Raw genomic sequence first — 62917 nt, forward strand, 5'->3', positions numbered from 1 at the left:
GGACCAGATTATGTCCCCATGCACACCTCTGGTAGAAGGAAAACAGACAGGAGGAAATAGAGGCAATCAAGAAAGATATATGGACTTCAGAAGGAAGAGAAAGAATAGGAAAGGTAAGATAATAAACAATTACAGAAACTATTGAGGAGAACGGGAAAGGTAGTAGAAAACCTGAAACCAAATAACAGATATATTTTAAAGAAGAGCATTTTATTTTCAAACACACTAACCTTACTTTATCTGGCCAAAGAAACAGAATGTGACTTTTTCTGTTTTAAAATCTCTACTATTTCTTGTGAGCACAAATAAAAATTCCATTGTTATATCTGACATTGAAGTCTTCACCTTTTGCTCCATCGTGTGGTAGCTGTCTCACTTGGATGACCCCTGCTTCCAAAGTGTGAAAAGCATGAGCTGTTTATAGCTAACCTGTTGGCTCTGGGTGGCTTTCTGCCAAGATCCTGGAGACGTGCGCCTCCATGCATTTTATTTTCTTGAGGATAGTGTGATGGTCAGTGAAAATACCCTTCCTTTGCTTTTGTAAGGAAGTCCCTGTTTCCGTTCGCCAATGAAACAAGATGAAAAAAAAAAAAAAAGTGTTGATCAGTCAGCTGTCCGGCTCCTGTCTGCTATGTATTCCAGGCACCATTCCTAAGTGAACTGTTGCAGGGGAGGCACGACCTCTGGGGTTTAGAAACTACACCGGATGAAATATTAACTTTGCAATCCGATTTTTTTTTTTTTTTTTTTGGACACGTACCTGCATCTCTGCTGGAACTATTTTAGTATAAAGGAATAGTACGACAGAAGGAAGAAAAAAATTGCAGAAGTTCAAGAGGGGAACCCTAGCCTCTTCTATAAAACTTAAGAAGCCTCTCTATGCACAAGCCATTTCTTCATTTTGACTAGCTAATCGAGCTTTGGGAGTTCTTGCAACTGATCCCATTTTGACGGAGAATCATCTTCACACATGGGAGCCAAATGCATTCCTGGAAGATGAAGACACCCTATTTTACGGGACTATGAAGATTTGGCTATGGGGATAACTGGTAAGACGCTGCCTTTCGATACCTTTCTGCTGTACAGCTCCTGCCTTTGGGAACTAGGGCTTACTAAGTCACCTTTGTTGGTTCATGCAGAATATCTGTTGCTAGCCCTCTGATCTAAATGGCTAGTTAGTTCATAATATTGCATAACATATTTTGGTAAGGGCCAAGGAAGAAAATGTTATCTGAAGTATATAACACACTGCAAAATCAAGTTCTCTAACCAAAATGTAATCTTCTTGGAGGAAACCCCCCGTATTTTACTCAAAAGTAGTGTCTCTTCAAAATAGATTTCTTTAGTCCAGACATGATAATGATAAACTGAAATGTGATTCCCTAAACGGTTTTTGCAGCCTTGTATTCTGTTGCAACTGATATGCTGGTTCCCAGTTTCCTATAGAGAGGAAGTAGTTTTAAGTCTCAGAAACTTGGTTTTCATCGACTGTTCAGGGACATTCACGGCTATAAGTAAAATTACCTAACAGTCTTTGAAAGATAGAAGTATTGCATGCCTTTAGCATTGAATATAATTTGTGTGGGAGCCACATAAGGGGACGAAGTCTGTATTGCAATCATCTTTGCAGTGCACATATGCACAATAAGAGCAAGCACTTGTCCCACTTAGCCCAGTTCCGGAGGAGGCCATGGCCCTTGGCTGTCCTGGCCAGACTAGCAGCAGTGATGAAAGGTTTGAATTGGAAGAGGCCAGATAGAGTGAGAATATAATTTTATAACAGGGCTCCTTCCTTTCTTTGTGTGATAAAAATGCACTTAAGTTACACTATTTTATAAAGCGAACGTATGCACATAGCTGCCTTTATAATCCCCCCATTCCCCCCCAAAATAGGCACCCACACTTGCTCCTGTTCTCAGGCTCACTAATTTATTTTATTCAATTTATTTTTTCTATACCGTTCTCCCAGGAGAGCTCAGAACAGTTGACATGAGTTTATTCAGGTACTCAAGCATTTTTCCCTGTCTGTCCTGGCAGGCTCACAATCTATCTAATGTACCTGGGGCAAAGGGGGATTAAGTGGCTTGCCCAGGGTCACAAGGAGCAGTGTGGGTTTAGATGCCTTACAAACACATCTACTCTTATTTTATAGCAGAGACCAGTGGTTCCCAACCCTGTCCTGGAGGACCACCAGGCCAATCGGGTTTTCAGGATAGCCCTAATGAATATGCATGGGGCAGATTTGCATGCCTCTCACATCAATTATATGCAAATCTCTCTCATGCATATTCATTAGGGCTAGCCTGAAAATCTGATTGGCCTGGTGGTCCTCCAGGACAGGGTTGGGAACCACTGGCATAGACAAGTCCTAACTCCCTCTCCAGGCCAGTTTAGGCTTCTTGCTGGTAAAATTATGTGCAGGTAGGCTATGCATACTTTTATGCATACATACCTCAGACAATTTTATAAATGCCCACTTTTGCATTCAAAACACTGCTTCACCCTGCACAAATGGTTTATAAATTACTCTCAAAATAAAGGACCACTCCCCAAGTAATTGCAAATACCGTAAAGGCTCATGGCACTGTAGCCCAATAGAAGCTTTTGTTATTGACTCAGAAAGGCCAACGGAGCAGGAGGCAACTGCTGGGCCAAAAATTAAAAATAAAAAAATAACAACATGCTTGTTCCATTGCTTCACTCAGAACTCTAAATAAAGACCATCACAAATGAGACTTCACTATAAAAGTCCTATTGCACTACGTAGAACACATTTTTAATAGCATTTTCAAGGCACTGGACTGCTCTTCATTCACATCTAATGCTCCTGTTCTGAAAAGATTATATCACAAAGGTACTAAGAAATGCACTCCAAGACCATGAAAATGTAGCAGAAAGATGCAGAAATGTTTCCCTTCATTTTGAAAGCACAGGTTTGAACAAAAAGAATTTCCAGGTCTATATGTTACCTCTTTTGAACTCCAGAGGGAGGCTGTCTTAGGTATGATGGCAACTACTACTATGGCAAGCGTTAGCAGTACATTTAAGAGACAGAGGCCCTGATGCTCAAAGACATGGTATTAAGTACCTTGCTGGGAGCGGTTTTAATTAGCATGCAAATCATATGCAAAAGGGGGAGGACCTGTGCCTGGCGCCTGCTCAGAAGAGTACATCGCTAGGCACAGCTCCTCCCCTCCCTGTTAGCTCCATCCATTTATTCCTGCCACAGCTGCTGCTCTCCTTCCTGTTGGCTCATCTTGATCATGGCTCCAAGCCACAGAGGAATCCCCAATCAGCTGAGCTGGCAGGACTCCCTGAAGCTGCTGATTGGCGGTTTGGGGCTTCCCCTGCCACTCAGCTGATCGGAGATTCCCCTGCCAGCCCAGCTGATCGCAGCTCCAGAGCCGCTATCAGCTGAGCAGCAGGGGGAACCTTGAACACCTGAGCGACAGGGGAAGTCCCAAAGCAGGTTCGGGGTGTCCTGCCGGCTCAGCTGATCAGAGATACCTCTGTCGTGCATCACAAGGAAAGCTCATTAGAATACTAATGAGCTCCTTGTAATGCATTTGAATAGGGTTCTTGGTGGCTGCTACTAAGATTGGTAGCAGCCACTGACAACTCTTTAGAAAAGGGATAGGCAATTCCGGTCCTTGAGAACCATAGGCAAGTCAGGTTTTCAGGATATCCACAATAAATATGCATGAGATAGATTTGCATCTCAAGGAGGCAGTGCATGCAAATCCATCTCATATATATTCATTGTGAATATCCTGAAAACCTGACCTGCCTGTGGCTCTCGAGGACTGGAATTGCCTACCCCTGCTTTAGAACATCGGGAGGAGAGTTTCCGTGCTAGTAAGACTGCTTTAACGAGTTTTACTGGTATGTAAACCTTTTGAGCATCAGGGCCCGAGATCATCATTTGTGTACCCTGGTTTAGGACTGAGGTTCATTCCTGTCAAGGATGGTGGATTATCAGTGAAAATACCCTTCTTTTGCTTTCCTAAGGAAGTCTCTGATTCCATCCTCCAGCTTGGAAAAGTTGCCACCAGAGAAATTAAGTGACATGCCATAGTTAAAATCTGTATTGGGATGGCATTCTATCTACAGCTATCACAGCTCTGTGCTTGCAGGACAAAGTTAAACAGGTGGCAGCAATAAGAATAGAATTTCAGTCTGTAGGTGGCACAGTTCTGTATTCTTAGTTTAATGCCACATATAGGTGAGATTGTCATCTGTGGCTGCTGCTGTGATTTCAGCCCTTATATCATATAGTGACTTATAGTGCTATGAAAGGAGAGATCTTAGGTCTGCAGGATTCACAGTTCTATGCTTCCATCACTGGGTCAGACATTGAGATAGGTGCAGTAGTGAGATCTGCTCCTGGGTCTGCAAGTGTCATAGTTTGACAATGAGAATGGTGATAAAGATGGAATTGGAACTTGGGTATGTGATGTCACAACACTGTGTACAAAAATAATCGGAAATACTGAATGATTTTAATGGAGTTGCTTCCAGAGCCCAACTCCTGTTTTCTAGGATATCCGCGGATGCTGCTGAGCAGTATTCAAAATCCTTTAGAGAGTGGTGTGTGTCAACCATTCCATGCCAGTGACACCTACTGAGTTCTGAAGGAAATCACGGTCAATGCCTGTCACCACTAAGATTGCCAACTGGTATCAGTTGTTCAGGGCAAACTCATCCAATCATTGCTGCAACTAGGACTGGCTTTTCATGTCTCGAAAAAATGGAGCCAGTTGGCAGATGTCTGTCTTTGATATGGCTGGATTACAAGGGAGAAAGATAAAAATAGGCGGCAATCATAGGTAGTTGCAAATGATCTGGCTTAGGGCAATGTTGCCTTAGTGAAGGCAGGTTCCAGTTGCACTGGAAGCCGAAAAAACAGGAGGAAACTGCTGTATATATAAAAAATAAAGCTTGATGATTTTGATATATAAATCATTCAATATTTATTGTGAAACTAAAGTGAAACCATATACTGTAGAACAGATGAAAGCTAGTTCTCATAATATCTGCTGGAAACATGAAGGATAACAGAGCAGGTTCATACTTGCAGGGTAGAATAAAGGTAATTTAAAGGTACTTGTATATCAGTTTATGTCAATATTGGTTTCTATGTTAGTGCCTTCACTCAAATGCTATGTAAAAAGGAAGCCAGCAGGTAAAGTCATCTGGCTTAAAATCAGTTAGGTCAGTATACAAAATATGGATATTCAGAGAGGTATCCAGCTTGGATTCCTTGTTTTAAAGTTAGCTACGTATATTTATCCAGTTAGCTTTAGGACAAACATTTTTTCAATCAGACTTAACCTGATAAGTTAACCAGATAGCACTGACGCTTCTGATCCTTCCCAGACTTAACCAGTTACATTTTAACTGAATGATGAGTTGTCTGGTGAAAATTTAACAAGTTACTAAAGTCTGAAACTTAAAATAAAATGGCTTTTGAATATTGATTTCTACTGTTTTGGCTCATTCATTCCTGTTCAGGGTCAGTGGAAAATAACACTCATGATCAAACAGATTTTTTTTTCAGTCAATTCATAATTAAACTATGGAACTTGATGCCAGAAAGTGTGGTCAAGGCTAATAATTTAGCTGAGTTTAACAAAGGCCTGGATAAATTCCTAGAAGGCAGGACCATGAACTTTTATTTGCCAGACCGATCTAGGTCTTTTTACCTTTTCTTCTGGGAGTGAGCAGCTTAAAATAGGTTATATTATTAGGATCTGCAAGGTAATTCCAGGTGACCTGGACTGGACACTGTCAGAGAGAAGGTGCTACGCTTGATGGACCACTGATCTGACTCAGCATTCGGCTGCACGACTCATATTCCGTGAGAGCTGCTATCCTCACCTTACCCCTCTCCTAAAGTCACTTCATTAGCTTCCCATCCATTTCCGAATACAATTCAAGCTCCTCTTACTGACCTACAAATGTATTCACTCGGCTGCCCCTCCCCCTCACCACTTCTCTTCACTTATCTCCCCCTATGTTTCCAACCCCCTCTCTTGTGAGCTCCACTCAGTTAATGTCCCTCCTATCTATGCCCTTCTCCTCTTCTGCCAACTCCAGACTCTGTCCCGTCTATTTTTCTGTGCCGTATGCCTGGAACAAACTGCTCGAAGCCCTATGGCGTGCTCTGTCTCTGGCAATGTTCAAATCCAAGTTAAAAACACACCTCTTTGAGAGTGCTTTTAACTCCTAGCTCCTCTCACCTTGGGTTTTGCATCCCCAACCCTATGTGTCATGTCCGTCTGTCCAAATTAGATTGTAAGCTCTTCCGAGCAGGGACCATCTATTAAATGTCAAAATGTACAGAACTGCACAAACTTTCAGTGTTATGTAAGTGATAAATAGTAGCAGTAGTGGCATTGTAGGATTTTTACTGGTCAATATTCAGCCAGGGGTAGTCAGCATTTCTTTAAACACTGGCTGAATTAACACAAAATATTCAGTGCTGGTCTCTGTCCAGGAACTCAGTGGCTTTCTGTGAGTTTCCTGGGTATCACCAAAGAGAGCTTAGGTTCTTATCTCGATAATCTTCCTTCTTGAAGATTGGTGTGTTATTCTGGACAGATGGGTAATGAATCCAAACTCACATGCTGTGCAGAAGGTATCAATCACAGTTTTCACACTCCAGTGGAGTGTGTTGCCCCCTTCAGCTTTGTACCAAAGCACGCGATAGTCCTCATGACAGAATATAAGGAGGAGCACGGGAATGCTTCCTGATAACATAGGTCTATTCTGCTCTGCAAGAAATATGTTCAAACAATTTTATTGAGTTGTACACAGCGCAATCAAACATCTACAACTCAATCTGACAATTTAACAAGAATACTATCAGGGGTGTCTACTCTATTGCAGATTTTTGGCATCATCCGCAAAGAGACAAATAATACCTGACAGTCCTTCAACAATATCACTTACAAAAATGTTAAAAAGAACAGGCCCAAGAACTGAAAATTCAGCCACACCACTGGTAACATCCCTTTCCTCAGAGAGATCTCCACTGACCACTATACTCTGTCGTCTTCCACTCAAGTAGTTCCTGACCCAGTCTGTCATTTGAGGCCCATCCCAAGGGCACTCAGTTTATTTATTAGACATCTGCATAGAACACTATCAAAGGCTTTGCAAAATTCTAAATACACCACATCTAGCACATCATATCTAGCACACTTCCTCTATTTTCTGGTCACCCAGTCAAAGAAATTGATTACATTTGTCTGGCGAGACATGCCTCTAGTGAATCCATGTTGCCTCAGGTCTTGTAATCCACAGGATTCCAGAAACATCACTATTCTATGTTTTAAATGCATTTCCATTAATTTACTTACCACAGAAGTCAGACTTACTGGCCTGTAGTTCCCTACTTCTTCCTTACTTCCACTTTTGTGGAAAGGGACCACACCCACCCTTCTCCAGTCCTCCGGTACCACTTCTGATTCTAGAGAGGTATTGAAAAGGTCAGCTAAAGGAGCCACCAGAATTTTCCTTCAGTGCTCAAGGATATACACCATTGTGATCATGTGATCGGACCAAGTGGTCATTACCCATCACACCATCTGCTCCAGGTACTTCTGGACTTCTTTTCTCTACTGGGCTCTCCTAAAACAACAGCAACACTCATAGTTGGTTAAAATACATCCTGTTAAAACACCTGAACAGGTCCCTATAGCTCTTCTTGGTCACCCCCAGGTCCTCCCTGTCTCTCATTGGCCTTCCAGGTCTTCTGGCAGCTTCTGATACCATTACTGGTCTCTCTGCCAGTCACCACCGGTCCCTTCACTGGTTACTCACGAGTCACCTATGACCAATGCTCTCAGGGTCTACAGGCTACTTCCTAGGGGGGGGAGGTCTTCTGACAACTCCCAGTATCCTTACCAGTCTCTCTGCTGGTTGCCACTGGTGCTGCCGGTCCCTCCACTGGTCACTCGCCAGTCCCTGTCAGCCTAGGACCTTGGACTCTTCTTGCTGTACCTTATGGAGCTACTGCCAGTCCCTCTACTCCCCAGCCTCTTGGGTCCCCATGGGTCTTGGATACTTCACTGATCCTACCACTGGCAGTCAAGCTCTACTGGGCCCTCTGGCTATTCCTTCTTCCAGTCCCACTCCACACACACCTTGAGGTCTCTTATGTTCCTTCAGCTGCTCCACCAGGTCCTCTGCCAGTCATCAAGCCTGAGCCCCTCCTGGACTCCAAGCTCTACCAAGCAGGCTGATTTGTCAGGCTTACCAAGGGTTGGGCCTTGCATTCCTCCCCTTAAGGGTCACCTGGTTCCTGAAGGAGCTCCTACTTTGCTCTGGAACTGTCCTTTTCAGCACCCTACTTCACTCAGGGTGAGTGGACAGCTTCCAGGGGCCTTTGTAGGATCTTATGCAAATTAGCTCCTTCTTTCTGCTGCTCAGACTCCCCCTGCTGGCCAGTGACAGGAGCTTCACCCTGTCACAACTATCTAACCCCATCACAATCAGGATCTATCTCACTTACATCCTTATTTGTGTTTTGTCTTCTGCAGTTCTGCTCCTGATGCTTCAGCTATGAACATACAGTAGAACAGTTCAGCCTTAACTTTATCATTTCTCCCCTTCACCTTTGAATCTCATAATACCACTTTTGCATTTCTTCCTATCACTTTATTGTCCCCCATTTTATTATGTTGACTATTTTTAATTCTGTTTGCAGCTTTGTTTTCCAGACTGCTTAACCAGACTTTCAAAACTTTTCCAAATATTTTATCTTGTCTTCTTCTTTCTACAATCTTCTGTAGTTTATGAAAGCTAACCTCTTTTTCCTTGCCTTTTCAGCTACTACTTTTGAGAACCAAAGCAGCCTTCTTTTCCTATTACTTTTACTTACTTTCCTTACAAAATGGTTTGTTGCCCAAGTTTACTTTTTCCCAAGTTTGAATGTCAGCAGATAAGATATTCTAAAATGGAGTGTTTCCAGACTCCCTATTATCATTTGAGTCTCTTTCAGACTGGTCCTCTGCATTTTGAACAGTATCCTGTTCTGGAGGGAGCATGTTTAGTGAGGGAAAACCCCGTTGCATGGCCTCTGGGGAGTCTCTTGACAGCGCAGGAGAATCTTGGCAGCTTAGATAACCTTTCCACATGAGACTAGCAAAAATCAGGAGTAAAAGCCGGACAAGTCAGCCCCAGGACCCTCCCCCCCCCCTTTGGACTCTGTTGCGTCTATGCCTCTGCGTTTCACCAAGCTACAGACCTGAGGCTCTGAGAGGGATTTTTTTCCCACAGCCATGATCCCTGGTAGCTCTCCAGCCTTAGAAACCTCAGGGGAGCTAATCCTGAGGCCCCTGCCCCCCCCCCGTTCTGTGGCACACAGATGCTCCTCAGCCAACCAGCCAGTGCAAATCTGACATGGCATGGGGTAAAAGGATCTGAGGAGTCCATTACTAGCGATTTTGAGTTGCATCACTGGATTTTGGGACAGATGGAGGACTTTGAAAAAAATTTTGGAAACTCCAAGATGACCACCATAGCAATGTTTTGGTACCAAAAAAACAGCCAAACTAAAACCCAATTTTCACTGAAAAGGGATTTTTGCAGGAGGAGGCCCTCTGGGTAGCCTTAGAAATCCTGAAAACTTTGGTTTTGGGACCCTCCCAATTTTCCCATAGGCTGAGGCAGTATATACTCACTGTACCATGCTGTGATGTAAATGTACTGTAACCTGCTTCAGTTCAAAGGGAGAGCTGGTTCATGGAGAGGAGTACTGCCTTAACAGAATGTTTTTGTATGGAAACTGAACAATGCTGAAATCTTCGGACTGCCAGCTAGAGCGAGACTGGGCTGGACCTCTACCCCCACCAAGCATCAAACGCACAGGAGGTAGGCAACATGCAGCTAGCACCCTGAAATCCTCCAAAAGGACCACTGCAGGTGCCAAATCAGCATGAATTCAAGTTCCTGAAAATCAGGGGGTGATCTAGCTCTGAGGGAACAGTCCCCAAGCTCCTTCAATATTAAGCAGGCTGGCTAGACAGTTACCACAGAGGGATTGGCCTGCCAGTTGAGGACCCCAAGTCTGCTTCTTCTAGGTAAAATTACTCCAGAAATATTGGGAACACTGGAGCACTGAAACTTCAACTGTGAGAAAAAACCCCAGAAAATAAAATTTTAAACAGATTACTGCAAGCTTGAAGGAAAAACTGAAGGAGGCAGCACACTTCACTGGGGAAAAAGGAGGAGTTGAAAACGGTGATTGATACCTTCTGCACAGTGTGCGGGTTTGGATTTGCTACCCACTTGTCCAGAATGACACACCTATTGCACTAAATATTCGTTAACTTAAAAGAAATGAACCAAACAAAGAAAATACTGGAAAATGATAAAATTAAAGAATTATGAAGAAAAGAATGATAAAATAATATTAGGAAAGCACAAAGAAGACTTCAAAGTTTGACCCACTGAGGAGATACTGAAAACACAGCTTCTTGGCTCTTCGGAAACCTTAGAACTGATAGTCCTGCGAGCTGACAAGATATGGGTTCAACACAGCAGCATAGAGGGACCATTCTAAGGCTGTTCACTGGTGCCAAGTCACTTGAGAAAAAGCACACCAGGTTCTGAGAGAACTGTGTTTTCTTTTATCTCTCCTAACTGCTGCTCTTCCTGGGGATTCTATCAGCTGGTTCAACACAGCTTTCCCTTTCCGGGCTCTTGTCCAGCAGTAGAAGGGGGAAGCCATCGGCATGTTGCAGCATGGCCCCAAAGTGGTCACCAGCGGTGGATTGATGCCAGCGTCAGAGAATCTCCTGTGGCTTACCCTCTCTTCCCCTCTCCTCGGCGGACTTGCACTCCTGCAGCTGCGTTGTTGGACACATCGAAGGGAAACTGAACTTCATTTCAGGGGTCTGCTGTCGGCGGTGCCTGGCCTTGCCTGTCCGGTGACTGGTGTCATGGTGGTCTCCATTGGCGTGGTTCCTGGTCTTGCTTCTTTAGTGGCGGCCGGTTGACCTGGTTCTGCAGACTGAACTTACTATCAAGCCGCCTCAGAGACTTTTCTGTCTCTTAAATTTGTTTTATTATATTTTTAATTTTTTATCTTCTTTCATTATTTCTATTTTCTATTTCTTTGATTTTTGATCTTGGAAATGTATTACATATTTTTATTTTCATCAGGTACTTTAGCTAGATTGTGAGCCTTTGGGATAGATAGGGTAGTTTTTTCAAGTACCTACCGTATTTTTCTGACGATAATACGCACTTTTTCCCCCAAAAGGTCATGCCGCTCTGTGATTAGCTGCAGTCAGTTACTGACTACAGCCAATCACAGAGCGGCGTTGTACCAGGCAGGAAGCGCAAAGGTTGCGCTCCTGCGTTGCTCTTCTAAAGACATAGGCAGCCGTCCCGGAGACTGCACTGGACCACCACTATAAAAGATACTGAGGGGGGGGCTGTGGGTGGCTTCAGGCTTTGGGTGGCTTCAGGCTTCAGGCAGCTGCGGGCAGCTTCGGGCGGCTGTGGGCGGCTTCAGGCTTCAGGCAGCTGTGGGCAGCTGTGGGCGGCATTTGGCTTTGGGCTTCCCAGCACCAGATGCACCTACATGTAGAGGAGGAAAAACCAAGAAGAAAAAAAATTCAGAACCAATTTTTTTTTCTTGGTTCTTCCTCCTCTACAGGTGGGTGCGTCTTATGGTCCGGTGTGTCTTTTGGTCCGAAAAATATGGTAATTTCATTTTAGTTTGATACATTGTAAACCGCTTAGGTCAGTAAAATGCAGGAGCAGTATATCAAATCGTAAATAAACATAAACATATGGGAAGGCACCAGCATGCATACAGTATGAGCACTGCCTAAAGATTTAGTGCACTTGGCAGTGTCCTTACTCGGTGTCACCAACATGCAAGAATATAATGCCTGCATGGCTTTGGAGAATGCAGAGTTTTAAAGTGGAAGTGTAGAAACTTCCTGTGAGCTGGTAGAATGGAGATATGAGTTTATGCCTTCCTCAGGTCGAGAGTAATTATTTCGTTGAAACAGGAGAAAGAATCCTAAGGATACCATGCACAATTTTCCCTTGAACAGGCCAGATTCTGTATGATGAGAATCAGTTGAACTTCCCCCATCTTTTTTGGTATGGGAAAGCACCTGAAATAGAATCCTCGACCTCGCTCCAGCAGAAGAACTGTTCTATGGCATTCTGCTGCAGAAGGGCTGAGAGCTCTTGGTTACGCACCATCATTTGGAGGGAGTTGAAATGAGACCTTCTTGCAGATGTTTGGGAGGCCTTCTTTCCCAACAAAAAGCATAACCCTGCTGAATAAACTGAAGAACCCAACGGTCAGAGGTTATTAGGGGCCACCTCTCTTGATAAAGGGGTAGCTAGCCCCCAACTGTAACGTTGTCTGGCACTGACAATACATGGCAGCAATGCTCTATATGAAGTAGTCAAAAACTGGGTTGTTTAGGCTGCATAAGGGCCTGTGATTTTTGTCTCCATTGTTGACTTGGACATGAGCATTCAGCAAAAATTCTCTATGCTAAAGGGGCAGTGGATGTATAATGATGCATTGAATACCAATAATAAGAGTACTATGGGCCCCCTGAAAATCTCCTAGATTAAGGAATAGAAGGCTGCATCCTAGAGAACGTTCTAATAGTGTCTGTATGCTTTTGATAAAGTTGGCAACTTCTTCAACTTTGTCACCGAACTAGTATCTCCTCAACAATGGATATCTGCTAGATGCTCTTGTACTTCAGGTTCATGGTCTAAAACTCTGAACCAGGTCAGATGATGCATGGGTATACCCAGTATGGAAACATGGGATGACTCATCAAAGGCTCCTCTTGAAAGATACTTATGACGATCTAGAAACTTTTGGAGTTTCAGAAACTCAGAAATCTTTTCCTGAGGGAGAAAGTCTGTAAAAGAGATGCTCTGTATTATAGATTTCCAGCAGATTATGGAGTAAAGCTGGTAGTCCAATATGCAGTGACTTAGCATAGAAGAATACTCACCCATTAAAGAAGTCTAGCATTCTAACTGATATTTCTGGAGGAGAAGATGAATGGAATGTGTAATCGTGAGCACATATTTATGTGAATTCCAAGGATACAACTTCAAAATCATCTCCAAGAATACTGACTCATCCCGTAAAATACCCAGAGGAAACCTATTGCAAGAAAAAGACAAACCCCACTCCCTCCAAAAAAGGATCCCCCTGATGGTGACATAAAACCCAGAGCTGGAAAAACAAAGAAAAATTTAAAAGACCTACAACCATTACTACAGGAGGATGAATCACTGAAAAAAAATATTCCCAGCTCCACCCATGCTGGTGAAAAACACACTCCCAACACAAACTCACAAGGAAGAGAATGGCACACAACCCTGCAATATACCAAATTGCAAACCTTGCCAACATATTTCACAGGACCCCATAGTCTCTCACATGGGAAAAACATTCAGCATAAGGGAATCCTTCACATGCTCATCTTCCAATGTGGTATATATCTTTCAATGCAAAAAGTGTAAAGAGGGGTGCTACTTTGGAGAAACAAGCCAGATGCTAATAATTAGGATTAGTTTACACAGATATATTAAAAACTGTAATGCCAAGCAGGCTATCACCTCTGTGAGACAATATATCAATAAACAAGAACATTGCATCAATGATTTTATGGTGACGCCATTACAGGGCAGAAGTTATAGAGCACAAATCCTAGTGAAGATGATTGCATAGTGACATGGGTCACATCAAGCTTTCTGCCAATTGATCACTGGATGTTAAATGTGGTTGGAACATGTTCAGTTATATTAATTTTTCTTGATCTCTTGACGAAGCCACAGGCAAAACGGGCCCCATTGAGATCATGATTGTGAAGTTTCATTGCTGTTTGAAGCTAAGTTCCACACTTATGTTTACAGAATATTTATGATATTTATAATATTTATTGTTTTAACATGATAATATTTTGCATTAAGGTTGGTGAGTGGTGATTGACCGGTGATTGATAAATTAAGCCCCCGAATGGATCAGCTTAGGCTGCCCTATAGTGAGTTGGGGAATGAATTTCTGAGGTCTCACCACAAATTAGTTTTATATTTTGAATGAAAGCTCAGCCTTACCACTCTTTTCAGTATTGATTAATGAATTATTTATGATTTTTGACAATAGTTATTTCACCCCACATTTTTGTTGAGAATACTGAAAGGACATTTTAAAATAATCTAGGAACATAAGACCATTGAAATCGTATTTTTACACCCACAAAACAGGACTCAATAAAACCTTGACTTTCTATCACATTATAGAACATTAATTTTTATGACTTTGTCTTCTTCTCATCACTAGCCCCATGTCTCTCTGTCTCTCACCCTTCCCCTTTTGTCTTATACCTCACCCAACACCTCCTCTTCCTGACTATCACTAAAATGCTTTGATATTTCACTTACATATACTGACAGTTGTTAACATTTGCCTATTTCTGATCTGAGGAAGAAGGGTCACCTTTGAAAACTAATCTAACTATGCACTAAGTTAATCCAATAAAAAATGTATTACCTTTATTCCTTTTGTTTTATTTCTTTTAATTCTATATATTATCTCAAACAGTGGAATAACACAGCTACCACACCATTTGACTATGTGAATTCCATAACCTACAAATGATGTGGCAATTGTATCAATTTCTCTCAGAGTAACTTGCACTGGAAATGGAGCCTCCCAGTTTTTGGAAAAGAGTATCCTTCTTGATTATTTGAAGGGGTACTGTGATACCCTTTTTAGAAGAGAAGTCATAATACAGTATTTCAAAAAGCTCTGAATGAGGTTCTTCCTCCTTTACAAATTTAAATGAGATTGTGCCATCTCACGGGCAAACCCAGGAAATGAAATGTTTTCTGGAGGAGACTTACACCTCTTAGGAGAAGTCTTGTGGATCCTGTTCCATTTCCAGGGAAAATTTGAAATCTGACTCTTCAAAGTATTCCTTTCTGAAGGTACGTGGAAGAGAGCATTGGTTCTACGTGGATGAGCGTTGAGGCAGGGGTCTGTCATCTGACTCAGGAGAGAGTTCCCTTGCTGATGTTGTGTGGCTCCTGACAGTCAAGTCAGAGGGCAGGACCTTTTCTGCAACTGATGCTCTGATGTATCCTCGGTACAAGCTCCCTGGCATAGCCTGGATCTCCTCCTGGAGAGAAGGCATTGGTGCAAACTGGGAAACAGGTGTGGAGGCATCCTGTGGTATAGTCTGTTGAGGTGCAAAAGACCTCAAGGATCCAGAAGGCAGCAATGTATTGGAGAGTGATCAGTGTAGCATCAATGCTTCTCCAACATCAAAGACTCCGATGCAGAAGAGGTGTCAGCACTGTGGCTGGAAGGAGAACCATGGTGATGGTTCCTAGGTTTATTATGCTTTTGGTCTCTTGAAGCACAGTACATCAACAAAGAGCACCTAGAGTCCCTTTGCATCCTCAGTACTATGTCCGATGCTAGATGCTCTTGATTCTGCATCAGTGCATTCGATGTTGATGCTCATGCTAATGTAGGTTCTGCGTCTAGCATCAAGGTCCTTACCATGCTCAATGTTGATGTTGATGCAAGTTTTGCATCTGACATCAAGTCCACTGCTATGCTTGATGCTGATGCTAACACCGATGTAGGTTATGCATCTGGCACCTAGTTCCCTGCCATGTTCGAAGTCAATGCTGATACACATCCAAAACTTTAATACACTGGATTCTTCAGGCTTTAAGGGATCTCTTTTGTATGGAGATGACCTGGTCAAAAGCTTAAGTTTTAGTTTAGTTTAGATCATACTGAATGTTCCGGTATTCAGGAGCTGAGCAATGAACACACCAATTATGGGGGTAAAAGCCTGAAAAAAGTCTTATTGCATTGAATGCACTTCTTAAACCCACTTGGCATTCTCTGTGACATGGAGGATAAAATGGCTGATGCAAGGTGAAAATGCTCAATGGCTCAGGCAGCTACTAAAAACCATCAACACTCCTTGGCCAAAAAAATGGCTTCTTGAGGACCCGAAGGCTGCAAAACTGCAAACTCAAAAATAATTTACAAAATGACTTAAAATGAAAAAAAGAAGAAAAAAAGGTCAAACTCTGAAGTAAAATAAGAAACACTCAACAAGGGGAGGCACCAAATGGTAAAAAAAAGGTTTGACATGCAGAGCAACCTGTCTGCTCCATGGAAAACTAGAAACTAATTTCCCTGTGCTCAAGTGTTGGGCAGGAATTCACCTGTGTATATGCGGTGAGAACACTATCTCAAAGATTTTTAAGTGATACTATACTTGACAGTGGGTTCTGTCAGATGACCACACCCATACATATGTAAGAATATTATGCTTGTCCTCAGAGAAATTATTGTATCCTTTTATTTGTACTCTCCTCTTTCCAAATGATGTGGGCTAAGGACTTAATATTTTCTGATCTTTTATTATAAGATTGGTACTATTTTTCAACTTTTTCTTTATGTGCATTTCTTTCGCGTTTTACTATGAAGTAAAATGTTTTTGAAATTATCAATAAAAAATTGCCAATGAGACTTATGTCACTATCACTAAACTTTATTGAAAAGTTTAAAAAGCTATATTGGCATAATAAAAATCATATAGAAGCATCTCTAAGAATGTGTCTCATGATTGTGTAATAAAAAGAGTTTAAACTAAATAATTGTTAAAATAATGAAAAAAAATATAAAGAAAATGATAAAAACAACAAAATGGTTCATAAAATCGTGTCTCTCTCCATATCATCTTTGAACCTTAATGGTTTTAATGACAACAAATGAAAAATCCAAAATTATTCTTTCAAGGTGAGAGTAGCTATATGATTCTCACCCAATGGATCTGGTAGAACTTGTTCCAGTATGAAACAATGTAGGTCAGGAAAAGGGTGAGACAATGTAATACAATGTAAGACCCAAAGGGGCTGACCTAATTTATGTAGTAAAGTGGCTCTTGTATTCTTGTATGCTAAATCTTCATAGGATGTAAGGTGTAACCCACATAGATTTTTTTGACAGTAATCCACCTGATATTCAAAGCAGTTTAACCAGGCAAGAGAGGCTCCTGCCCAGTTAAATTGCTTCTGACCTTGCTAGTAAAAAGTGAGGCTTCCACTAGAGGTCACAACAACCATTTTGCAGTAGCTGCCACAGCGGGAATGTGGGCATTGCTCCTACCCATAAGACCCCATTGGATCACCAACCTATAGAGACAGGGGCTCAGTCAGTCCTTTCTTACATCCAGAATGGGAGGAAGAGGGAATCAGAGTCATAGGGGAGGGAGAGGGGTTTCGGAGAACCAAAGGGCATCTTTTTCCTGGCCTATATTGAGCCAGGACCCACATAAGCCCTGGTTGCTTCCTTAACCAGATTTAGGTGCAGATATTCAGTGCTGGTTCTTGGACATGGCTTGGCATTGAATATCTGGGGATAATTATGTCCATAGTGGCCAGCGTTTAAAAAAATTGCAATGCCCAGTTTCCCCTCTTAGATAATGACCATTCACAGGATGAATCCACTGGGGACAGTCAGAAGAAAAATTATAATGAACCATGATATCATGTATGTCCCTACCTCTAGTAAATGTTGTCCTGACCTTTCACTCTCAATTCTAAGAATTAAGAAGCTGCTTAAACTCATTGGATCTGTAGCCTATAATATTACCAGGCTGGACTCTATAATTTCTTATATAACTTTCTTTAATACAAACTTAAAACAAAGAAATAAATAAACTTACAGTTCAGTAAATCTTATGAAAATTTATTATTTTACAAAATTCATACTCAACCAGCAACTCCTATGAAATAAGGAAAGCCAGGAATGTATTTTCACACACTTTGTGAAGTAGTAATACTATGCTCCAACTTTCTTACTAAGGTGTATTTCAGCTAGCAAAATCCAAAGGTATAAATCAGAAGGGGAACAATACGCTCTTATAGCCATGTGCAGCTCTAAAATGGATTCAGCTATCTCCACACATAAGAGCAGCAACCAAGAGAAAGGGGTGCTCAGCCCACCGAGGATAGAGAAGTGCACCCTGGGAGCTTATCTTAAAGAAATACTCTCACTTCTTACATATATCTATACACAAGTAATCTGCATTCATGAAAGTGGAGGCAAAACACTCCCTGCTTGGCATCTGTAGATACCACTATTACTACTCAACTTAATAATACCACATAGTCCATTTAAAGTCCATAAGTCAGTGAAGCTTGAATTTGATGTCTTTTGGCTTGTCTTGATGTCTACGACATAAAGACAAATTCTCTCTAGCAGTTTTGCAGGAGTTGCAATGAGAGGCTGACAATACAGGCAAACAAACAACATAAGAGAGAGTAAAAAAGAGACTCTCCGAGTCTCTGGAGTGGACAACAGTCTATGATGTCCTGGTCATCATGGTTCTTCACAATGAGTAAAGATCACTTCAGAGATTGGTCAGATGAAAATCTTCACTGTTCCTTTATTTATTTTCTTAATTTCCAGCTTGCAAACTTTCCCATCCTCACTTGGGAAGGTTCTACTAATGAGCTCTACAGGCCAACTGTTACGTTGAGCTTAGCTCTCCTTCATCAGTACAAGATCTCCTCCTTATAGGTTCAGCCAGTTGTCTTGCCATTTATTTTGATATTGAAGAGTAGGAAGGTATTCTCTCTTCCAGCTCTTCCAGAAAATGTTTGTAAGGTGTTATACTTGCTTCCACTGATGTTTATAGATGTTGTCACTCTAAAATCTTCAAGTGGAGCAGAAATGGTATTGGTTTTCTGCATTAGAAGCATAGCTGGTGTCAAGATCAATGGTGAGTCTGGATCTGAAGATACTGGTACTAGAGGTCTGGCATTCGTAACACTGACCAACATTCATTTTGGTGCCTCAAACGTTAGACCTGTTTCTGAGTATATATGACCTGATTTAAAAATGGCACCAGTTTTCTCCTATCAGCTCTAGCTTTTGAGATACAAAACATGTTCCATATACCATTCTTCACACTGCTCGCCCATTTAAAAATCAGGATATTTTAATGTAGTGTTTAAATTATTATCTTTTAAGCAGGAAGGAAATATTAAAAATTAAAAGAAAAGTGTACAGCATGAAAATCTACAAAAGCACAAGTTTATGATACAAACTTTCCAGTCATTCAACATACAAGAAGCTCCTTTTATAAGACTTCCGAGAGTGGGATCTGCTAGGACAATCCCGCATAAGATTCCAACAATAGTCTGCCATCATGTGTGCATCCCATCTTCCTTGGTATCTGGCTTCCACTGCTTTTATGTCTTGGTGAAATCTTTCACCTTGCTCTTTACTTAGGTTCTCTGGAAAGCGATCTAAGTGACTGTGCAGATAATGGGCTTTAACACTCGTATTACAGCCAAGCCTGTTGAAATGAAAGAGCATATCCTCTACTAATTGTGTATAGTTAGCTGCCTTCTTGTTGCCAAGAAAGTTTTTCACAAGAACAAATGAAGACCAGGCACATGATTTGATTTCATTAATTGATACTATGAAATGTGGGTCATTTATAAGTTGACTGATCTGTGGACCTTTTACAATCCAATGTTTCGGATGTAAAACTATAGTTGTAAATATGTAAACACTCTCGCTATATCTAGTAACTTGTACGCAAAAACATAAACCAGGTGACAGAAGACAAAGTTGAAAAACTCATTAGAATTTAAATCTATGTGCAACTGTTTTAAACAGATCAGGTTGAGAAACTTTTGAAATACAAATTTATGTAGTCTAAGGAAACCATGTTTACTATCTAAATTTTTTGCACATAATTATATAATATAACAGAACAAAGGCGACTTTGTCATTTGAGCTTTACATTTTTATGCCAGTGTGCATTATAGGAAAGTAGACAAATAATTGTGAAATAAAGGTCATTACACACACACAAAAGTGAGTAATTTAAATACATAAATTTTCCATTCAAAAAATAAAGCTTGTTATGTCATCCCGATTCTACAGAAGAAATCTATGAAATTGCGGTAAAAATATTAATTCAACCATATCTAAGAAACTAGAGCTGATGCACTCTATCCAATGCAATTTTCTGAATCAGTGCCCCAAATAACCCCAGGAACAGGTCAAAAACCCAAGGCACCAAGAAATTTTTTTGTTGGCCTGAGATTATTGCTCCAACCTCTTCAAGGAAGGTGGTTAAAGCTTCATGTGTTAATTGCAAATGATCAGTCTCTAACAGCATGGCATTAAGTATCTTCTGAGCTATTTCAATCATGTGTTCCCATGCTCTTCCCAGATGTGAAGGGTTGAAGACCCAAGTGCACTTTTGATTGCATAGATACCTTTCTATTGCAGATTGATCCAACTTGACAGATGGAATATCCAAATCTCTCTAGGCCCCTACATAGTTGGTTCCACAATCAGAATGGATTTGCTTGACTTGGCCTCTTAGGGCAAGGAATTCATGTGAAGATTATTCTCAATGTTTGTTGCTGCACTCTCCACTTCTTGTGCGCTGTGTTATGACTGACCAAGGTTAAAAAATGTCTAGATCCACTTAAGTAAATGGTGGTTCAGTACCTAGTCGATCTGATAGCAAATCTGCTATTCTTTGTTCTTAAAGCTTGCCCCTTAGTCTATGACATTTTAGATAATAGTGAATTATAGAAGCAATGATGCATTTCGCTTCCACGATCCACAATCCTGTTGCTCTCACAGCTCTTTCTGTGAAGTGTCTGCCTTGGGGTTTAACTTGCTCATTGACAGTGTTGCACAAGCAAGGTGGTATCAGCCTGGAACAATAAGCGGATTCTTCTCACCCCTTTCTAGTTCTGCTTGGATAAGGCAACCTCTAACTCTCAGAAGGCATTTTTTGTCAATGAAGGGGTTCAGCTTCAGAAGAGGGCTATCCTTTGGAAGGTTCATACACTTCCTGATGCATTTGAACTCTTCTGCATACATTTCTTCTGCATGCTTTTTGCTTGAATGATTTCATTCACTGGTAAAGCTTTCGTGCAGTGGTGACAAGTGTCAGATTTTTTTATCAGCTAGTTGATGATATGAAGCTGCAAGGTGGATCAGGCATGTTATGGCCCTTCTGAGTGATGACCAACTTGAGAAACGAGAAAACAGGTGAGCTCCCAAGTTGCTATCAGTCACAGTCTTTGTAGCAAGAACAGCCATTTCTGGATGGATCTCAGAGTCAGGGTCTATGAGTTCAAAAGAGTTCTCCATAGCTGAAAGTGTATTACCAGGTTTTAGGAGAAATTCTGGTCCTGCTAACCAAGTAGTTTCCATTAGCCAGGATGCTGGCACAGCTCTGGTTGCCCAATCTACTGAATTCTGACTAGTTGACTAGCAATGCCATTGCTCTGGCTTTGTTGACTTTCTTATCTGTTCATCTCTGTTGCTGATGCACACATAAAATCTCCTTGTTTGGTTGTAGATGTATTTCAGGACAACTTTGCTGTCACTGTAGAAGATGACTGCATTGACATAAATATCAAGTTCTTTGAGTATCATTTCTGCTATTTCTAAGCTAGTACTGCTCCATATATTTCCAAATATGATTAGGTGGAGGTGATAACTTGGCTTTGCCAAAGATGAATTCCACTTGGGATACCCCATCTGCATCTGTAGCTTTCAAGTAGGTCAGTGCTGCTATGGCATTTTCAGAAGAATCTGAGAAGATGCAGATTTCTCTGTACCAGGAAGTACTGAGTGCTACAGAAACATAATTGCAAGGGATATGCAGTTGTTCGAGTCTTTAGAGAATCTTTCCATTTCTCCCATTCTTGTCATATTTCTGATTGGAACGGAATATCCCACTCATTAGTACTTTGAGAAAGCTTTCTTAGTAATGATCTCTCTTGACTGGTTACTGGAGCCATGAACCCCAGTAGATTTTACAAACTATTAACTGTAGATAAGTCACCTCTGCATGTGTATGGTTTTTCTTGGGTAAACACTTGAAATATGAAAATTTCTTTCTTTAGGTTCCAATGCAGACCAAGACTTCTCTGCAGCGGTGGTCGTTCTTCTTTGAACCTTTTTTAGATCCAGTAGCTTGTCATTATCTTTGCTGGTGATTTTTGGAAAATTGTCTATTCTCCTTATCAATGCTTGTTGGATGGCTTCTGGATTGTCTTATAGCTGTTCGAGCCTCTCCCATATTTCTTGCAGGCCTTGAGCATCATTGTTCTGAAATGTATCTTTTAATCTCTTTATCTTCTCTAAAAATTCAGGTCATAGGCGTTGGAATGGTGGAGGCCATAGAGGCCATGGCCTCCCTAAAAATCAGCGATTGCAGATTGGTGTCCACACTCCCTCCCGTTTTCTGACGTTGTACTTTAAATATTTGGGGCAGCTGCCATGCAGCGTCAATGATCAGGCCTGCCCCGGAACCCTTCATTCCACTTCCGGGGGCAGGCCTGCTCGTTGACGTTGTGTGGCGGCTGCCCTAAATATTTAAAGTACAATGCAGGAGGAGGTAGGGGGTGTAGTCAGGAGCTGGTGAGGGGCCATGCCGCAGGATTCTGCTGGGGCTAGGATGGAGCTCCTGGGGCTCTCCAAACAAAACAGCGTTCTGCTGCCTATGATTGAGATCTCAATCATATTATCAAGTTCATCTCTTGCCTTGGTGTGGGCTTCATGATAGCTATGGCAACTTTAAAGTTGGCTTTCTACCCTCATTACCTCTCTGGGTGGTCGTTAAACTGAGTGAGCCCCATGTTCACCAACCTTTTAAGTGCCATGTACATTGCTAGATCTTCTCTCTCTCTCTCTAAGGTCTGTAGCGTGCTGGCAGTGATTATCTGTGGCTGGCTACTCACTGCTGTTTGCCTGGAATCAGGTGCGGAGTATGGCATGTCAGGTGCCTCTTGCTTAATCACAGTGTGTTGAATGTGGATGCTTATTCTTTACTTGAGCCCAGTACCTGTATGGTGCCAGAGTCTGTGCTTAAAAAAGAGTGTTTCTCTCAGTGTGCCTTTCTAGAGCGAGAACCGGATACAGTGCATCCATGTGTGTGCTTGCGTAATGGCATGTTTCACCTTACACTTGCGTGCTTCCATGGCATGCTTCACCTTAGACTTGCTTCTCTCAGGCAAGCTGGACTCTGCTGCAGAGGAACATGCTTTACCTGAATCTAGTGACTCTTCTGAGTTAGACTATGATTGTTTGCTCTCTTGAGCTAAGGTCTGAGCCTTTACATATTCTGCTGTGCACTGGGCAGAAATCTTGATATGGCTGACTCTTCCCACCTTCAGGCCTTATGGCTGCTTCAAGGGCCCTGGCATCTGCCTTGATAGCAGCTGCTTGTTTCTCATGCTGGAGCACCTTCAATGCAATATCTAGCTTCACCTTTTTGTGCACTATGATGGCTTCTGCCTCTTCTAATTCTGCTTTTTGCTTCTATTCATCTAGTCAAAATTCTGTGCTTCTTTAGTCGCTTCTTGTTGGCTAAAGAGAACCTTTTCCTGTCCCAGCTGCTGTCTTGGCTCTAGCTCAAATGGCTGCTGAACTGGCTGTTGACTAGCCTGATTGTCTAGTTCTGTGAGATCTGAAGGTTCTAATGGTTCCAGAACTCCTAATAAAGCATTTATAACTTCCTGAATATTGGGATTCAGTGTCTTTTGCTGAGGATTCTAATAAGCTGGGCTCACTGGCCTTCTCTGCCATGATGTATTGATAAGAATAAAAAATATATAAGGGGTTTATTTTTAAGTTGTTTTCAACTGCTTTTCAAGCTGTACTAAAAATACAACAATGAATTTTGTGAGGTGGGGGCTCACACACTCCCTGCACTAGATATGCCTAATGAATTATTCATGCAGCATCAGCTATGCTTTTGTAATGGTCAGATTGAAGTATGCAGGCAGTCCCACTGACCTATACTAGACAAGGACTCTTTATGAACTTAAAATTCCACAGATCTTTTGGTTCAAATGTTCAATGACCCCTGATCACAGCTGTCTGATAGGCACTGCTCTGTTATCTGATTTTTACTGTCCTGAACTTTCACTCTCCTCTGAGGATTGTTAACCCTTTCAGGACCAAGGGACATATTTGTCCCATAACTTTAAAATCCTATAAATTTTGATTGGGATAGTCTACAGTTCTAAATTTGATATGTACGGATTCCATATGATACTGCCTTTATGTAAACAAACTGGTTCCGACATTCATTCATTAGCGTCGTTGCCAGATTGACGAGAAGATTCACTTGCCACACTGTCCATAAGCCAGAAGTGTGATTTTTTAAATAAAAATAATGATATTTCACAAAAAAAATCAATTTTTTGGCATCTGCAAGCCCTTTTTACCATAAAAATGTCGTCAAAACCACAAAAATTGGCCTACGATCTTTATGGTCCTGAAAGGGTTAAGCAGCTTAAACTCATTGGATCTGTAGCCTATAATATTACCAGGCTGGACTCTGACTCCTTAAAAAACTTTCTTTAATTCAAACTTAAAACTAAGAAATAAATTTACAGTTCAGTAGATTACATGGAATTTCTTCCCTCACAGAATTCACACTCAACCAGCACCTCCTATGAAATAGGGCAAGCCAGGAATATATTTTTCACACACTTTATGAAGTGGTAATACTATGCTCCAACTTCTTTCACTAAGCTGTATTTTGGCTAGCAAAATTAAAAGGTTAAAATCAGAAGGGGAACAGCACTCTCCTATAGCCATGTGTAGCTCTAAAATGGAGTCAACTATCTCTACACATAACAGCAGCAACCAGAAGAAAGGGGTGCTCAGCCCAATGAGGATGCAAAAGAGCACTCTGGGAGCTTGTCTTAAAGAAATACTCTCACTGCTTACATATAATCTATACACAAGTAATCTGCATTCATGAAAGTAGAGGCAGAACAAATGTAATGCAAGAGTTAGATTTAAAAACTGGCTAAATTTCCAAAATATGACTCTCCAGAGTGGTCACAACAATATCCATGTTTAAGAAGCCCTAGGTACATTAGATAGATTGTGAGCCCCCTGGGACAGACAGGGAAAAAATGCTTAAGTACCCAAATACATTCATGTAAACCGTTCTGAGCTCTCCTGGGAGAACTGTATAGAAAATTGAATGAATAAATAAATATGAACATTCCTCAGCTCTCAACTTTAGATATTCTCATGACCATTTTTGGAGGATTGTCACAAGCCTTGCTGTATTCCCATTGACTTTCTATTGTATTTACCTATCTAGTGCTTTGTAACAATGATTTTATGTTTGATGGACAGTTTTACTTACAAGTACATGGTACTGAAATGGTTACAGCCATAGAACCAGTATAACTAATTTGTACATGTAGCCCATGGCCTCCTATGATACCCTAAGGCTGGTTATGTGCACAGGAGGCAGGCCAGAAGAACACTATCAGGTAAAAAGAGGCTAAATAGGACAAATAGAAACTCCTCCTTTATCAGTAAATTCAGGGTTCTGGGATACTGATTCCCAGAGTTATATGTATGAGATAGCCAACTGCTTAGAGAAATTCTCTGCCAGCTCCCACAAAACTATTAACCAAGAGATAGACAGGCTGTTTCTCCCTACTCCAAACTGCTGCTTTCCCCTTCTCACTCCAACTGCTTTCTGTTTCTCTCTATACTCATCTTAGGCTGAAATATTTTTTTTAATCTTTCAAAATAGCCAATAATAGCTCTCTGCTCTTAGCAGTGGGAGGTGGCCATATAATATACAGACTGTTTCCTTGTTGCTTTGACATCAGAGTCCTGTATGCTGAATTTCTATACTTTGAAAGATTCTGTAAACATGGGAATCTCCCTCCTCACATACATGTTTAAGTTTGTGGTAACTTATTTATATTCTTTGACTTGGTATAGATTAATTGATGATGTCTTTTTTTGTGTGTGCTGTTCAACCCAGCAAATGCTATTTGAAGTCTGTTCATGGCTTAATACTTTGGATCAGCAATTGAGGTTCTCTATACAATTTGATCTGCATAATACTTTATGTTGGACATCATCATTAGCAAGGAAGACCATCACATTGCTATTATTATTTATACAAAACCAACTTGAATGCAACAATTTATTAAGGTTTGAAAGTCATCATCCGTATAAGCTTAGGCCAGCTCTTCCCATTGGACAATTTTTATGATTATGTAGGGTTTGTTCATCTTTTGGTGAATATAAATTGAGGTACCATTTATCTGCTATCTGGTCTGCATTCATTAGGGTATTATGTGCTAACTGGGTGCTATTCCTTCAGGAACAGTTCAAACACAAATAGAGAAAAAAATATGTGCTATATGCTAGGACAATCATTGTTAGCTCCTAGGATAACCTAAATACTGTGTCATCATAGGCATATTTTGGAACCTTATCTGTTTTTTTAATCTGACTCTTGCACTGTCTTTGTTAGAGGCAGGAACATTTGTGATACTGTGGTTCATTATAATTTTGCCTTTGACCAGCCCAATTGATTCAGCCTGCAATTGGTTACCACCCATGTGGACATTATAGCTTTTGTCTACAGTACTGACTTTTTCTTCTATTGGATGGACCAATCCTATAACTCATAGGAAATTTTTTTTGAGACACAATACCACATGTTAATTAAGGGCCCTTTTTACAAAACAATGCTAGCAATGATGCCATGGTAAATGCACCAATGCCCCTTCAGTTCCTACGGGCTTTGGTACATTTACTGTGGCAGCTTTGCTGCCACAGTTTTGTAAAAAGGGCCCTAAGTTTTATTTATATTATTAACCCATATTACAGAAATGACTTGGATCACACTTTTCAACCTATGAAGATTAGACTTACAAAATACAAGAGCTGTCTGATTACACAAATAATGTTGGTCGCTTTGCTCTTACTCTGCATTACACTGTCTCACTCATTTAGATTTATGTTGGTTCATACTGGAACAAGTTCTACCAGGTTCAGTGGGTGGGAATCATATGGCTTGAGAGAAACATTTTGGATTTTTCATTTACAGTCAGTAAGATCATCAACTGTCAGATTCTCTAAATGGCGCCGATGTTGGCGACCACCTTAAAAGCAGCTGTCGATCATGTGTCAATCACACGATGGTGCCGTTTAGAGAATTGCACTTCTGGGAAAGATAGGCCAGGGTTTTCAAGGCCTACATTTCTGCTGCCTTTAACATGAATTACGCCTACATAGGTGCTTTATGGTGCCTAATGCCACGTCCAGTGCTAGCCACGACTATAGTGGCATTGGAGGCACAATTCCGGTGCCTTTTGTTTAGCTACCGGTAGGCACTTTGAATTTATAGTTAGCTAGCATTTCAAACGGCATTTCTGTGTTAAGGCGACCATTTATGGAATTTCCCCTTAAAGAGCTTAATGATGATGTGACCTGGAACACTATCTTATGAAACATTTGTTTTTTTGCTTTTCTCATTTTCATTATTTTATTATAACACTTCTTTAGTTTCAAATTCAGTTTCATTGTACAATCATGAGACATTTCTGAGAGATTCTACTATATAATTTTTAATTATATATAAATATGATTTTTCCATTTTTTTAAAATAAGGTTTAGTGATAGTGATGTCACTCCCATTGACCTTTTTTTAGATGCTGCAAGTCACAGTCTATTTGATGGTGTAGTAAGCCAAGATGTTGAAGAAACCCGTGCACATGCTATTCAACATGCTTTAGCGATTCCTGTCACAGCAACTCCCTAAAGCAGAAACTCTTCAAATTCCAGTCCCAAATTGGCACTAAACTAGCCAATCACCACACTGGCACTATCAACAAGCTTGGATAAGTATTTTGAGCTTCTCTTCCTCTGTTTGTGTTTGCGCTGTTTCACTATTATTGTTAAGACACCAATGACAGCTTGTGACTAGGGACTTTTCATGAAAGCTGAATTAATAATGCAGTGATTGATAACAATTTATAAGAGTTGAATGCTGACAAATACAAGGGACCTTTTCATTATAATGTGATGAAGAATTTATTATTTTCATGTAATTTTGTTAGACAGATAAGCAACTTCATTTGGTTGAATGGAACAAGGGCACTTGGATTGATGACTGAGATGAGAGCCTTTACAAGTTTGTCAAGACATCTGCATGATTGGAGGCTCATTCATCTAAGGATCCCTTAACATATTTTATCAGGTGAAACACAGTGGGTTAAATTAAGCCTTAATATTTAGTGCTGGGCCTAATTTGGCTACAAGTACTGAATACCTGTGTTCTTGCAGGGCACTGGAGGTTATCCAGATCTAGCCAGTATTCAGTATAGGTACTCAGGTAATTAATTGAGCATAATGAGGACTAGATTTTATATGGTACTACTTGCCCAGTTGGTTAATCAGGCATCAACACTAAATATCTGTGTGCCTGGATAACTTCTGAATCCACCCTGCCTCTGTCCCCAGACAGCCTCTGCACTAACCAGAGAGTACTGAAGTAAAGTTACTCACCTGTAACAGGTGTTCTCCGAGGACACAAAAAATGATATGGACAGTCAAAAAGTGTACCGTTACTTTAAATTTTAGCACCACCCATACCACACATGTGCTGGTGCCTTCCCACCCGACATAGGCTTGGGGGACCTGTAGTTCAGTAAGAAAGCTAACAAGCCGAGGGGAGGTGGGGAGATTGTGAGACTATATACTCCCAAGCTGCCAGGATCATGTTTTTAGGAAGAGGGTTACAGGTAGTAACCATGAATGTGGCAAAATGAGAGTGTGGAGGGAGAGCTGGCATTCAGGAAGAAACAAATTTTGCAAAACTGATTGTCCAAACCGACTTTACCTTATGGAATGTTGCTCAAGACAGTATTAGGAAGTGAAGATATAGACTGAGGACCAAGTGGCTGCTTTACAAATGTAGAGCAGAGATGGGCTACTGAAGTCGCCATAGTTTGAACCTTGTGAGTAGTTACATGGCCAAGCATCAGCCCAGCCTGAGTAAATGTAAAGCAGATACCATCCACAAGCCAAGTAGGGATGGTTCTCTTGGTGACAGGAAGTCCAAGTCTGTTAGGGTCAAATGACATGAAGAATTGAGTGGTAGTTCTGTGAGGCTTGGTGTGATCTAAATAGTAAGCAAGAGTACGCTTACAGCTCAAGATGTGAAATGCTGCTTCACCAGGGTGAGAATGTGGACTTGGAAAGAAAACAGGTAGGATTGGACTGATTGAGATGGAATTCAGAAATAACTTTTGGACTCATTACTAATGTTAAATGGATTTGTAGTTTTTAAGCTTCCTCTCTGTTCTCAACCTTATGAAGATAAATCTGTTCTGTATTCACATTGAATGTCTCCTGTTTCAAATGATAAGAAGAAGAGAACTATAAAAAGAGAGATACTAATTGTTAGGGCCATCAAGGGCACAAAGAAAATGCAAGTCAAATGCCACTGGGCCTCTTTTTTCCGTGAAATATATTTGAATATTACTGGATAAATACAGTGGTGTGAAAAAGACTGGAACCACTTGTGAATTTTGCATTCTTTCAAATTTCCGACCTTTTATTTTAATTTCTTTGTTAACCCAATAGCTTTGTCTGTGCATCAATTATAAGGGATACATTTGGCTATTAGCATCAACTTTTTAAGATCACTTGTTTCTAATTTTACAATTTTATTGATACTGGGACATAGCTACTACAACTTTTACAGATTATGCTTCAAAACTGGATCAAGACTGTCTTATCGGCACAGGTTTTTTCTGACCAATTGGGAGGCTGCCTTCATCAGCCAATCATAGTCCAGATGTCTAGGTAACAAGGGAGCTATAAAAAATATGGGATTTTTGGGTTTCATACACTTTCGCATCAACTATGAAGAAGACTCGGAACCTGACATTGGAGAAGTGTGTTCATGTGTAAGTGATGAGCAAGGAAGGATTTTCATGCCACCTGATTGCCAGCAAAGTCGGCTGCAGTCGCAGTAGTTAAGCTATGGTAGTAAAGATTGTACAAAAGAAGAAAGTGACGGGTTCAGTGGTAGACAAGCTTCGTTCTGGTCATCCACATGCATCAACATCACGCCAAGAACATGCACTTTGATGCATTTCATTGAATAATAACAAGTTGACCTCACCTCAGCTACTGCGTGAGTGGTCAGACAAGTGTCATGTTAGTGTCAGCTCATCAACAGTTTGTTGCTGGTGCCTGCATTTTGGTCTATGGGGCTGCAAAGCACATAACAAGCTACTGATGACTGACGTCCAAAGGTGCAACCGGATCGAGTGGACATGTGAAATGTGGGAAAAGGTGCTTTTCAGCGATGAAAGCACCTTCTACTTGTTTGGTAACCAGACCCACACCCACGTAAGGAGTAATTCATGTCTGAGTGCCTCAACATGAAACATCCTTTGAAGGTCTAGGGCTGCATGACTTCCAGTGGCGTCAGACATCTGCACATCATTAATAGAATGGTCAGCGGGATCAAGTACATCACAATACTACAAAAGTACATGGTGCCATCAGTTCAACAACTGTTTCCAGACCATTTCCTGTTCCAAGATGACAACACACCTTGCCATCACTCCAAACTAGAAGCGTCAGAATAACATTGAATCAATTGACTGGCCTGCCCAATCTCTGGATCTGAATCCGATCGAGAACTTGTGGCACAAGGTGGTCTGGGAGATATCCAAGAGACATCCAACATCAAAACAGCCTAAGAGAACATGATTGAGTCACTCATTGCAGCTTGTCATCCATGATCACTTCATCAAACTGATTCACTCAGTGCCGACATGGTGCAGACAGGTGATCAAGAATAGAGGGTGGCCCACCAAATACTGAGCCATCACTGACACACAAAATGGTCTTTTTCAAGGCCACCTACAAAAATATTTATTTATTTTTAAAATTTATATACCGGCTGTTACCAAGCAGCTTCCAATTAAATATACATATGAAGGATAGTTGACGCTTGTATGTACTTTTTTGGCCAGCAAAGTACATTATTCGATTTATGCAGAAAAAAAGATTAACATGGCAACTTTAACAAACAAACTCCGAAATTTAAGACCAAGCTAAAATACGTTGAGTCTAATAGCCAAATGTATCCCTTTAATATGGTATTGGGTCAACAAAAAAATTAAAATAAAAAGTCAGAACGTTGAAAGAATGCAAAATGGTTACAGACTTTTGCACACCACTGTATGCAATAAGGTATGACGATCAATTTTTAAATAACTTCACATCTTTATTCTTCTTCCTTCTTCTTTGACTAGGACTTTTTGCTGTACTGTTGATGTTGTTCGGATATACAAAACCAGTGGACTCTCTCCCTCTTCATCCTCGTTGTAATAGCACAGTCATGGAAGGATTTGCAAAAGAAGCTAAAGAGTTGCACAGTGCAATGGTATGTGAATAATAAAAATAATATGTATATCTATATATTTAAAAAAATATATCTATATATATGTATTTATAAAAATATATATACTCGTATATGGTGGTTATGAAGTTTCCTGTTACTTATTTGTTAATTCCAGAGATTTTGCAGTTTCCTGTTACTTCTTTGTAATTCCAGAGATTTTTGCCTAAGATTCTGATTAGCCAGATACCTAAGGCCCCTCTCATACTTTATCTAATTTACCCTTCCTTTTACAAAAGCGCAGAAGAAGTTATTGGTACAGGTCGGTGCGCTGAATGCGCTGTGCTGCTTCAACAGTCAGAGTTCAATGTGCCAGCCAGCGCTAAAAATCTCTTCTATGCTTTTATAAAAGGGAGCGGGTTAGAGTAAATTTTTATATTTAAATGCCAATGTTGGGAGGGGGTGCCGGCAGGAGGGAGTGGGCATCTCTCCTGCCGGGGATTGTTTCAGGGTTTGTGACAGAAGGGATTGGGCATCCTTCCTGCCGTGGATTGTTTTGGGGGTTCTGGCAGGAGAGAGTGGGCATCCCTCCTGCCAAGGGAAGTGGGGGGTGTTGGGATGGCGGCAGCAGCAAGAGGGCATCCTTCCTGCCGGATGGCCTGCGGTGGAGTTCGGGGGTTACCTGCTGTGGCCGCTCAGCTGACTGTGGTAGGGAGATTTCCTTGCCGCGATCAGTTTAGCGGTCGCATCTATTTGAAATGCAGGCCAGCATTTCAAAGGCCTACATTTCAGGTGCCTATTGCGGCCCTAGGAAGACAACTAGGGCAGCTTAAGCTCACCTAAGTTCTCATCCAGACAAAACCACACCCACACCCAGCCTTGAGGGAGATTAAGCGTCCATAGGTGCCTCCCTGCACCCGCGACAGACGCCTACAGTGTAGGTGGCCTGCTTTGGGTTGTTGTTTTTTTTAGAAAACGTGCATCCTGATTGGCTGGTTAGACAGCGGTAGGATGCCTACCGCCACCTAAATTAGGACACCGTTTATAGTATTTGGCTCAAAATGTCTTCCTATCAATATTTCCTTTATCTTCGGGTAAAGAAAAAAGTCATTGGGGGCAAGATCAGGTGAGTAGAGAGGGTGTTACAATACAATTGTTTGTTTACTGGCTAAAAACTCCCTCATAAACAGTGCCATGTGAGCTGGTGCATTGTTGTGATGCAAGAGCCATGAGTTGGTGAAAAGTTTAGGTCGTTTTCGTCTAACTTTTTCACGCTGCCTTTTCAGCACCTCCAAATAGTAAATTTGGTTAACTGTTTGTCCAGTTGGTACAAATTCATAATGAACAATTCCTCAGATAAGGCTATTGGACCAAAAAGGCTATTGGACCACTGTCCGACCCAGTAAGGCTATTCTTATGTTCTTATCACTCAGAGAATATTAAGCTCTGTAATCCATTGCCAGAGGATGTGGTAAGAGCAGTTAATGTAGCTAATTTTAAAAAGTTCCTGGAGGAAATATCTATAGTCTGCTGCTGAGACAGACAAGGGAGGAGCCACTGCCCTGGATCGGTGGCATGGACTGCTGCTACTATTTGGGTTTTTGCCAGGGACTTGTGTCTGCCAAGAGGGAATGGTGAATAAATTTACATTGGTGTGATATGCAGGCCACCTTCACAAACGGAAGAAGTAGATAGAGATTTAACAGTAGATATTCAGAATATATCTAAAAAAAGGGGAAGTCTTGCTAATAGATGATTTTTAACATGCCGGATGTTGATTGGGGTATCACTATTGCGAGGTCTTCTAGAAGTAGGGAGATTCTGGATTCTCTACAAGGAGAACTGTTCCAGCAGTTGGTAATAGAACCCACATGGGATGGGGTCATACTGGACTTAGAGTTTAAAAACGGGGAAGGTGATTCTGATGTTACAGTGAACATAAGAAATGCCGCTGCTGGGTCAGACCAGTGGTCCATCATGCCCAGCAGTCCGCTCACACGGCGGCCCTGTGGTCAAAGACCAGCACCCTGAGACTAGCTCTACCAGCGCACGTCCTTGTTCAGCAGGAACTTGTGTAACTTTGTCTTGAATCCCTGGAGGGTGTAGTCCCCTATAACAGACTCCAGAAGAGCGTTCCAGCTTTCTATCACTCTCTGGGTGAAGAAGAACTTCCTTATGTTTGTACAGAATCTATCCCCTTTCAACTTTAGAGTGCCCTCTCGTTCTCTCTACCTTGGAAAGGGTGAACAATCTGTCTTTATCTACTAAGTCTATCCCCTTCAGTACCTTGAATGTTTTGATCATGTCCCCTCTCAGTCTCCTCTGTTCGAGAGAGAAGAGGCCCAGTTTCTCTAATCTTTCGCTGTATGGCAGCTCCTCCAACCCCTTAACCATTTTAGTCGCTCTTCTCTGGACCCTCTCGAGTAGTACCATGTCCTTCTTCATGTACGGCGACCAGTGCTATATGCAGTACTCCAGGTGAGGGTGCACCATGGCCCGGTACAGCGGCATGATAACTTTCTCCGATCTGTTCGTGATCTCCTTCTTTATCATTCCTAGCATTCTGTTCTCCCTTTTTGCCGCCGACACACATTGCATAGATGGCTTCATTGACTTGTCGATCAGAAGTCCCTTTCCTGGAAGGTCTCTCCAAGTACCGCCCCGGACATCCTGTATTCTTGCATGAGATGGGTGATCATCTAGCATCCAGTGATCACTGCATGGTACAGTATAATATTAAGATAGGTATAGAGAAGGTTCATTCCAAAGCAAAGGTTCTAGAATTTTAAAAAACTAACTTTGTTCAGATGGGGGTTTACGCCAAGGAATTATTGTCTGGTTGGGAATGTCTGGAAGGAGTGGAAATGCAGTGGGCAAAATTGAAAGGAGCGATTGTAAGGTCAAGTAAGTAAAAGAGGAAAAGAAGGCTACTTTTTGATTCTCAAAATTAATAGCTGATAAGGTAGGAATAAGAGGTTAGCTTTCATAAACTATAAAAGGTCGCAGAAGGAGGAAGACAGGCAAAAATATCTGGAAAAGTTGTGTAGTCAAGAAAGCAAAGATGCAAATGGAAGAAAAAATAGCTGACATGGTAAAACGGGAACAAGACATTTTTTAGATGTATTAGTGATAGGAAGAAGTGCAAAAATGGCGTTGTGAGACTCAAAGGTGAAGGGGAGCAATATGTAGAAGCTGATAAAGAAAAGGACAAATTGCTTAACAAATATTTCTGTTCTGTGTTCATGGCTGAAGCGCAGAAGACAAAGGTGAATAGGGATGGAGAAGTAATAGACACTGATCAATTTTCAGAGGGTTGTGTTTTTGAGGAGCTAGCTAAAATAAAGGTAGACAAAGCAATGGGGCCGGATGGTATACATCCAAGGGATGCTGAAAGAATTTAGGGAAGTTCTGGTACCTCCACTCACTGACCTTTTCAATGAATCTCTAGAGTCAGGAGTGGTAACAGAGAACTGGAGAAGGGCGGATGTGGCCCCTCTCTACAAAAGTGGAAGTAAGGAAGAAGTAGGGAATTACAGGCCAGTAAGTCTGACTTCTATGGTAAGCAAATTAATGGAAATGCTTTTAAAACAGAGAAAGTTGAAGTTTCTGGAATCTGGTGGATTACAGGACCGAGAGCAACATGGATTCACTAGAGGTAGGTCTTGTCAGACAAATCTGATCAATTTCTTTGACTGGGTGACCAGAGAATTGGATAGAGGGAGTGCGCTAGATGTGGTGTATTTAGATTTTAGCAAAGCCTTTAAGAGTGTTCCACACAGACGTCTAATAAATAAACTGAGTGCCCTCGGGATGGGTCCCAAAGTGACGGACTAGGTCATGAACTGGTTGAATGGAAGGCTACAGAGGGTAATGATCAATGGAGATCGCTCTGAGGAAAGGGATGTTACCAGTGGTGTGCTCAAGGTTCTGTTCTTGGGCCTGTTCTTTTTAACATTTTTATAAACTATATTGCTGAAGGGATGTTGGGTAAGATTTGCCTCTTTGCGGATGATACCCAAATCTGCAATAGAGTCGACACCCCAGATGGGGTGAATAACATGAAGAAAGACCTGGCGAAGCTTGAAGAATGGTAATCAAGCAGTGGTAGAGCATTTTACTGCGGGCCGGCAAGGTAAATGCTTCGACACTCATTCAATATCTATGATTATCAGTTTATTCTTTTATTTTAAAAAATGTATTCCACCAATCTAAAATTCAAACCATATTGCAAATAAAACATCAGAAATGTTTAAACATGATGATAAACTATGGGCTCCTTTTACAAAGGCGCGCTAGCAGTTTTAGCGCACGCTAGCCACTACGCCTCCTTTTAAGCAGGCGGTAATTTTTCAGCTAGTGCGTGCCTATCTTGTGTGTGTGCTAAAAACGCTAGCGCACCTTAGTAAAAGAAGCCCTATATTGTGCATAACAGAAAAGTACTAAATACCATTACATTCTTGAACCACCACAGCATCTGCTTGTCTAAAAATAAATGAACTCCAGGCATTTCCTAACATCCTCATAACTAGTTTCTGGGAAGGAAGGGAACTACATGAAAAATTAGCATCTTTGTTTAATTTTTGACTGAAGTGACAGTAGATCGGCAAAACCTTGGCAAAAATTTGTTATCAGCAAACTGGTTGATCCCTGATTTCCTGTACACTGCAGTTCCTTCCCCTTCATTAGTGAGGATGGTGACCTCACAGACTTTGTTTCACTGATACAATTAACATTAGATGAGGTTGTCTGACTTCCTGTTTAGATAAAAGAAAATGTCCACTATATTTTATGTCAAGCCAGATATAGCCACTTTATTTAACTTCACCTCGATATAGTGGATGTACTGTGTCTCAAAAACAAAACTTTGTCAAAGGCTTTCTGAAAATCTAGACCTGCGCCACCGAGGAATCCACCTTTGGGGAAGCAAAGCACTTGATAAAGGCATCTGCCAGTTAACTGCATAAATAGGACCACATAAAATCTAGTCCTGTCTTTATGCGGTAACCCATATCCAGTTAAGTGATGAATATTGCAACGGGTGAAATACATTGATACTAGAATAAAGGCCACTAAAGTTTGTCCTACTTATACTATGAATGTACTCTTGTAACCCATTCTGGGCTCCTTTTGGGCTAAATAAATGATATAATTTGGGAGCATGATATAATTTGGCATTGTCTCCATTTGATTGGTTTCAGCCTTTGCACTTGCACTTTACAGCATTTTACTTTTTTCACGTCTTGGGAGATAATTTATTTGTTTTATGTTTGAGAATTTTTTCATTATTTTTTATTATTACTTTTTTGTTTGTTTTTTTGGAGAAAATGTTTGTTAAAAATTATTTATTTATTTTTAATTTCTTTATTCATTTTATAACTTACATCAAGTGTACAGTAAATATCAAACAATTATAGTACAACATCACTTGAAAATCTACAATATCATACAACAAGAAGATTTAACCCCCACCCCCCTCCCAAATTCATATACTACTAAAATATACCACATGAAAATTATATCTTATGTCATTCATAAATATATTATTAGTGGAAAACTAAGAATCCCCCTCCCCACTCCAAATCCACATGATTTTAAATTTGTTTGTTAAAATTTTAATTATATATATTTACATATAAAACAGGACAATATGACATAAGAGGCAGTTCTTATTCAGACTTTTGTCTGGTGCTAGTCACTAATGAGTTTTTGCCTGAGCCCACAATCTCTCGTGTCTTATCTTGAAGGCTCATACTGATGTCCATTATTTTAAGACAGTTCTTCTGTCTTCTTTTCAAACATTTTCCCCAAGAGAACTCTAGTTTTGTCCAATTTCCTTTTTTTGGTATATAGTGTCGATTTTATTGGCAAAAGGTATCTTTCAGGGCTATAGTTGTTGTGCTAAATAAATAAATAACATTCAGTACTTTAAAAAGCTTTTTTTTTTTTTTTAAATTTTTCTTTTATTAAGAAAAGAAGAATACAAAGAAGTAAACCACAATCTGAATACAAAGAACCAGAAACAAAGCAAAACCCAAGACAAAAAGGGTCTACCGCGTTGTTTCTGCACGGAGACAAAAGATACTCATCAAAACCAAGAACAACCCACCCTCCAAACCCCCCCCCACCCCTCACCCCCCCAAGCACTCCAGTGTCAGAAATTCAGAAGAGCACTTCGGGCACCCGGAGACAAATTGTCCCAGACCGGAGCCCAAATCGCTCGGAATTTCCTCCATTGACCAGGGCCACTTTTCTTAGTATCCAAATATTCATACTTCAGCAAAGTAAACAGTTCATTTTTCCACATTGTGAGGGTAGGCACCTCAGCCTGCCTCCATAACAAGAGGATACATTTACGAGATAACAAAAAGGCCTTCTGCAGCAACAGGGAATTACCCCTAGAAAGTCCCAAAGAAGTAAAGTGATAAAAAAGAAAAACCTTCGCTCCAAGGGGAAGTCTTGTCTTTAAGATCGTCTGTAGATGAAGCCCAACAAAAGACCAGAAGGTTTGTATTCTGTCACAGGACCAAAACATATGAAACAAACCCGCAGGGGCAGAACGGCATTTAGGGTATTCAGCATGAGTAGCAATACCGGCCACCAAGGCCTTATATGGGGAAATGTAAAGTCTCAACGAGAATTTATAGTGCTGTTCCTGCAACACCACCGAGCGAGTCAGTCTCGGAAGATGTCGCATGAGGATACGCAAATCCTCACCAGTGATCTGCTCTGTAGAGGCAAGGTCCAGATTCCAAACAACAGCCACTGCATCATAATTCCAAGGTGCCGAAAAACTGCCCAAGCTTATCTGATGAAAGGAGATACTCATACTGGTCGAACGGGACATGGTCAAAGTCTCCCAAACCATGTCTGCCGTATCTTCATGCAAAGTAGAGCGATCCAGGGAGTGCAGATAGTGACTGACTTGACCATAGGAAAGCCAATCCCGAGCCTGTATAACACCCCGAGCCTGGAGAGCAGGGAAGGAAACCGGAAGGCCCTGTGCTGTCACCACGTCCCGCACATAACAAAGGCCATTGGTCGCCCAAGTCCTCAAGTAAGTCTTAGAGGCATCCGGATCCAAGTCCCGATTTCCCCACAAGGGTAAAAGCACTGTAGAAGTAAAAGGCACCTGCATCCGTTTGCATAACCATTGCCAACATTGGCGCATAGATTTCAACAGAGGATGAGAACGAGTCGGAAAAATCCGATGGGGTCGTTTCGCATGAAGATAATACAACAAGTGCGTAGGCGCCATCAGTTGCTGTTCCAGGGCTACAGGAGTACAATAGGTAGTATTCTTGATCCAGTCCACCAGATGACGAAGGAGACAGGCAACATTGTATTTCCGCAGGTCCGGCAAAGCCAAACTGCCGCTTCCCAGTGGTAAGGAAAGTTGTGCTAAAGTCAATCTGGGCTTCTTATTATTCCAAAGAAATTTACGTAACACTTTATGATACAGACCAATGTTAAAAAGCTTTTAAAAACATCGCTTTTTGTGGAAGCTTTTTTAAATAGACGTGAAGCACTCACTGTTTAATAAAGGAATAGCAGATGAAGGCTGAGTAATTTTACATTTATATCATTGTTTATTTATTTATTTAATTTTCTATACCATTCTCCCACAGGAGCTCAGAACAGTTTACATTAATTTATTCAGGTACTCAAGCATAATTCCGTCTGTCCCGGTGAGCTCACAGTCTATCTAATATACCTATGGCAATGGGGGAGCAGGTGACTTGTCCAGGGTCACAAGAAGCAGCTTGTTTATAGTATATGTATGCCTTTTTGTAACCTGTTTAGGTTTTTGGTGGGATTATTAATTAATTCGTTAAATATATATATATATATATATATAACTATATCGCACCTAATCAGCTATGTGTCAGCCAGCTCTGCAAACCTGGAAATTCAGTGCTGCTGCCTGGACATGGCCTGGCATTGAATATCCAGGTTTAGCACTACTATTAATTATTTCTATAGCAGGTTAACTTTGCTGATTTAAGGTTCTTTGAGTATCTACACCTATATAAGAAACCAGAAAGCATGCTTCCACAAGAATTCCATTAGGTGTATAATTTTCTATATTAGAGACACTGTAAATGCCTGCATAAATCAATCTTTTTGTGCTGAATCCTGATATCACTGGATAAAAACATATTCTGATTATACCTTAATGTGCTTCTTCATCTGCAGGATGCCTGCACAGATTCCTGTAACCTGCAAGAAAATATAACAGTTCCTAAAACAGGGGTTAACTTCAATGAACAAGATAAAATGAAAGTAAGTCTTGCCTCCACACAAATATGCTGACTACATTTATACAATGATTTCTATAGCAGTGATTTTCAACCTTTTTACACCCGTGGACCGGCAGAAATAAAAGAATTATTTTGTGGACCGGCAAACTACTAGGACTAAAATTTAAAAGCCTCATTTCTGCCCCATCTCCTTGAGCTCGGTCACCTCAGTAACTATAGAAAAATAGACAATATAATGCAAAATATAGACAGCAGATATAAATTCTCAAAACTGACACGTTTTGATCACTGAATTGAAAATAAAATCATTTTTCCTACCTTTGCTGTCTGGTGATTTCATGAGTCTCTGGTTGCGTTTCCTTCTGTCTGTGTATCCTTTCTTTCATTTCTTTCTTTCTGCACTCAGGCCCAAGAATTGTCCCTTTCTATTCCCTCCCTCTTTCCTTCCTATGTCCTTAGTGCCCCCGGTGCCTCCTTCCGATGTCTTTAGTGCCCCCTGTGCCTCCTTCCCATGTCCTTAGTGCCCCCAGTGCCTCATTCCCATGCCCTTAGTGCCCCCAGTGCTTCCTTCCCATGTCTTTAGTGCCCCCAGTGCCTCCTTCCCATATCCTTAGTGCCCCTAGTGCCTCCTTCCCATGTCCTTAGTGCCCTTTCCTGTATTTAGTGCCCCCAGTGCCTCCTTCCCATGTCCTTAGTGCCCCTTCCTGTCTTTAGTGCCCCCAGTGCCTCCTTCCTATGTCCCTCTCACTGCCTTCCACACTTTTACCACCCCCACCCCCGAAGCCAGTCTGCCTGCCTGTCTACCTCTCTCCCTCCCTCCCTGGCCAAAGCCAGCCTGCTTGCCTGCATACCTCCTTCCCTCCCTGTCACGCAAAAAAAAAAAAAAAAGCCTCCCTCCTTCCTTTCCCCTACTCTTACAGCCCTGCTGCTGCTGCTGCTAAAGCCGACAGGAAATCTTTTTTCCGACGTCAATTCTGAAGTTGGAGAGAACGTTCTGGGCCAGCCAGGCAGCGATTGGCTGGCCCAGAACGTCCTTTCCGATGTCAAAACTGATGTCGGAAAGAAGACTTCCTGTCGGCTTTAGCAGCAGTGACAGGGCGGTAAGAGAAGGGGACCCGGGGAAAGGAAGGAGGGAGGGACAAGAAATGATTGCCTGTCCCGTTGTCCCAAAGCTGTGTGTGGGGATACGGGACAGGAGGTCTGAAAACGGACCTATGGTCACCTTAATCTTGCCGGTCCTATGTGGACCGGAAGAAATTTCCTGCGGACCGGCACCAGTCCGTGGACCGGTGGTTGAAGAACAGTGTTCTATAGAGCACATGTGTCAAAAACAAGGCCCGTGAGCCAAATCCGGCCCACCTGGCCTTTTTATGTGGCCTGTGGCAACATTCCTGATCTTTCCCTTCTGAGCCCAGCGTGTCCTTCCTGCTGCGCTGGTCCGACGCCACCATGCCAGAAAGTCCACCGGCCTCGGCAGCGACTCACCAGTGCTGTTTGTGGCTCCCCCTCCTGCCCTCCATCTGCTGCAGTCCACCCGGGCGGAAACAGGAAGTTGCGCGTCATTGGAGACAGACCGCGGCAGGCAAAAAGCAGGAGGAGAAGCCACGCACAGCACTCCCGATTCGCTGAGGCCGGCAGATTCCCCAGCCATGACATTGGACCAGCACCAGAGGGAAAGGCACGACGGGCTGTGAAGAGAACGAGATGAAGGGAGAGAGGTTGGACCTGGGGTAGCGTGGAGAAAGAGGGAAAAAGTTACTTGAAGAGAGAACCGTTGGGAAGAGAAAGGGAGAAATTGTGGACCTCGGGGGAGGGAGGGAGGGAGGCAGGCAGACAGGGGGAGAGATGGGATGGGGGGCAGTTGGGAAGAGAAAGGGAGAGAAGTTGAATCTAGAGATGGAAGGGGATGGAGAAATGTTACGCGCAATAAACCCCTACCGCAGCTTGATAAAAGGACCCCTAAGCCAAAATGGCACTGAGCTAATGAGGCTCATTCTCAACTGACATATAGATATTTCACCAAGTTAGGAAATATGAAGCATCCATATGAAGGAAATGAAAAGCAGAAGCTCTTACTGCACTTCTTCGAGGAGTAAACAGGCAGATAGACAAGTGTGACCCGGTCAACATCTGGATTTTTAGAAGGTATTCGACAAGGTCCCGCATGAACGACTACTTCGAAAAATTGCGAGCCATGGAATCAAGGGTGAAATACTCACGTGGATTTAAAAACTGGATGGCGGATAGGAAACAGAGAGTGGGGTTAAATGGACAACACTCGGACTGGAAAAGCGTCACGAGTGGAATGCCACAGGGTTTGGTGCTTGGGCCCATGCTCGTCAACATATTTATAAACGACCTGGAAATTGGTACGACAAGCGAGGTGATTAAATTTGCAGACGATACAAAGTTATTCAGAGTAGTGAAGACACAGAAGGACTGTGAAGACCTGCAAACTGACATAAATACGCTCTTGAAATGGACCGCGACATGGCAAATGAGATTTAACATGGATAAGTGTAAGATGTCAGTAACAAAAATCTTATACACGAATACAGGATGTCCGGTGCAGTACACGGAGAGACCCCTCAGGAAAGAGATTTGGGAGTACTAGTAGACAAGTCAATGAAGCTGTCTGCGCAATGCGCAGCGGAGACAAAAAGGGCAACATAATGCTAGGAATGATTAAGAAGGGGATCACAAACAGATCGTAGAAGGTTATCATGCCACTGTACCGGGCCATGGTATGCCCCCACCTGGAATACTGTGTCCAGTACTGGTCGTCGTACATGAAGAAGGACATAGTACTATTCGAAAGGGTCCAGAGAAGAGCAACTAAAATGGTTAAGGGGCTGGAGGAGTTGCCGTACAGTGAGAGATTAGAGAAACTGGGCCTCTTCTCCCTTGAAAAGAGGAGACCGAGAGGGGACATGATCGAAACATTAAAGATAATGAAGGGAATACACTTAGTAGATAAAGACAGGTTGTTTACCCTCTCCAATACCTCTATGGCAGTGGTCTCAAACTCAAACCCTTTGCGGGGCCACATTTTGGATTTGTAGGTATTTGGAGGGCCGCAAAAAAAAAATAGTTAATGTCTTATTAAAGAAATGACAATTTTGCATGAGGTTAAACTTTTTATAGTTTATAAAACAGTTAAAAGGAAAGATATATAAACTATAAAGAGTTTTACCTTATGCAAAATTGTCATTTTTTTAATAAGACATTAACTATTTTTTCTGCGGCCTTCCAAGTACTCTATTTTTTCTGCAGCACTCACATTTAAAGTTTAATATCTTTTCTTTCTCAAAACTGACACATTTCAATCACTAAATTGAAAATAAAATCATTTTCCTACCTTTGTTTGGTAATTTCATGAGTCTCTGGTTGCACTTTATTCTTCTGACTGTGCATCCAATATTTCTTCCCTTCTTTCAGCCTCCTGTATGCTTCCTCTCCTCCAGACCTCATTCCCTTCCCCAACTTTTTCTTTCTTTCTCTATGTCTGTCTTTCTCTGATTCTGTGTCCCATTTTTTGCTTTGTTTCTGGCTCCCTGTCCCACCCCTTTTTTCTTTCTTCCTTCCTGCCCTCCCCCATGCCACCGCCGCCGGGGAATAGGCTGCTGCTGCTGCCGCCATCGGGAACAGGCCGAGATCTCCATGCTTCTCTTTTTCACAGGGCCGACCGCCCGACATCAATTCTAACGTCGGAAAGGACATTCCGGGCAGCCAGGCAGCGATTGGCTAGCCAGAACGTCCTCTCGACGTCAGAATTGACGTCGGGCGGCGAGAGAAGCAGGGAGATCAAAGAGCACGGTGCCGGCCTGTTCCCCGATGGCAGCGGTGAGAAGGAAAAGGAAGCAGGTTGGGCACCACTGCTCTAGACAAGCCGCACTCTAGGGAGAACAGTGGAGGGTGGCCAGCTGTGCGGACCGCCCCCCCTAGATATGCCCCTGGAGCAGCAGCGTATCTGTCCGGCTCGTTCCATTCAAAGCCGCGGGTGGCAGCTCCTTGCGAGATCTGCGCCTGCGTCTGAAGCCTCTCTGATATTGTGATGTCAGAGAGGCTTCCGATGCAGGAGTGGATAGCGCAAGGAGCCGCCAACCCGCGGCTTTGAACGGAACGAGCTGGCCAGACACGCTGCTGCTCCAAAAGGAAGAGAATGATCCAGTCCAGACCGCGGGCCGCAAATAAAATCTGGAGAGCCACATGTGGCCCGCGGGCTGCGTGTTTGAGACCGCTGCTCTATGGAATGTATATAGATTTTCATATGCGAGAGGCATTCATCGATTTAAACTTTCTCTTCCTTCTAGTTAAGGAATTCAAGGAGTTAAGAATTTTAGCAACTCTCTGGCATTTAAATTTCCCCAATTATGGAATGAACTTCCCCTAATTTTCAGGTGTCCCAGTTCCTTCTAACTTTTCCGTAAACTTCAAAAACTTTTTTATTCGTTAAACATTTTGAAAACTAACTCTCTTTTATTTCAGTTTACTTTATTTTTTTAATTTATTGTTAACTGCATCGAGCTTCCTTTGGTTGAAGACCCGGTATATAAGGTTAAGTTTTAGTTTAGTTTAGAGAACGAGAGGGCACGCTCTAAAGTTAAAAGAGGATAGATTCCGTACAAACATAAGGGAGTTCTTCTTCACCCAGAGAGTAGTAGAAATGTGGAACGCTCTTCCGGAGGCTGTTATAGGGGAAAACACCCTCCAGGGATTCAAGACAAAGTTAGACAAGTTCCTGCTGAACCAGAACGTACGCAGGTAAGGCTAGACTCAATTAGGGCACTGGTCTTTGACCTAAGGGCCGCCGCGGGAGCGGACTGCTGGGCACGATGGACCACTGTTCTGACCCAGCAGCAGCAATTCTTATGTTCTTATGCTCTTATGTTACCTGTGAGAAGAAAACACTTAAAGAAAACTAGGGAGGAAGGGCTTCTGGACTGAACTGGCATGACTAACGGAAAGAAAATTATCAGGTAAGGAACATAATTTTCCTTTCCATTGCCTTTATGTCAAACTAGTCCAGAATGAATGGTATATAGCAAAACAGTACCCCAATTAGGGTGGGACAATGAAAAACCAGAGAAGAAGCTAACTGCAGCATCAGATAACTATCTACGACTGTGGTTCTTAAACCTGTCCTGGGGGACCCCCCAGTTAGTCAGGTTTTCAAGATATCCCTAATGAATATGCATGAGTGAGATTTACCTATAAAGTAGGTAGTAGGCAAGCAAATTTCTCTCATGCATATTCATTATTGTACAAAAATAACAAAGAAGCTAATCCCCCAGACCTCAGTTTTAATACATTGATATATATTTGTAAGTTATTTATAATAAAATTAATCCTATCTCATAGGTATACCCCTCACATTGTGTCTTAACGTCCATCTTGAATATTCAGTGTTCATTTAACAATTATCTAGTCCAAACATATGTTAAATTGGCAGATCTTACAAATACTTTTCTTCTTAATCATTGCCTTTCAGTTCAATAGTCTCTCCTTTGACTTCTCATTGTATTATACAGCTTGGCTTGATACAAGACTGTTTTGCTCTACTAGCATCCGCAGGAGCTGAAGCTGATCAGGGTTTACCCAAATCCTCTAAATCACACAAATATTCATTATAACTGTTATTATATTCTTAAATATATCTTAAAATTAAAATAAATATTTTTACTGTACCTTATCAACATTAATGAATTTTTGACAACATACAGAGAATCAAAACGGCATTCATAATACATCCAATACCAATGCATGCACAGGAGGCAGTTGAATTAACATTTCCATCTCACTTCTCGCCACCGGACCAGCAGAAGCATCAACTGCCCCTGCTGCTGAGAAGCCTACTCTATCGCAGAAGAGTTCGAAGCTGCCAATAAAATGGCAGCGGTACCTGCCAAAGACATAACTGCTGCCATGACCAGCCCTGTTGCTGCGGAAGCAGACCCCCCCCCATGGTTTGCCACCTGCCCTGACATTGCAGTATCTAGCAGACTGCCTGATTCAGGCACCTCTGCGCAAAATTTACAGGCCCCTGTCACATCTATTCCCTGCCGGGAGCAGACCACGCATTTCTTCAGTCTCTCTCCATTCATCGTGAAAGCCTGAGAGAAAATGGGAGAGCCACACAGATGTCTGCCTAATATGCATGGCAGTCTTGCGCCCCAGGAAACACAACCACCAGGTATGCTCTCCTGGCCAGGCAACAACAACAAAAAAAAATAGAGCGTCCAAATATCAACTTTCCTTTTCCATCCAACAGAAGGCAGCTTAAAGGAGGGCAGACCCCATTGACTCTCAAAGCTGACATCTCTGCCCTAAAAACAGAGAACAAAAAGCTGAGGCACCACTAGACCAAAAGGGGGAATGGAGGGAAAGGGGAGAGGAACTCGGCCACCCGAGTTTGACACCCCCTGATGCTTAGCAGATCCCCACAGATCTTCACCTCAGACCAGCAATCTTTTTTTTTTTTTTTTAGGGGGGGGGAGGATAGTATAAGTGTTCAAATATCTACAGATTCCAAGCTGCTAGTCTTATTACATTTAAGCAACAGACAGGGACTGCACAGACTTACCACCTCCACCTGCTGGAAATTGAGAAAAGACTGACTTGGGAGGAATTGCACAGCACACTTATATTTAGTTAAGAAATCAGTAATTCTCAGTTTTCACCTGCTGGTAGAGGTGCGTATACCTATTGATCTGTGCCAGTCTGGAGGGATGCTATAGAAATTTGATTTTCCTGGTTGGATAATTACTTTGGTATATTTATCTAGCAATTCACCTGGAAGCAAAATTTGGAAGACAAAAATTTTTTACATACTTTTATTCTTTGACATTTTACAGAGGGATATGCAGGAGGCAGAAATCTGGAGAGGTCTGATGCTCTTTATGACAGCAATACCAAAAGTAAAAGAAATTGTCACAGACAGTTCATTAAAAAACCACACAGATAAATCCTACCGCCATGTCAGAAGCCTTATCAATTTCCTGAAAGGTTTGAATGGAAAGGTAAGAAGTCCAGCTAGGAGTTGTCTAATGGTTAGAGCCCAGTTCAAATCTCACTGCAGTTCCTTGTGATTTTGGGCAAGTCACTTAACCCTCCATTGCCTCAGATACAAATTCCCTCCAGGGACATAAAAATATTTACTGTATCTGAATGGACACCACTTCAATAGTCTTTGGCTATATAATTTTTTTTTAATCTATGAAAATCATGTTAGATAAAACATGGCAGCTTGCAAGAAAACTAAATAGAATGTTAAAATCATGCATTGTCACACTACAAATATAGAAGAAAACAAGTTATTTCTATGGCCAAGTCTGGCATCTCTATTCACCCCTCTTTCTCAATGGTTACTTGCTTCTTTTTAATGCAGAGTACCCACCAAATCCTTACTCATTCTGACCTGCTGCATAAAGCAAAGTTACTTACCTGTAACTAGTGTTTTCCGAGGACAGCAATCATATTTTCTAATTTATGGGTAATGTCATCTACCAAGCCCGGTGTAGACACTGCCAAATATACTATCCTTTTAAATCTTTGAGACAGTGCCTCCACCGCGCATGCATGAGTGCTTTCCTGCCTGACACTGGAGCACAGGGCCAGCAGTTCGGTAAAAAAGCTAAGTCAACTTAGGGGAGAAGGGAGGGATGTAAGAATACATGCCTGCTCCTCTGAGAATATCTGCTACAAGTAAATAATTTTGCTTTCTCTACGGACAACAGGCATAATATTGTCACATGTGCCAGGGTCATGGCCTATTTTTGAAGTTGGAAAGTAACATGAGCCTGGTGAAAAATAGGGCTGGAGGGTAACGTTGGCACTTAAGTATTAAAGAAATATTGTAGAACTGCTTTTCCAAACTAGCTATCCCTTCTGGAATTTTGTTCTAAACAGTAATGAGCAGTGAAGCTGTGGAAAGATCACGTTGCTGCTTTACAAATTTCCTCAATGAAGGCTAAGCAAAAATGAGCTACTGAGGCAGCCATGGCCCTCACATTATGGGCAGTGACACAACCTTGTAGAGTCAGCCCAGTCTGAACATATGTGAATGAAATATAGTCAGCCAGCCAAGCTGAGATGCTACGTTTGGCGATAGGAGCTCCCAATCTATTAGGATTGAAAGAAACAAAAAGCTGGGAGGTGTTCCTATGAAGTTTAGTACAGGCCAGGTAATAAGCCAAAACACACTTGCAGTCCAGGTATGAAGCATTGTTTTACCAGGTTGAGTTTGCAGCTTAGAAAAGAAAACAGGAAGAACTATGGACTGGTTGAGATGGAATTCTGATACTACCTTAGGTAGGAATTTTAAATGGGTTTGAAGGACTAGCCTGTCATAATAGAACCTAGTGTAAAGTGGATCTGCCTCAAGGGCTTGAAGCTCACTTACGCACCTAGCAGAACATAACATAACATAAAAGTGTATTTATATACCACAATACCTTAGGAGTTCTATGCGGTTTACAAAAGAAAACTGAAACAGAGACAATATAAACAAATGACCTCGAAATTAAAAAAATTCTTAAATAAGTAGGTTTTGAATAATTTCTTGATCTGCTGGTAAGAGACTGAGCTAACTAACCCCCTCTTTTGCAAAACTATGAAAGTGGATTTTAGCATCAGCTGGTGCGCTGAATGCTCTACATTGCTCCCAAGGTCATAGAAGTCTAGGAGCATTAAGAGCAGTGCAGAGCATTCAGCGTGCCAGCCTGCACTAAAAAACGCTTTTGTGGTTTTATAAAAGGGGGGAGGGTAACAGATTTACAAACTATCACATGAAGATGCCTGAAAAGATAGGAGTCTTGAAAATAGCTCTTGTATAAACAGCCTTTCACCGATGGAAAAGCAAACAAATTACAATTACGTCTTGGACGTTGTGAATTAATGAATAAAAAATGATCCACAAGATAATCAGGTGCTAAACCATGTAAGACTTTATAGCATATAAAACCAAACTTAAATCTAACTCCGGCCTTGACTGGTAACCAATGTAGTCTTTGGTAATAAGGTGTGACCTGTTTTTTTTTCAGAATGAAAATTATTGGACTGCTGTGTTTTGTGTGATGCAGAGTCTATGAAGATTTTCTTTTTTTTTTCCAAAATATTTTGTATTAATTTTACCAAGCAAATACATCAAATACAAATAAAACTAGCAACATAAATTAATTATTTACAATAATACACTATTATATTGAAAACATCAGAATAGAGGAAATATCCTAAAACAAATTAGACAAACATAAAATTAAACAAAATGCACAAAAGCTGCGGATAATCTTTTCAGATATAGAGAAGTCAAGTGAGATTACAAAGTGTTTCTACAGAAATCATCTAATGGGGCCCATTTCTTATTAAAGCTAGCAATAATGTTATGTTTTAAAGCATTATATCTTCAAATTTTCTAATTATACACAAATAATTCCACCATTCATGAAAACTGAGATTAGAATTGTCTTTTCAATTGCAGGCAATGTGATGGATAGCCAGAGCTATCATAGTGTCAAATATTTTAAAGAACTTTGATGGAATTGAGATATCTGGGTTCGAGGAGCACAAAATAATGGCCCTATAAGAGATAGGCAAACCAATGTCTAAATGAGTTATAGAAAGAATTCTAGGCCATACACTTGACCAGAACAAATGTACATTATGACATTTATAAAGGAGTTGTATAAGAGTGCCAAGCTGTGTATGGCAAGACCAGCATTTACCTGATGAGACTGAGTGTTTAAATTTGGCTATTTTATTAGGGGGTCAAATATGCCCTATGCAAAACAAAAAAGTAGATTGACAAACTGACACTGACATGGTGGGCCGAGCTGATAGAAACTAGAAGAAGTTCCAATTTATTTCATCAGGGATTAAATTCAATTTTTCCGCCCAGAGGTCATCAAAGGGGATAACTACTTCGCTTCTCACTTCTCGCATAATTTTATATAATTTGGAAGCTCTCTTTTTTCCTATTAAAAGAGACTGGGTGAGCTTAGAGAAGTTATGTAAAGTAGGCGCCCTCTCTCTCCATGGGGTTATTAAGTTGTTAAGAGATTCTGAGAACTCTTGCCAATTTTGTAAAATAGAATCAGAGTGATCCAAAATACGTTTCAAGTCATTTATCGGCATAAGTTTACCTTGAAAGGTTAACTGAAAAAGAGCCCATATATTTTTTAGTCTGCAAATCTCCTCAAGACCAGAGATACGGTGGGAATCAATGGCACTATTATACCGTAAAGGAATATGATCCACTTCCATAACACTATCATTTATAGACTTGTAGAATGTAAGGATGTTGGAAGCTGAAGATTTGAGGATTTTTAAAGATGTATTATATGGAAGTTTATCCATGAATGGTACTAAATGTATAGGTACTGGAGAAATTAGCAGTTTCTCAAAAGCCAACCATCCTGGAATACTCCAGTCGTCAAATTTTGGATACCAGCCTAGACACTGAGCAAGTCTAAAGGCTAGGTGATACCATTTAAAATCAGGCAAATTTAATCCACCTCTAATTTTGGGCAGTTTTAATTTGTGATGCGTTATCCTAGGAGTTTTATTTTTCCATAGACACTTAATAAGGCTGTCCACTTTTTTATATAAGGACACTGGGAAAGGTTTTGGTATCATGCTGAAGATGTAATTTAGTTCGGGCGCTAAAACCATTTTAATGGCCTCGGCTCTTCCCTACCAGGAGAGAAAGAGAGGAGACCAAGATTGTAAGATAGAGGTGGTTAATTCAATAATAAATTTGGAATTCAAAGAAAGTGTTTTATCCACGGAGGAGCTATACTATATGCCCAGGTATTTCATCTTTTCAGATTCCCATTTAAAGGGATATTGCAAGATATGATGTTTTTGAATGCTAGGTGTTAATGGGAAGAGTTCTGACTTACTCCAATTAATCCTGTATCCAGAGAAGTTTGAAAATTCACTGATGCAAGTTAATAAGTGAAAGCCTGAATCCAGAGAGGTATATACGAGTATATCATCTGCATAAATTGAAAGCTTAAAAGATGAATCTTGAATAGATATACCACTGATAGATTGGTTTGCCCTGATAGCTATCGCTAAGGGTTCTAGAGCTAGATTAAACAAAAGAGGAGCGAGTGGACAACCTTGTTTGGTGCCTCTCTTGAGAGGAAAGCATTTAGATAATAGACCATTAACCAAAATAGAGGCTTGGGGATTGTTGTAAAGAACTCTAACCATATGAATGAATTTTTGATCAAAACAAAACCATGATAAGGTATGAAAAAGATAATCCCACTCTAGTCTATCAAAAGCCTTTTCGGCATCTAATGAGTGTCCATATAGGATCTTTAGACTGAGCAGTATGAGCTAAAATATTCCAGAAGAGTATTCTATGAAGATTTTTCTGATAACCCGCTAAGTAAACTATACTACAGTAATACAAAATACTTAGGATTAATGACTGTACCAATAGTCTAAAAGAAGAAACATCAAAATATGATCTAATAGCGAGATTTTGATCTAAAATGATCCCTAGAATTCTTATAGTAGGATTAATCAAGTACAAAATTCCATTCAAATTTATACTCGTCTCTATTTCTTTCTTCTTGCAAGGAGTAGCATAGAAGAATTCTATTTTTTCTGTATTGAGTTTTAACTTAAATTTGGTCATCCATAATTCTACAATTGTGATTGTGGTGGAAATTAACTATATAGATTGGAAGAATGATGAATATAGTAATATTATCAGCATAACTGTAAAATGTTGCGCCTAACTTAGATAACCTATGTCCCAGATATAGAAACATGATGGCAAATAAAGGTCAAATGGCCCATCTAATCTACCCATCCGTAGTAACCATTATCTCTTTCTGTCTTTGAGAGATCCCACGTGCATATCCCAGGCCCTCTTGAATTCAGACACAGTCTCTGTCTCCACCATCTCTTCCGGGAGACTGTTCCACGCATCTTCCACCCTTTCTGTAAAAAGGTAGTTCCTTAGATTACTCCAGAGCCTATCACCTCTTAGGGGGAGCGTGTGGCGCAGTGGTTAAAGCTACAGCCTCAGCACCCTGGGGTTGTGGGTTCAAACCCCACGCTGCTCCTTGTGACCCTGGGTAAGTCACTTAATCTCCCCATTGCCCCAGGTACATTAGGTAGATTGTGAGCCTGCCGGGACAGACAGGGAAAAATGATTGAGTACCTGAATAAATTCATGTAAACCGTTCTGAACTCCCCTGGGAGAGCGGTATAGAAAAATTGAATAAAATAAAAAAAATTAAATTAAAAAAAAATAAATTAAAAATTAACTTCATCCTATGACAAGCAGACATTGAAGAGTAAAGGAAAGAGAGGAGATCCCTAGGAACACCACAAGAATTAGTCCATTTGTTAGAAAATACATTTCCAAATTGGACCTGGTGGGTATGAAAATGCCCAAAGCATCCAAATATCTAAGTACGTAGTTGACAGTGATCAATGCATTGCTTAGGTCAAATTGTAATATCAATGTCCCCAACACCTTGACTAAACAGATTGTACAAGTAGTCTACAAGGGATTCTAAAACAGTCTCTGTACTATAAAGAGGATGAAAGCTTGATTGAGATGAGTATTGTTCTAAATCAAGCAACTGTGACTACATCATTCCCTCCATTATCTTAATGAAAAAAGGAATACTGTATTTTTCGCTCCATAAGAACATAAGAATTTGCCTCCACTGGGTCAGACCAAGGGTCCATCGAGCCCAGCGGTCCGCTTCCGCAGCGGCCCATCAGGTCCATGACCTGTAGAATAATCTTTTGTCTAACCCGTTGATTCCTACTCCTTTATCTGTAGCCTTCAATCCCCTTATCCTTCAGGAATTTATCTAGTCCCTCTTTGAAACCCCTTAATGTAGTCTGTCCTATTACATCTTCCGGAAGCGCATTCCAGGTATCCACCACCCTCTGAGTGAAGAAGAACTTTCTAGCATTGGTTCTAAACATGTCCCCTTTCAATTTCTCAGAGTGTCCTCTTGTTTTTGTAGTCACACTTTTTTCCCCAAAAAAATTAGGCAGAAATGAAGGTGCATTTTATGGAGCGAATATACTCCCCATACCCCCCCCAGTACCTTTTCTTTAATTCTTGCGGTCCAGGCAGGCAGACAGAACACCCCACCCCCCGGTACCTATTTTTTTAATTCCGACAGTCCGGTACTGCATTTCCTGCCCCTCCCTCGCTGGACAGCTGCCACCATGCCTTGCAGCAGCGGCTGAGTGTAGCACAATGCAGGTGCGAGCATTTCACGCACCTGCCTGGTCCTGCACCACTCACTGAATGGCTGCCATCAGTTCTTGTGGAAGCTATTCAGTGAGCAGCGCAGGACCAGACAGGCACAGAAAAAACACGCCTGCGTTTTGCGTCATTCAGCCGCTGCTGCAAGGCATGGAGGCAGCCATCCAGTGAGGGAGGGGTAGGAGATACAATGCTGGACCGCCGGAATTTTTTAAAAAAATACTGGGGGTGGTGTCTGTCTGTCTGCCTGGACCGCCGGAATTTTAAAAAGAAGGTACCCTGGGGAGGGCTGTCTGTCTGTCTGCAAGCCACGTGGCCTGCCCTGTCCCAGCTTACCACTAGACCACCAGAGGGGGGACAGGGTACAGAGACCTAGTGGCAGGCAGGCAGGGTATACCATTTGGTTTAAAAAAATTTTTTTCTTGATTTTTCCTCCTCTACACTAGGTGTGTCGTATGGTCGGGTGCATCTTATGGAGTGAAAAATACGGTACTTGCTATTGGCCTGTAGTTAGAAATAAGCAATAGTGATTCCTTTGAATTTTTAATTATAGATGTAATAACAATGTGCCCATCCTTTGCTGGAAATTCTCCTAAATCCAACATATAGGTTAGCCAACTATAAAGTTCAATCTGGAATTTTAGTGGGTGCTGAGCACATTACTGCTGGAGGAAAAATGTCTAATGAACAGTATGAGTTTTCATATTTGTTATAAAGTTTTCTAAAACAATCTCAATTAGGGTTTTTAAAAGATGGCCATGACAAATCAGAATAGCAGGCATCCTTTAAAGATATTATTTCTAGGGAATCTACGAGGGTCATTTCATAAATAATTCACACTATTTTTTTTTTATTTACATGTTTTGTTTTGTTTTCAAGTATTTCTTTACAATCCTTCAATACAGGGCTCCTTTTACGAAGCCGCGTTAGTGGTTTAACACATGTAATAAATAGCGTGTGCTAATTTGCCGGCCCCGCTAGCCGCTACCGCCTCCTCTTGAGCAGTCGGTAGTTTTTCGGCTAGTGCGGGGGTTAGCGTGCGCTAAAAATGTGCGTGCGATAAAGCCGCTAATGCGGCTTCATAAAAGGAGCCCGTAGTCTCCCTGCTTTGCAATGACCAAGTCCCAACATAGAAATCCCATTTGCTTAGAAGAAAACACTGCCTGCAAATCATCATATGAGAAGCAATAAAAGGTGCCAATCTTGAGGGGAGACTACCTCTTATTTTGCCAGCAAATTAGCAGTTTCCAGATTACGTTGATTTGATCCTGTTTTTGTTCAATTGTATCTACCGAGTTACAGTTATTGATTAAAATCTTAACTGCAAGTCTGTACATGCAGTGATCCATATGTCATGAAACTGTCTGGCTCGCTATCTTTTTCATACTCCTAAAAGTTTTCTCTCAATGCATGTCAATAAAAAAACAAAAATTTCACCCTCCTTTTCTCTTTTTGTGTCTTTACAGTTTTTAATGTCGCTACTTTGATGCTTAATTTAAATGTCACTCTACAAATACAAAATTAGTTCACTTCACACATCATAGATGTTTACTTACAGTCCAACTTGCCCTTCATACATCATTGCAAACAGTGACCATGTAACATCTTAGTCACTTTAGTGAGTATGATGTAGGTTATGAGAATCTTTCTAATATAATTGTTTGTATGATTGCAGAGGAAATTGGATAGAAAACACAGAGTGGAAAAGGCTTCATTCCTTTGAACTCACTATTTGCCATTTTCTTTCCAGCAGGGAGAAACAACAAGAACATTAGACTTTGCACAGGCCACAACACACGTTCAAACAATGAAGGATTTTTTCCTATATTACTTTAATTTTGTGCGATGGAAAGTCAAACAGTATGTCAAGAAAGTATGCCAAAATACGCAAAGGTGATGGAAAACCAAACAAAAACCACTGAAGAATAAACTCACTGTTTCACTCCAGAAGAAATGGAAAAGAGAACAGATAAGGGAAATAGAATTATGCTGTCAGGCCTTACTTTCTCTTTTACCTGGACCAACTCCTTTTTCACTTTCTGGACTTGCTGAAGGCGAAGAAAACTTTTATGAGTGCACTGTAAAAAAAGCAAAGAAAGCTACTCACAAAAGGTGATTCTAGGTTTCATGAACAGAACAATGCTAAATATCTGCTTACTTTGTTAATATCACACTTTTGGAGAATTTTTTTAAAAATAGGTCAAAAACTTTTGAACTATTGCAAATAACTTTTCAGAGTCTATATTTTATACTAAGTTAAAACTGTACAGTATTCTATATATTTATCAAAGAAATAGGTTCATTGGAAACAAATGGAGTCCTTTGCCTGGGCTATTTTAAATATATGTATGTCTGAAGCTCTGAATGGCATTCATTCATGTGTGTGTGAAATGATAAACACATGGGGGAAAAAGTGCCCTATTCGACTAGCTATATAGATTAGGGTAAGCCTTGACAACTTTTCATTGAATTTAGGAGCTAGTCCCAAATTTAGTACCTGGCTGTTACAAACTCTTTAGTTGATCAAAGTGATATTTGAGTGTGTTTTGGAGGGGTGGGGATGGAATCCCCTCTGTGATAAGCAGCAGCGCTAAAGCCAGCGAACATTGCTAAACCTGTTTTAACAGCTTTAACGATGATCGCATTTGCTGACCCAATACAGAAAACAGCTTACCGCCTGGTTTTCTGCACGATCGCTTATTCCCCAATCTGACCATACAAATAAGCTGATTAATATTAAAATTCCATGTAAACTACAGAGCGACTGATGCTCTAACATGGCTTCCCGATACACTAAAAAAAGTGATCGCTTTTAACGATCCATAAAAGCGACTGGTCAAGACGTCGCATACCCATCAAACCTTTTTTTTTATGGGCACAGATGCAATGCATGTTACACATGCACAATATATGTCCCGTTAGAAAAAAAGCATCCCACCCCACCCAATGATGGTCCCCCTGATGAACCGGCACTGGGAACCGACTCCCCCCCATGCCAGCGAAAATGGCAGGAGGAATGCCCACTGCCTCCTGCTATGCTGACCCCATCTCCCCCACGTGAGAAAAAATGGCAGAAGGGATGCCCACTCCCTCCAGCCACCAAAGACCCACTCCTGTGCCTGGCACCCCCAAAACATCCCTTACCCTCCCCCTTTCCCCCTGAAAAAACAGGCAGGAGGGATGCCCACTCTCTCCTGCCACCAGAGGTCCACCCGAAACCCCACCCATACCCTCCAAACCCCTCTATACCTTTTCAGAGAAGTTGGAGCAGGAGGGTAGCTCAAAATGGTGGGCCTCTCCCTCCTTGGTGCATCATGTGATGCGCGGGGAGGGGCCTAAGGCCCTGATTGGCTCAGATGCCTAAGCCCCTCCCAAGGGGGGGGGGGCTTTTTCTGAATCGTCCCAAAAAAATTGGATTGGTGCAGACCCACATGGTCTTACTGATCCTCTTAGTGCATCTAGGCCTGATTTACTAAGGCTCTTGTCTCTTGAAAGTTTAATAAATCAGTCCCTTCAGGCAGTTCTTCTCAATCTAGTGCTCGGGGCACACCCAGCCAGTCAGGTTTTCAGGATATCTACAATGAACATGTGTAAGACAGATTTACATATCTCTCTCGTGCATTTTCATTGTGCATATCCTAAAAACCTGACTGGTTGGTTATGCTTCATGCAGTAGTTTGAGAAACACTGCCTTATGGTACTGCTGTACCTCATAGCCAAAATCCAGAAGTTTTCCTTCTGGAAGCATGGTGTCAGCAGTATGATGTTACCTAAGGTTACCAGATTTTCTGGAACAAAAATCCGGACCCATGGCTTTGCCCCCAGGTCCACCCGGCCCCGTTCTGCCCCAAGCCCCACCCCCTCAACCTGTTCACTTGTCGGGAGGGCATCTGCACATGCGTTGGTGTGATGCGATGACATCACACACATGCGCGTATGCACATGATGTCACTGCATTGCATCCGTGCATGCACAGATGCAGTCCCAAAGCTGCTGCTAGTTAGAAGCTTTTCAAAACCCGGACAAAGTGCGGAGTTTAGAAAAGCCATCTGGACCCCCAGACATGTCCTCAAAAAGGAGGTCATGTCTGGAGAAATCTGGTAACCCTAACATTATCCAATAAAGTATATCGTCATGGCATGGCTCCTCTCCTCTTTATCTCATATCAACCCTCACCCAGTCTCTCCCTCATAACCACCCCTCCAATCTTTACCCAGTCTCAATTTCTCTCTCAACATCTACTCCCCCCCCCCCCCCCACCTGGAGCCCTCATCTCTTTTGTATCCTGCTGCCAATTTTCTTCACCTTGCTAGCTACAGAGAAACAATATGTCTCCTACTTCCTTCAGAGATGTAGCTCACTGTAGAAAATTGGGGTAGTTTAGCAGTTTCAAGTCCTGCAGAACTTGAATCTGCAAGAGTACCTGAACTTCTTACTGTAAGTTGAAATACTGTGGGAAAGTAGAAAATGTTTCTGCAGTAGCACAAAAAATAAAGTTTGAGGACAAGAAATCTCAGGCACTATTGTGCATTTTCTGAGCACCATAGCAACCCGACACCTGGGATTTGTTGAGCCTTGAATTATGTTGTTTTTAGGCCAGTGAATTAATAGTTGCCTTCACAAGATGTACAATAACTCACAACCTAACACAAAGATGATTTGGCAGAGACACTTGTTTTTAGTCTTTATGTGCAGCCATTGAAAGAGCTAAAGTTAACTAGATAGCACTGAATATTGGTTCTAACCACATAATTTTGGCTATACTCCTAGAATGTTTTCTAGCCCTCCTCTTCCTCCTAAATGGATTCCTTTTGGCTGGACATTGAGATCTTCAGCCAAGATGTATGCAGAGGGTGATTCCCAGCATTTGGAAACAAATGAGTTAACCTTTTAAATAATTTTGAATATCAATACCATAATGTTTAGTCAAATGATTACACGGTAAGTAAAGTCTTAACTATTTAGAGCAACATTTTAGAAAGGACACAAAATTTGGAATGTCCAAGTCAAGATATCTCAAGTTCTGCTAATATTGTGGAACAGGACCTGCCAACATAGAACCTGTTGTAAAATACATTGAAGAATAGATTTATATGCTGTTTACAATAAGCAGCAGCAGCATCTATTCTAAAACCATAAATATCCAAATTATCAATGGAGCAACATGGCCACATAAACATGTATGTGCCAGCATATACACATTTATGTTAGCCAGTTCACAGTATAATTTTTTTTCCAGTGTTGTCAGAGTCCGATATCCCTTACCAGTTTTACTTTTGGAGGGGAAATAAAACTTATAAGAACATACGAATTATCATACTGGGACAGACCGAAGGTCCAACAAGCCCAGCATCCTGTTTCTAACAATGGACAATCCAGGTCCCAGGTACCTAGATCTCAAGTAGTAAAAAAAGAGATTAGGTTCTTATCTTGATAATATTTTTTCCAGTACAGGCAGTCCCCAAGTTAAAGACGCCTGACTTATGTACGACTCGTACTTAAGAACGCGCTTGCGGCTTCATTTGATTTAACTGAGCAGTATTTCCAGTGGCATCAACTCCTACACTTCTCCTGTAGCAGATTCAATAATGATGCATGGCCACATTAAGAACAGTGTGTGGTTGTACATACTGTACCTTAGAGGGAACACTGGTAGGGACAGTTGACGCTTTTGTCAGCTGGGAGCAGAGGTAAGCAGCAAGAATCTTAAAATCTAAAAGTTCTGGGTTACATACAAATCCGACTTAAAAACAGCTTTAAAAACGTAATTAATTCTTAACCCAAGGACTGCCTGTAGATAGGAATGGTATGCTGAATCAAGGGTCTTGCATCTGCTCCTGTGAGACCGTTGCAGGAGATACTTACTGATCACCCAAATAAAGCACAGTTACTTACCGTAACAGGTGTTATCCAGGGACAGCAGGCAGATATTCTTGACTGATGGGTGACGGCACCGACGGAGCCCCGGTACGGACAATTTTAGAGTGATTGCACTCTAAGAACTTGGAAAGTTCTAGCAGGCCGCACCGCGCACGCGCGAGTGCCTTCCCGCCCGACAGAGGCGCGCGGTCCCCAGTTAGGATAATCCAGCTAAGAAGCCAACCCGGGGAGGTGGGTGGGACGCAAGAATATCTGCCTGCTGTCCCTGGATAACACCTGTTACGGTAAGTAACTCTGCTTTATCCCAGGACAAGCAGGCAGCATATTCTTGACTGATGGGTGACCTCCAAGCTAACAAAAAGAGGGATGGAGGGAAGGTTGTCCATTAGGAAAACAAATTTTGCAAAACAGATTGGCCGAAGTGTTCATCCCGTCTGGAGAATGCATCCAGACAATAGTGAGATGTAAAAGTGTGAACTGAGGACCATGTAGCAGCTTTGCAGATTTCCTCAATAGGCGTGGAACGGAGGAAAGCCACAGATGCTGCCATAGCTCGAACTCTATGGGCCGTGACAGAACCTTCCAGTGTCAGTCCGGACTGAGCATAACAAAATGAAATGCACGCTGCAAGCCAATTTGACAACGTACGTTTAGTAACAGGGCGTCCTAATTTATTCGGATAAAAGGACAGAAAGAGTTGGGGAGATGATCAGTGGGGCTTAGTACGCTCTAAATAGTAAGCTAGAGCCCGCTTACAGTCCAAAGTATGCAGAGCCTGTTCTCCAGAATGCGAGTGAGGTTTCGGAAAGAAGACAGGCAGAACAATAGATTGGTTGAGATGGAATTCAGAGACAACCTTAGGGAGAAACTTTGGATGTGTACGCAGGACGCCTTGTCATGATGAAAGACAGTAAAAGGTGGATCTGCAACTAGTGCATGTAGCTCACTGACCCTCCTGGCAGAGGTAAGAGCAATAAGGAAAAGTACCTTCCAAGAGAGAAACTTGAAAGAAGCGGTAGCCAAAGGTTCAAATGGAGGCTTCATTAAGGCGGAAAGAACTACATTGAGATCCCAGATAACAGGAGGGGCTTTAAGAGGTGGTTTCACATTAGTCCACTTCTGATGGTAACATTGCAGAGTGGCCGGTTTCCTGGATGCGTCCAGAATGGAGCGAACGGGCTGAGACAAAAGAGTATCAGTCGAAGTCAGCCCGAGAGATACCAAGCTGTCAGGTGTAGAGACTGGAGGTTGGGATGTAGAAGGGTCTCCTGATGTTGTGTAAGCAGCGAAGGAAACAGTGGAAGAAGAAAGGGTTCCCTGGAACTGAGTTGAAGTAGAAGGGAGAACCAATGTTGCCTGGGCCACCGTGGAGCAATCAGAATCATGGTGGCTCGTTCCCTCTTGAGCTTGAACAAGGTTCTTAACATGAGAGGCAGAGGAGGGAAAGCGTACAGGAACAGATTGGACCAATCGAGGAGAAATGCATCTGCTGCCAGACGGTGAGGAGAGGAGAGTCTGGAGCAGAATAGGGGCAGCTGGTGATTGTGAGGAGCTGCAAAGAGGTCTATCTGAGGAGTGCCCCACTGAGCGAAGATGGACTGCAGAGTTAAAGGATCGAGTGTCCACTCGTGAGGCTGGAGAATTCTGCTGAGCTTGTCCGCCAAGGAATTCTGTTCTCCCTGAATGTAGATAGCTTTCAGGAATAGTTGGTGATCTGTGGCCTAAGCCCAAATCTTCTGGGCTTCTTGGCACAAGAGGCGAGAGCCTGTCCCACCCTGCTTGTTGATGTAGTACATCGCAACTTGATTGTCTGTGCACAGCAGGAGGACTTGAGGAAAGAGAAGGTGCTGGAAGGCCTTGAGGGCATAAAATATTGCTCTTAGTTCCAGGAAATTGATGTGATGCTTCATTTCCTGATCTGTCCAAAGTCCTTGAGTTTGGAACTCGTTCAAATGAGCTCCCCAGGCATAAGGGGAGGCGTCGGTGGTGATGACAAGTTGATGAGGAGGTAGATGGAACAGAAGACCTCTGGAGAGATTTGAGGATATCAACCACCATTGTAGAGACTGACGAAGAGATGATGTTACAGATATGTGACGTGAGCAAGGATCCCTCGCTTGGGACCACTGGGTAGCTAGGGTCCATTGAGGAGTGCGCAGGTGAAGACGTGCAAGTGGTGTGACATGAACTGTGGAGGCCATGTGACCCAAGAGTATCATCATTTGCTTGGCAGAGATGGAACGTTGTGGAAGCACCTGCTGACATAGAGATTGAAGCGTTTGAAGATGGTTGGACGGCAGGAACGCTCTCATGAGGACTGTGTCCAAGACTGCTCTAATGAATTGAAGTCTCTGAGTGGGGATGAGATGAGATTTGGGTAGATTGATCTCGAACCCCAGCAAACGTAGAAATAGGATGGTCTGGTTGGTGGCCTGGAGTACTGTCTGAGATGAATTGGCCTTTATCAACCAATCGTCCAGGTAAGGAAACACCTGAAGGTGGTGGGAACACAGAAAAGCAGCCACCACAATCAGACATTTGGTAAACACTCTTGAAGAGGAGGCAAGACCGAAGGGTAGCACTTTGTACTGGTAATGACAACGATTGATCATGAAGCTTAGGTACTGTCTGGAGGCCAGATTTATCGGTATGTGAGTGTAAGCCTCTTTGAGATCGAGGGAACATAGCCAGTCGCCTTGATTGAGAAGAGGGTAAAGAGTGGCTAAAGAGAGCATTCTGAATTTCTCTTTGACCAAGCATTTGTTGAGATCGCGAAGATCTAGGATGGGTCTGAGATCTCCTGTTTTTTTGGTAACTAGAAAATAACGGGAGTAGAATCCCTGCCCCTTTTGATCTAGAGGAACTTCCTCTATAGCGTTCAGAAGGAGGAGGGATTGAACCTCCTGAAGAAGGAGTGAAACCTGAGGAGTGTTCAAAGCAGACTCTCTTGGCAGACTTTGGGCAGGAAGTGTCTGAAAGTTGAGAGAGTAGCCGTGGCGGATGATGTTGAGGACCCACTGATCCGAGGTGATGGTTTCCCAACGGCTTATGAAAAGAGTAAGGCGTCTTCCTATGGGCTGCGGAAGGTGGGCAGCAGGATGGAGACTGGCTATGTCCTGGAGAACCAAATCAAAAGGGTTGAGTGGATTTTTGTGAAGGGGGAGGCTTCACCTGTTGTTGCTGCTGTGCTGGTCTAGAAGCTTGCCTCTGTTGTTGCCTCTGACGCCTGGGTTGCTGCGGGGCCTGTGGTAAAGGACGAGCCACAAATCTACGCTGGTAGGCCGACTGCTGGCGAAAAGGCCTGGTAGGTGGGGGTTTCTTTTTCGTTTTAAGGAGAGTGTCCCACCGAGTCTCATGAGCTGAGAGTTTTTGGGTAGTGGATTCCATGGATTCTCCAAACAGCTTATCCCCCAAGCAAGGTGCATTGGCCAGGCGATCTTGATGATTGACATCGAGTTCTGAAACTCTAAGCCAGGCCAGTCGCCGCATGGCCACTGACATAGCCGTGGCCCTAGAGGTCAGCTCAAAGGTATCATAGATTGATCTGACCATGAACTTACGAAGTTGTAAGAGCGATGAAGAAGTTTGGCGAAAGGCAGATCTTTTACGGTCAGGAAGGTATTTTTCAAAAGTTGACAAAGTTTGAATGAGATGCTTAAGGTAGAACGAAAAATGGAAAGCATAGTTCCCAGATCTATTAGCTAGCATCGCATTCTGATACAACCGCTTGCCAATCTTATCCATGGCCTTACCTTCTCTGCCAGGAGGGACAGAGGCGTACACACTAGCCCCCGTGGATTTCTTTAGATTCCACTAGTAAAGACTCATGGGGGAGTTGCAGTTTGTCAAAGCCAGGAATAGGAATGACCTTATATAAGGAGTCCAGTTTGCGAGGAGCTCCTGGAATGGTCAAAGGTGTCTCTAGATTTTTATAGAAAGTCTCTCGCAAAATATCATGGAGAGGCAATTTTAAGAATTCCCTTGGAGGCTGGTCAAAGTCCAGTGCATCGAGAAATGCCTTGGATTTTTTGGATTCAGCCTCCAAGGGAATAGAGAGAGAGTCGCACATCTCTTTGAGAAAAGAGGTGAAAGAAGTTGCATCAGGTTTGGAGGACGGATCTAAACCAGAAGGATCCTCGTCCCCTGACGAACACTCTCCCTCAGAGAGGAAAGGCTCCTCTGAATCACCCCACAGATCAGGGTCCCTCACCTGAAAGCTACGGTCCCGTGACTCCGGTGTGGAGGGTTCTAGGTGT

At 41.9% G+C, this 62917-nt stretch overlaps 1 protein-coding gene across 2 annotated transcripts; it reads left to right on the forward strand.

Moving 5' to 3' along the window:
• The first annotated feature begins 710 nt into the window (after positions 1-710).
• EPO (erythropoietin) lies at positions 711-55142 on the forward strand. 2 transcript variants are annotated; one of them, XM_033923750.1, is made up of 6 exons: positions 726-1049; positions 27565-28112; positions 31189-31319; positions 39468-39554; positions 46387-46551; positions 54532-55142. In XM_033923750.1, exons 3-6 carry the CDS (start codon positions 31209-31211, stop codon positions 54676-54678), a joined length of 510 nt encoding a protein of 169 aa, XP_033779641.1. In that variant the 5' UTR covers positions 726-1049; positions 27565-28112; positions 31189-31208; the 3' UTR covers positions 54679-55142. The 2 variants fall into 2 exon arrangements, with proteins under 2 accessions (XP_033779640.1, XP_033779641.1); XM_033923749.1 differs by lacking the exon at positions 27565-28112 and having other exon boundaries at positions 711-1049.
• The last annotated feature ends 7775 nt before the right edge of the window (positions 55143-62917 follow it).

This window comes from Geotrypetes seraphini, chromosome 16 (assembly GCF_902459505.1).
Source record: "Geotrypetes seraphini chromosome 16, aGeoSer1.1, whole genome shotgun sequence".
NCBI lineage: Eukaryota > Metazoa > Chordata > Amphibia > Gymnophiona > Dermophiidae > Geotrypetes > Geotrypetes seraphini.

Excerpts from the sequence above, each read along its gene's own strand:
- EPO (XM_033923749.1), top strand. Across the intron at positions 39,555-46,386 it reads ATGAACAAGATAAAATGAAA|AGGGATATGCAGGAGGCAGA; the intron begins GTAAGTCTTGCC and ends GACATTTTACAG. Across the intron at positions 46,552-54,531 it reads TGAAAGGTTTGAATGGAAAG|CAGGGAGAAACAACAAGAAC; the intron begins GTAAGAAGTCCA and ends TTTTCTTTCCAG.